Source organism: Trichosurus vulpecula, chromosome 4, assembly GCF_011100635.1.
Source record: "Trichosurus vulpecula isolate mTriVul1 chromosome 4, mTriVul1.pri, whole genome shotgun sequence".
NCBI lineage: Eukaryota > Metazoa > Chordata > Mammalia > Diprotodontia > Phalangeridae > Trichosurus > Trichosurus vulpecula.
Window position 1 is genome coordinate 156,388,905 of NC_050576.1, and position 54,034 is coordinate 156,442,938.

At 44.1% G+C, this 54,034-nt stretch overlaps 1 protein-coding gene across 1 annotated transcript; it reads right to left on the reverse strand.

Moving 5' to 3' along the window:
* Positions 1-2,010: 2,010 nt before the first annotated feature.
* LOC118848815 (sodium/potassium-transporting ATPase subunit alpha-2) lies at positions 2,011-44,818 on the reverse strand. The gene is made up of 23 exons (XM_036757839.1): positions 44,717-44,818; positions 40,086-40,190; positions 39,827-39,886; positions 38,589-38,792; positions 37,210-37,323; positions 36,834-36,968; positions 34,624-34,741; positions 30,001-30,269; positions 22,574-22,772; positions 22,046-22,155; positions 21,664-21,798; positions 20,072-20,261; positions 19,734-19,909; positions 11,772-11,908; positions 10,998-11,148; positions 10,210-10,378; positions 9,310-9,464; positions 8,789-8,912; positions 8,257-8,402; positions 7,672-7,802; positions 5,078-5,179; positions 4,800-4,891; positions 2,011-4,081 (listed from the first exon to the last, which is right to left on the reverse strand). Exons 1-23 carry the CDS (start codon positions 44,726-44,728, stop codon positions 4,053-4,055), a joined length of 3,063 nt encoding a protein of 1,020 aa, XP_036613734.1. The 5' UTR covers positions 44,729-44,818; the 3' UTR covers positions 2,011-4,052.
* Between the last annotated feature and the right edge of the window lie 9,216 nt (positions 44,819-54,034).

Here is a 54,034-nt window from a genome sequence, read left to right on the forward strand (position 1 = left end):
TCTGAATCTCTTCCGTCTCACATGAAGTCAAGGTAATAATACTGGCACCGTTTGCATCACAGGGTGATGGACAAAAACCATTTTACGAACCTTCGAGAGCTCCGTAAGTGGGAGCTATTGCCATAACAGAAACATCATCATTATTATCATTGCTTCTGTTATCTTCCCTCCAATATTTATAGCACAGTGGGAGCGACAGATCAATGTGGCTGATTGAACTGGTCCTTTGAAATCTTGCTGACCTTGAGATTGTTCACATCCTGTTATGGAACAATATAGAACAAGGCAGTCCTGTGGGATTCTGTTCCCAATCGAACCTCTAGGGCCAGCCCAGAGTGACTCGGAAAAGATGCACAATGAGCTCTGACTCTCGGTTCCCTTTGAGGTGGGGGTCTAGGGTGGGATGATCAGTCATGAGGAAGTTATTGCTGCTGTATGCTCCTGGGGGTAATTTTTAAACTGATCTTCCTAAGGCATTTTCTCTATAACAACTTATGTTTGTGGTGTAGTAGTAGTAGTAGTACTAGTAGTACTAGTAGTAGTAGTAGCAGTAGTAATAGTAGCAGTAGTAATAGTAGTAGTAGTAGCAGTAGTATAATAATAGTAGTAGTAATAGTAGTAGCAGTAGTAATAGTAGTAGTAGTAGTAGTATAGTAATAGTGGTAAAAGTAGCAGTAGTAGTAATAGAAGAGGAAAAAGAAGACATCTAAGTAGCATTTTGAGATTTACAAAGTGTTTGACATACATTATTTCATTTCTTCCTCGTAACACTTGTAAGATGTGTTATTATTATATCCATTTTATACTTGAAGAAACTGAGGCTGTTTTTGCTTATAGTCATACAGCCAGTAAGGGTCCAAGGTAGGATTTGAAGCTAGGTGTGTCTTGATTTCAGATGTAGAAGTAATGTTTTCACTTTCCTCACAATAGCCCTTCTGAGGTAGGTAACGTAAATCTCATTATATCCATTTTGCAGATAAGGAGACTGGCGTTCAGAGGACTCACTGTCAAATTGCTGGTCCACAGCAGGATCAAGGCCGAAACCCAAGTCTTCTGGGTCCATGACCGGTGCTCAGTCTTCTGTGACACAGCGCCTTCATATATCTGCCATGCCTTGCTTCTCTCCTTATCACCTACTCTTTCCCTCCCTCCATCATCCATCCCGCCCTTCCTACCTTATTTCACATTATTCCCCTCCACATACTTTGTGCTCCAGCCAAATCAGTCTATTCTCTGTATTGACCTCTGGCCCCAAAACATGTACATATACTCACACCTTCGTACCTTTCTCATATTTTTCCCTACGCCTCCAATATCCTCCCTCTTCTTCACCTGACAAAGACCTAACCAGCCTTTAGAACAGCTCAAATGTTACCTTCCCTTGACTGTTACAGTCCCAAGAATCTCACAGACAACTTTGTTTTATAATTCTCTAATGCATTACCCAGGGAGCAGCTGGGAGGTGCAGTGGATAGAGTGTTGGTCCTGGAATCAGGAAGATTCACCTTCCTGAGTTCTAATGTGCCCTCAGATGTTTCCTGGCTGTGTGACCCTGGGAAAGTCACTTAACCCTGTTTGCTTCAGTTTCCTCATCTGTAAGATGAGCTGGAGAAGGAAATGGCAAACCACAGCAGTATTTTTTGCCAAGAAAACTCCCAAAGGGGTCAGGAAGAGTTGGGCATGATTGAAACATGACTGTACAACAACAACGATGCACTATCATGTAATATTGTATATTCTAGTTCTTCATGTTTGTGTCTTATCCACCTCCTAGCTATAAGGTCTATGAGGGTAGGGATAGTATCTTATCTAGACTTTGTATCTCTCTAGCACTAGGCACAATGTCTTGCACAGAGAAGGAAATTTCTAAATGTTTGTTGAATGAAGGAATCTTTTCTTCAGTTCTATCCCTCCACAAGCCAAATACAGCTACAATAACAAATAGCCTCAAATGACTTCTTTTGGGGGAAAGATGAGTTTGAATTAGTGAGATATCTGAAGTAAAGAATATTTTTTTAAAAAGGAAATGCATTTATTACTTTTAAAGTACATACAGTGACTCAAACTAAAGGGTAACAAAATTTTGCCAAGTCTCCTGGTACTTTTTTAATGAATAGATAAAAATCATTTGTAATTAGCACATTCAGAGTAATTCGTTGTAAATAAATGATCCTAAGTGGCTATAATTTGCTTTGACTACTAAATATGCCCCCCAATAATCCTATTTAGACCATTATTTAATTTAACTTAGCAAATTCATTTTTATTTTTCCATAGGTAATGAAAAGGCTTTTGTCCAAATTTTCATGAATTCCAAACTAGTAGGACTCAAGTTAAGGTGGTTTTCCACAAACAAGATTTTCAAGCCTCAGCCAACTGCCATTTTTTTAAAAGTATTGTCTGGTGCAACTCAAGAATATGGACAATCAACTGGGATTTTGTTATGGGATTTGCTCTACATCTGTTTCTCTTCCTTACCTATTAGTTTTTGCCTCTTTATAGCCACTCTTTATCTCCCTTTTGCCTTTGGTCTCCCTTTCTCTCTCACTTGCACAATGCTTCTGAGTCTTTCTATAGGGCATAGCTTTTGCTCCTTGAGCTACAGCTGGAAAAAAAAGATGAAAATGCCCAAAGAGTGAAAGTACTAGGTTGGTAGTAGTAGGGGAAAGGAGTTCAATTACCGTAGGGACCAGAGGGTGACCCCTTTATTTCATGGAGATTGTGTAACGTTTGATGAGTGCTCAGACTAAGTGAAGGGCGTTTGGTCAGAAATTGCCTTGCATTCCTAGACACCAAAGGGCATTCTTAAAGCAGTGGTTTTACCCCTTTTTTGTATAGACTCTGAACCAAGGTGATGCACTAAAACTGCCTTGGATTGTCAGGTCTTTGGGACCACAATTCTATTCTGAAAACCTGGGCTCTTTCTTCTTGAGGGCTATGTTGACCTAGCACATTTACTATGACAGGGCATGAATGGTCTCAAAGGGGCTCAAGGAATAGTGACCTGGTAGGATTTTTCTTCCACATGATTAGGAGGATCTTGAAGACTCAGGATCCCCCCCAAAGAACAATATGGGGGAGAGGTTATATTCCCCTTGTATTCATTGGGAACACCTGGCTCGTAGTGTGGCTGCTTTTAGAGGTTTTTACCTTTGCCTGACACCACTCTTTTAAAAATTAGAATTTGTATGTCTGCCGATCAGGTTCCTGCCCTCTTCTACGATAGGGACACAGATCTGTGACAAGGCTTAGTGATAAAATTGTCAAAATGCTCCAAAAGCCACTGTCACCAACTCTCTTCAATCTGTCTCCTTGTCTGTTTCTTTCATCAACTGATGGCTAATCCTATCCCTGTACTGTCTCCTAGATTCCCCCTTTTTTGCTCCTCCCTCTCTTTTGTTCTCTATTTGGCTTTGTTTCTCTCTGAATTAGAGCATTTTTTACCTGTTTCGCACTGTTCCCTACTTGTGGAGTCCATACAGGGAAGGCTTATTCTTAGGTTCCTGTTTCACAGACTCCAGTTTCTCATTAGTAGAAGGAGATGGTGGTTTTGAGGTCTGGGACAGGGAAGTGGGGATCATCAGGGACAGAGTTGGATGGAGAGAAAAAGAACAGGTGGTAACAGAGAATGGAGTGTGTGGAGATAACACAGTGGTCCAAGTCCTTGAGGACCTAAACAGTCTTCTCTCCTCTCTAGCCTGAGCACCCTCAGACTCATACCTGCCATTACAACCTGATCTTTACTGGGAGTTATGGAGGGCTGGAATGATTCCAAGCCTCCATGAAGAGTAGAAGAGATGAACATAGTAGGGGTAGGATCTGGGGAGAGGATCCCAACATTTAGTGTCTAAACTGATTTTTCACAGTTAGGTCTACAGGGCAATCACCCTAAACCCCATTCCTACCCTACCCTGGCCCAAACTTAAGTTGACTGGGCTGACCCCCCACCTCCCCACTACCCTCCCTCAACTTTGTCTCAGATGTACCCACCCTGTCCCACCCCCCAACAGGGCACCCCTATCTGTTTGGTGCCTGGTTCGTCCTCTGCTCAGCTCAGTAGTATGTCTCCTTTTCCACCCAACCTGTTGGAGAGAGAAGTTCAGAGTGAGAGAGAGGATTGATGGATTTCTTAGGGACTCAGGACAGCAATGGCTATATAGAATGGACCTTGGAGGGTGGGGGCAACAAAGAACTGGAAATGACAAGGAAGGAACAGAATGAGGTAAGGGGGAAGAGAAGATAATAGACATTAAGGACTGGGCAGGAGAATAAGATGGGAGTTAGGTATAAATAGGATAGAGAAATGGGAAAACTTTGTATCTAGCACTGGGTAAGGAACATCTAAGGTATCCAGTAAACATTTGTTGGTTGATTGAAAATCAGGTGGAGATTGGAGGGGCTGAAAGGCTGTAATTACAGGTGAGAGAGATTAGAAGTCTAGGAGCAATAGGGATCATAGGATGATAGATTTGGAGCCCAAAGGAGTCCAAAGGGACCTTGGAAATTGTTGAGTCCAACTCCCTTGTTTTAAGCATGAGGAACCTGAGTCCATGAAACTTGACCAGGGTTAAACAGCTACGTGTCAGAGGTAAGAGCAGACTTCAAGTCTAGCCCTCCATCGACTACACCACTCAGGGGAAGAATGTTGACCGCTAGAGGCCAGGATTTCAGTCTCTAAGCCAAACCCCCTGGAAGTCTAGGGTGTGAGGGCACTGAAAGTCAGTGGCAGGTGACTGGATTTGGAGGTGTGGTTAAGGGATTGGGAGACCAGCTGGGGTGCTGAAGCTAGGGGAAACTCACCACCAGGATAGCGTCGCAGGATGAGTTTTCGGACCTCATCATAGATGAAGATAAGGAGACTATAGGGGACAGCACAGAACCACCATGTGACCCTGTAAAGAATGGGGGAGAAAGAGAGTGGGATCAGAATGTGGGGTGAAGACATTGAAAAGGACAAAGACAGACACCCAGAGCAATCCAGGCTATGATTACAGGAACAACTCCCCACACACCCCGCCCACATTCCCTCTGCTTCTGTGTAGAGGACTGCCTCATTCCGCCTCCTCCTGGGTACTCACTTGAGTGGGTACATTCGTAGGGCTAAGCCCATGCCTGGGCAGTAGGACAAAAAGGCGGCCAGAGCCGTCTCTTCTAGCAGCCCAAAGATCAAGATCTTGTTTCTAGCAAAGAAAGGGATAGTTAGAGGGGAACCTTCCGTTCTGGTCTTAGTGACTTCAAGTGCTTACTAACAGTCGTCCTCTTCAGTCTGATTTCACAGCAATCCTTTTAATTCATCTCTTACCGATTCCCTAGCACCCTCCCCACAGCAGCTGTTCAACACCTTCTCCTCTCCTCGAGATCATCACTCCACCCTCTCTCTCTCCCTCTCTTTCAGCAGATGACTTCACCTCTTGTTTTACCAAGAAGATTGAGGCCATTCCTTAAGAAGTCTCTCTTCTCCCTTCCTACATCTCTTGCTACAATCTTTACCCATCCTTATCTACTCTGCTCTAACCTCAGGGGTTGATGTGGCTGTTTTCTTTTTCAAAGGTGAACATCACCATTTGCACCCAGGATTCCATCCCTTACTGCCTGTATAACTTACCCAGCAATCATGCGCTCTCTCTCTCTGTCTCTCTCTCTCTGTCTCTCTCTCTCTCTCTCTCTCTCTCTCTCTCTCTCTGTCTCTCTTTGTCTCTCTGTCTCTCTCTCTCTCTCATCTTTAGGTTCTCCCTATCTACTGGCCCCTTCCTCATTGTTTACAAACAAGCGAACATGTCTCCTCTAATCTTTTCTTTTTTTTGGAGGCAATTAAGTAACTTGCTGGATTTGATCTTAAGTCCTCCTGACCCCAAGACTGGTGCTCTATGTCTCCTCTAACCTTTAAAATCCACTTAACCCTGCCATCTCCTCAAGACATCTTAGATTCCTCCTACCTTTCACTGCTAAATTAGTTTACTGAGAAAATGGAGATTTTTCACAGTGAGCTCCCTCTTCTGCCCTTCTCTGCATCCTACACCCTCTTGACACCATGACCCGCTCTCTTATCCTTTATTCCAATCTCTGTGGCCCTTCTCAACAAAACCAACTCTGCTACATGTACCCTTGATCCCATCCCATCCCATCTTCTCTGGCATATTGTCTACACAACTATTCTCTCTCTCTTTCTCTCTCTCTCTCCTTCTCTCTCTCCCTTTCCATTTCCCTCTCTCCTTTTCTCTCTCACTCCTTATATCTCTCTCCTTCCTTTCCTCCCTTTTTTTCTCTCTGTCTCTGTCTCTCTCCTCTCTGTCTCTCTCCTTTCTCTCTCTCCTTCTCTCTCCCCATGCCTTCTCTCTTTCTTTCTCTCTCCTTTCTTCTCTCTCCTCTTCCTTCTCATTTTCTTTCTCTCCATCCTTTCCTCTTTCTCCCTCCTTCTCTTTCTTTCTCTCCCTCCTTCTCTCTTTTTCTCTCCCTGTCTCTGTCTCTTTCTCTCTCCAGTCTCTTCCTATTTACTAGGTAATTCCCTTGATGAACTCTAAATTCCACTAGCTGTCAACCAAACTTGATGTCATCTCATCTCCCCATATATGCATACAGGCTACCCTCCATGCTGATTATGCACTTCCTTCCTCCTCTCCCACTTTCAGAATCTTTCTCTTCCTTCAAGGCTATGCTGAGGCACCACCTTCTCAGTGACATCTTTCCTGATCCCTCCAGCTGAAAATGAGCTCTTTCTCCTCACATTTTCCTTGAACATTTTGTCTGACTCTCACACTTCCATCACACCCGACCTTGTATTATACTTATTCCTGGATATGTTATATCCCTCCCCCTCTTCTCACCCCTCTACCCAACTTCTTAAGGTCAAGGACTGTATCTTTTTTAATCTTTGTATCTTTATGGCCTAGCACAATGCCTTGCTATAGCAGCCACTAAAACGTTTATTGAATTTGTCAGAGGAAGTGGAATGTTTCTAAGAGACATATTCTTTTCTCCTTTTCATCTGCCTCCTGCAACTGAAGAATATTTTAATTTTACCTTTTTTTAATCTTCCTGAATTTTACTAACAGCTTAGTACTTTTTTACACACTGTCTCATTTTATTCTCTAATCATTTCTTGTTCCATAGACAGGTCTGGAAGCTCTCTGAGGCCAGAGACCATGTTTCAGTTGCTGACCATAAGGGTTACATAAGTAACCTGAGTCATGTCTGCTATCTAGGGTCCACCTGGAAAAGGCTTTGACCTTTGACCTCAGGCAAGTAACTTTCTTTCTCTCTGAGACTTGATTTCCTTATCTGTAACCTGAAGGGGCAGTACTAAATGATCTCTGAGGTCCTTTCCAGAGCTAACATTCCATAAGTCTATGTGTTGTTGTGGTTGTTTTTAACTAGAGTAAGGGAAGAGGAATGAACATAAGGGGGTAGGGGGAAGGAAGGATAGGAGTGGCACTCTCCAGAGATTTGTACCCACCCAGTATCAAGAAAAAGAATTAAAGCTGCCAAATTTCTCCCCCTCCTCCTCCTCCTCCTCCCCACCTCCAAGCAATACCATGGCTAGAGCTGAGGGATTAAAATCTGATTCTGATCCCAACAGAGGAAGGTGGGGTAGCTCATGGTCAGGGTGAATCAGGGTCATAGGATCATGCCAGGACTGGGGCAGCTGAAATGGGCTTTGTGGTGGGGAGCTCACTTCATGCCCTGCTGGAAGACAGAGTTACGACGGGTCTTGCAGATGATGAGGTCAGCCCACTGTACAACTACGATGCTGGCAAAGAAAGCTGTGTGGCACGTGAACTCCACCACCTTCCGCTGCTCATAGGTCTGGAGAAAGGGCACAGAAGGGTCGTTAGAGTGAGAGGGGAAGGAGTGGTCAGAGAGGGTAGAGTAGAATGACAGAAGTCAAGGTCAGAAGAGGGAATGAGTCCAGGTATAGAGATGGATGGAGTCAGAGAGGAGGTCAGGGAGCAGAAAAAAGAATGGTATCAGGGATTGTATAGTCATAGGAGATAGTTCAGTCAGAAAAGAGGGTCAAATGGAAGAGGGAAGGGCTCTATCAGGATGGAAATCTTAGCCAAAAAGAGGGTTGGCATCAGAAGAGGGAGTAGAGTCAGGCAGGAGAATGGAGACAGAAAAGAGGATGGAGTCAAGAATTAGGATCAGAATGAGGAGACAGGAAGGAGCCAGGTCAAGGGGACACCTGTTCAAGCAACCAGTACCCACCCAGGGTCACTCAAATCTCTCACCTCCTGACAGTCATGGCTGCCTTGTCACTCACCCACTCCTGTCCATAGCTATCCTCCAGGTCATTCTTGGAGCGATCATCCCAATCGAGTCGGATGCCCAGGAGCCGTGAGGGCAGAAAACCATTCTCGGCCAGGATCACAAAGTAGGTAAAAAAGCCACCCAGTGCCTGGATCATCCCTGTGAATGGTGAGGGCCACAGGGGTAGGGGATGAATTAGAGAAGGAAACAAAACACAATGTGTCCTGGGAAGGTCAGGTTCAGTACTAAACTGGGTCCTGTCTTGAGTCAATTTTGAGAGCTTAACCTTCTCAAATATTGGGAAAAAAACAGTCAGAGCTGCATAATACAAAGGGCACCAGTACTGTAGTCAGAAGATCTGGGTTCAAATCCTGCATCTGACACTACCTGTATGACCATGGCCAAGACCCTTAACCTTCATGGTCTTAGTTTCCTCAATTGTAAATTGAGGTTGGACTGGATGGCCTCTGAGGTCCCTTCCAGAAATCTATGATCCTATGACATTCTAATCCCACTCTGAGGCAACAAGTCCCCTCGAGCCTCACCAATTTGACCATAGGCCATACTGATGAGCCTCTCATTCACCAGCTTGTCCGTCTGTGGATTCCGAGGCTGGCGTTTCATGATGTCACTTTCAGCTGCCTCATAGGCCAAGGAGATAGCTGGTACCTGGGGTATGAAATGGATGAAATTGAATGGAGAAGAAAGGGAGTGTAGGGGTGAAGAGGAGATGGGCAGTCAAGTCAACCAACTTTTATTAAGTGCCTACTGTATACAAAATGCTCTATGTTGCGCACTGGGGGAGATGTGAAGTTTAGATGAGCAGGGTCCTTGCCCTTGTTGACTTTATAGTCTGGTAGATTCAATAATATGAATAATTCCTGTGGAATTTTAAGACTGATGAAGAGATATGAAGTAACTTCTGGGTAAAAGTCTTAGACTAAGTGTTCTTTCTACCAGAAAGGAGTTACAGTTAGGCCAGATAGTTGCTGTAGGTTTTCCCCCACTCCCCAACTTGATAATTCCTTCACACTTTGTTTTCCCCCAGCCATGTCTCTGTACTTACCATATCAGTGCCCAGGTCAATGCAAAGGATTGTCACGGTGCCCAGAGGCAGGGGAATGTTGGCAATGATAAAGAGCAGGAAAGGAGTGATCTCTGGGATATTACTGGTCAGAGTGTAGGCAATGGATTTCTTCAGGTTGTCAAAGATCAGGCGGCCTGTGGGTAGGTCCTTGGAGCATCAGGGATATCAGAGAGACCACCCCTCCCCCTCGTACCACTCCCTGAAGTAGGCCAGAACCTTGCATTGTGGTCTAATAGTCTATGAGGGAACAGGAGGACACTGAGAAGAGGCCTGCATAAGACCAGGGCCAGCAGAGTGTGAATGAGAGAAAGAAGACTCTATCAATGACCATCTCTCTGGTTCTGTGTCTCTATTTTCCCTATATGCCTCATGTTTTCTATCACTCTCCTGAAAGAGAAAAACCTTGACATTGAGGAGAACTGAGGCAAGCTCTGGAATAATTGGCTACCTGAACTACTGGATATAAGTGACATAGTGAAAAGAACACTGGATTTGAAACCAGAAGTCCTACATTCCAATTCTAGCTCTGCTTTTTTACTGCTTGTGGTACTTCAGACATTTGACCTCTCCAGGCTTCTGTTTCCTCATCTGTAAAGTGAGGAGATTGGACAAAACTTCAAAGGTCCCTCTTAGGTCCAGATCTTATGTATACCATAATCCCACAATCCTGGCTGAAAGGGCAGAGGATTTAAACTGGAATTAAATGTCAGGAAGAAGACAGTAAAAGGAGAATAGGAATCTAGACTTCTACCCTTCATTCCAGCCTTTGGTATAAGATCTTAGTGAAGAATGTTTTCCTGATGGCTGTTTGGCATCTGACTCAACTGGAATAAATGTGCTAAGAATGAACTGGAGAGCAGCCATGGGCAGCCTACTCACCCTCCTCCACGCCAGTGACAATGGAAGCGAAGTTGTCATCCAGTAAGATCATATCAGCTGCCTGCTTGGAGACATCAGAGCCAGAGATCCCCATGGCAATGCCAATGTCAGCCTTCTTTAGTGCAGGAGAATCATTCACCCCGTCGCCGGTCACTGCCACGATGGCACCCTGATGAGAAAAGACCATCAGGGGCAGAAGCTCTGCCAAGCCTCAGGATCCCAGAGTCAGAAGGAACCTCAGACCTCATTTAATCTAACCTGTCTTGTAACAAGAGTCCTGGGATCAGATATTTAGAGCTGGACAGGATCTTGGATGCCAAGTCCAACCCCCATCCCACCAAGAGGAAAATGAGGCACACAGGTCTTTCTGACTTTAAATTCAATGCCTTCTCCACTACACACGGTGTTGCCTCTCTACAGTCACCCTATCACGTCCCAGCAAAAGGGTTTTTGAAGAACTCCAGTCATGAGGAATTCACTTCCTCTCAAGGTAGCCCATTCTATTTTTTAAAGTTCTAATTTGGACAATTTAGACTGATATGATGATTAAATGTACCTTGTGCCTATTACTACTAGTTTTCTCCTCCATGACCAAGCAGAACAAGTTTGATTTCCCTTTAAAATACTTGAAGAATGCTTCTGGAGGAGGTATCATGGTCCCTCATCCTAGTTACTCCCCATCTCCCGGACCCAGTTCCCCCATCCTATATACTCATGTCTGACAGGCCTTCTATTCATCCCTGATGGCCAAGAAGCCTTCCCTGCCTCATCCCATTCAACTTTCCCACCTGTCTTTGACATCCCTCCACAATGATGAGCTTCTGCTGTGGAGAAGTCCGAGCAAAGACAATCTCCGTGTGGTTCTTAAGGATCTCATCCAGCTGCTCTGATGTCATGTCCTTCAGGTCAGACCCATGGACCACACAGGCCTTGGCTTCCCTGGGTTGGTGGGGGAACAACATACAATTTGGCTGACCTTTCTCCCCATGTCCCAGACTTTAGCCCCCGTCATTCCTCAGTTCTCAGGTCCTGCTACTCTTTGGGATTCAGCTTTTTCATTTCCTTACAGGGACTGTCCTTTGGGGAAGGAGCAAGTGCCCACCAAGAAGACTCAAAACCTCAGCATGAAGGAACTAGGCAGTCAAAGCAAATTACTCATTAAGCCAGACATAGAGACTTTAGAAGTCTCAGGGATGTGTTCTATGAACCCACAGTGGGGCACTCAGTTCTGAGTGGTAGTATAGGGTGGGAGAGCTATCTGTCCAGTGCAGCAGATAAAGATGGTATTCAGTCAGGGACAATGGCACGCTGGCAGATGTTTAACAATGCGCTCTCCAGGAGAAAAAAAAATGTATCTAGGACACAGTTTTAAGTTTAATCTGCACATTTTCTCCAGCACTTTCTTATGTCTAGACAACCAACAAACACAAACAAAACAAAACAAAGTCCAGCCCTGATTTGTAATATTTGTCAGTTTCCAAGGTGTGAAAATTTAACACTTTGCCCTCAGTTCAGCCATTTCTAGCACATCCCCAGTCAGGGACATCCAAGAGGGGCCTCACCTGGGATTGACCTGGCTGACAGGGATGTTTAGCCGGGCAGCAATGTCCTCTACTGTCTCATTCCCCTCTGAGATGATGCCCACACCCTTGGCAATAGCTTTTGCTGTGATAGGATGGTCCCCAGTCACCATGATCACCTAGAGGGAGAAGAAAGAAGAGATAGGGAAGATGCTATCAAAGTTCACTTGAGTCCCAAAAAGGAGGCTCGAGAGAGGGAACAGAGGAGCAGTGTACTAAGGCAGAATCTAGTCTGGTTCCTAACACTTACTAGACACGCGACCACGGCAGCTCTGTATGATAGAAAAAATACCGAAATGGGAGTCTGGAGACCTGAGTCATAGTCCAGACTGAAGTTCACTCACTATATGACTAGCTGTATGTACTGGGCAAGGTAATACCCTTCAGAGGACTCAACTTCCTCATCCTTGAAATGAGGGAATTGGATGAGATCTTCTCCAATGACTTGCCTGGTTCTGAAAGTCAATGTGCTTTAAAGTTTAAGATTGAGGGTGGTATAAATGAGTATGGAGCCTGCTGGCTGCCTATAACCCACAACACTTCCGAGTGAGGCAGGAATCAGATTAAAATATAACTGGGAAAAATTTAACAAAAAATGAAAGCAAATGGAGCCTAGTAATATTACATTTTAAAACTGAGCAGGGGTCATGTAGGTGGCACAGTGAATAGAGCGCTGAGACTGGAGTCAGGAGGCCCTGAGTTCAAATTTGGCCTCAGACACGTACAAGCTGTGTGACCCCGGGCAAGTCATTTAACCCTGACCCCCTCTAAAAGAAAACCCAGCAACACCAAAAAAATATAAATCAGCCCATGGGACCTTTGTGTAAAGGTTAGTGGTCCTCACTTCTATTTGAGTTTGACATCACTGCTATAGTAGTTAGAGAGAATAGGCCTTGCAGCCATGAAGACCTGGGTTCAAGTTCTGCTTCTGACATCTACTAGCTGTGGGATCCTGGGCAAATCTCTTGACTTCTCAGTACCCTCAGGCAACCCTGTAAAACTATAAATTGTAGAATAGTTGCTGATCTGCCCCGGTAGAGGGAGTTTCCTGATTGGGCAGCTACGTAGAGTGCACAGAGCGCTGGGCCTGGAGTTAGGAACAGTCATCTTCCTGAGTTCAAATCTGGCCTCAGACACTTACTAACTGGATGACCCTGGGCGAGTCACTTAACTCTGGTTACCTCAGTTTCCTCATCTGTAAAATGAGCTGGAGAAGGAATTGGCAAACCACTTCAGTATCTCTGCCAAGAAAACTGCAAATGGGGTCATGAAGACACGACTGAAAACACCTCAGCAACCACCACCACCACCACCACCACCACAAAATACCAATGAAATACGGGGGCCAATCCTGTTCTGCTCTTCCTCCCCACCACAAAAACCTTAAAAGTTTATTTTCCTTTTTAAGCCTTAAAAGTTTACAAAGCCCTTTTCTCACAAGCCTGCAAGGTCAAGAGCATACATATTAACATCCTCATTGAACACATGACAAAGCCAAAGCTCAGAGGGATGGGGCAACCAGTTAGCATTAGCGCTGGAACTCAAACCTAGGTCTCTCCTGCCTCTCAATCCAGTGCTTTCCCCACAGAACACAAACACCCACCCACCCCCCCAACCCCACATATACTTAAACATACATACAGACCACATGCACACACACACACACCCCATACACATAAACACACATACACTACAAGTAAATACACACACACACATACAATTTCAGAGTTGGAGAGGATCTCCGTGGCAATCTAGTCCAACTCATCCCTGCAAAAGAATTCTCCCTCTAATGTTGCTGAGAAGTGGTCATCCAGTCTTTGCTCAATGACCTCCAAAGAGACACAGCCTACTCCCTTTCAGGGCAGTCTAGCTTGCTTTTTAAAAATCATTATTATTGTTTTCTTTTTAAAGTTTTATTAATGTGTTTCATTTTTACATTACATTTACAGATTAAGAAGAGATCCTACCAAATCCCTTCTACGACACAGATATGGTCTTATATGCACACCAGGGAGAATCAAAACAGAAAAAGAAAATTGTAGACCAATGCCCCTAATGAACATAGATGCAAAAATTTGAAATAAATTACTAGCAAAGAGGTTAAAACTACGTATCACAAAGATTATATGCTATGACCAGGTTGAATTTATATAAGAAACACAGTGTTCCCTTAATATAGGAAAAGTGTAAACTTAACAACATTCAAGGAGCAATTCCCATATTACATAAATTATTTGCAGAAACAGCCCATTCTACTTTAGCATCAAGATGTATTTCCTTGACTCATGATGGAGAATGTTATCCACATCCAGAAAAAGAACTGATAGAATCTGAATGTAGATCAAAGCATACTACTTTTGCTATTTTTGTTTTTTACTGGTTTTTTCCTTTTTTCCTGTTTCTTCTTTCACAACACAACCTGAAAATATATTTTACATTACTGCACATGTATAACCTATATCATATTGTTTGCTGTCCTAGGGAGGAAAGAGGGGAGAGAAGGAGGGAAGGAGAAAAATTTGGAACTCAGAATTTTTCAAAAAATGAATTTTGAAATTGTCTTTACATATAATTGGAAAAAATAAAATAAAAAATGCATTTCCTTATATCAAACTTATATTTGCCTTATTGCCGCTTCTACCAATTGCCTCCAGTTCTTCCCGTTGCGGCCAAACAAAAAAAAGTCTTATTTCTCTTCTATGTCAGCCCTTCAATTACTTGAAGATAATTATTATATTTCTTCCTTTAATCTTTTCTTCTCTAGACTAAACATCCCCTGTTCTTTTGACCTATATTCATATGGCATGAATTATATGGGCCTTCTCCTTCATGGTTGCTCTCTTCTGGACACCCTCCAATTTATCACATCATTCCAGATGAAGTCTGACCGGGGTGGACAACAGTGGGACCATTTCCTCTATTCCTGGAGATATGGCTCTCCTAATGCAGCCCAAGATCACAATGTTTTGGCTGCTATATTACACAGCTGACTCATAAGGAGATTGCAGTCCACTGAAATTCCTATTCTTTTTTAGATGAACTGTTATCTAATCATACCTCCCCTATCTTGTACTTGTGAAAATGGATTTTTTTGAACTCAATTTTAAGACTTTACTTTATCCCTATTATATTTCATTCTATTTGATTCAACTCAATGCTCTAGCCCAGGGGTCAGCAAACTACTGCTAGAGGGCCAAATCTGGCCTGCTAACTAAGAATGCTTTTTTTTTTTTGCATTTTTAAATACAATAAAACTTTATTTTGAAATGTAAAAACCATTCTTAGCTTGTGGGTCATATGAAAGTAGACTTCTGGCAGCAATTTGCTTCTGTTCTAGCCTGTCAAAATTTTTTGGCCACAATAGATATGCCATCTGTTGTGTTTTCCAAGTCTTCCAGTTTTGTGTTACCTGCATATTTGATAAGCATGCTATATACACCTTTAAATCATAAGTAAAAATGTTAATTAGCACAAGCTAAGCACGGATTATAAAGGCCTCCTTCCAACAAAAATGGTGTGATAGTCTATTAAATGCTTTGCTATAAAACCTTTTAGATATTTGTTGTTCAGTCTTGTCCAACTCTTTGTGACTCCATTTGGGATTTCCTTTGTGACTCCATTTGGAGTTTCTCATTTCCTTCTCCAGCTCATTTTACAGATGAGGAAACTGAGGCAAACAAGGTAAAGTGACTTTCCGAGGGACACAAAGCTATTAAATTTCTGAGGCTGGATTTGAATTGAGGGAGATTCGTCTTACTGCCTTCAGGCCCTGCACTCTAGCCACTATTCCATCTGGCTTTCATTTTTAGATATTCCCTACATCGATATGTATAGCATTCCCCTGATCAACCAGTTTAGTAATACTGTCCAAAAAAAAAAAGGAAATTACATTAGTCTGGCATGATTTGTTCCTAATGAGACCATATTGACTATGATCATTACTTCTTTTCCTAGTTATAGTTCACTAATCATCTCTTTAATAATACACCCTAAACTTATTTCAAGAATTAAATTCGAGTTCACTAGACTCTAGTTTGGAGATTCCACTCCTTTTTTTTATTGTGACATATGCCTTTCTCCAATCCTGGGATACCTTTCTTATTCTCCATGATTTTCAAAATATCACTGACAATATCTCAATAATTAAGGGTAGCTAGGTGGCACAGTGGATAGAGTGCCAGGACTGGAGTCAGGAATACTTGAGTTCAAGTCTGACCTCAGACACTTAGTAGCTTTGTGACCCTGGGCAAGTCACTTAACCTTGTTTGCCTCAGTTTCCTCATCTGTAAAATGAGCTGGAGAAGGAAATGGCAAACCACGCCAGTATCTCTGCCAAGAAAACCCCAAATGGGATCATGAAGAGTTGGATGTGACTGAAAAATGACTAACCAACAACAAAAGCTCAATAATCACACCAGCTAGATCTTTCCAAGAATGTCGCTCATCAGGGCCAAGTGACTTGAATTCATCAAGGAAGGAAGGAAACAAATATTTATTAAGCTCCTACTATGTGCCAGGCACTATACTGAGTTCTTTACAAATAGTATCTCATTTGATCAAGGGTATCTAGGTTCTCTCTTACTATCTCATTAAAATATATTGGCTATCAAGACACATTGCTCCTCCCAAACATACTCTTTGGGGTATTCCAGTCCCTGATTTTATCCCACCAAAAGCTCAGCAATACTTAAAATGTCCAATTTGACTCCTTGCATTGAGAACCCTGGTTAGTTCTGTTTCTTGCCTAGACTCTGTACACTTCTGTATATTTGCCATTTGAGGCCATGAGTTTTATGATGGGCTTCTACCTCTATTTCCCATGACACTATGTAATGCCTCACTTCACTTCTTCTGCTTTGGTTTCCTCTTTTATAAAATGAAGATATAATACTGACCTTGACTATCTCATAGGATTAATACAGGGATCAAATGAGATTATATACACACAAAAACATACATGCAGTACATATATATATATACATTATATACTACACACATGCATATATGTGTGTATATATACTATGTATATGTGTATGTACATACATGTACTATATATACACATAAGTATACAAATACACAAAAGTATACATGTGTGCATACATATACTATGAATACACACATATGTATACAAACACACACAAGTATATATACATGCATAATATACATACATAATATGTGTATGTGTATACATGAGTACTTTGTAATCATAAAGTGCCATATGTATGTGTAAGTGCTACATAAATATACATATATCATTCTCTAGGGCAGGCAATAATAACAGTTGACTTTCATAAAACATTTTGCAATTTGCAAAGCACTTTGCATACAATTATCTCATTTAAGCCTCATAACCACCCACCCCTACAACTCCATAGAACTACATCCTCAGGTGTTGAAAGAACTGATAAATGTGATGGTTGAGCTGCTTTTTGTGCTAACTGAAAGAGCATGGAGGGTAGGAAAGGTACCACAGGTATTATAATCCTCATTTTACAGACAGAGAAACTGAGACTCAGAGAGGTTAAGTGATTTACCTACATCCACATAACTGGTAAAATAAATGTCAGAGGTAGGATTTGAATCCAGGCCTTCCTGACTCTGGTTAATGCTATATTCACTATGTCATACTCCAGCTAGAAGAGATCCAGCCCACTCAATCAAGAGGATGGAATACCAAGGGGTACATATGGAGTTGGTGAACCCAAGGAGATGCTGTGGTTTCTACACATAGCAGTTCAGAGATGGCAGTGTGAGACACAGAGAGGAGACAAGTCGGAGGTTTGCCTTGATGGATGAATAAGGAATAAGGAAGCTGTAAGGGGAAGATACTGCAATCTATACACTAAGGGATTTGGATTTGATGCAAGTAGGAAATAGGTGATTTAATTGTCTTGTCGTGCCTTTCTCAAACTTTTCCATCTTAGCTCTAAAGAAGAACATCCCCAAGTTTGCTGTGAGTCTAGGAACCTTCATCTGTGCTCTGGACCTAGATGGAGAACTAGATTTGAAGCCAGAAGATCTGGGTTTGAGTCCATCTCATCACTTACTGACCATGTAACCAAGTGACTAAGCCTCTGGGAAGCTGGGTTTCTTTATCTGTAAAATAGGGATGACTGTATTACCCTTCTCACAGGGTTGTTGTGAGAACTAAATGAGATAGCATACGGAAGATGCTTGGCAAACCTCAAAGTGATATACGAACATAAGCGGTTATGATGAAGATAATGGTGATGATGGCAATGATGGTGATGGTGATGATGATGATGATGATGATGGGATTTTAGAGTACTTCTTACCATGTTCTGGTAAGTTTAGTTTCCCCATAAATGTTATTAAAGACCTTTTGTAAAACCCAACTGAAGTCTTCACTGACTAAGAGGAAAGTAGAGGATTTCATGGCTGGACTAGACAAAGGCCAGTGACTTTAGAAGAAAAATGTGGAAGGGGCCTCACCCCAATGGTTTTGGACTACTAAAAAGTAGAGGTCAAATATAAATTTGAAAAGGAAGAGATTCTAAGGTATATTGAATCTGACCGGTTAGTTCCTAACTCAGCCTCCTATTTCTTCATGCAATGTTTGTTCATAAGCAGAGAGAAAAGTACTGGAGATCCTTTCCTGCTCTAAACATTTGTAGTCTGCACAGTAAATTGTGGTAGAGATGGAGAAGGTTCAGGAAAAAAAATAATTCATTTAATAAAAGGGATTGGAGTGAGGATACAAAGGGAAGGATTAACTTTCTGCAGGAGGCTCAAGGGATGAGAGAGACTAAAATCACAGATTTAGAGCTGGAAAGGAATCATTGTGAAGTCATTATGTTCAACTCCTTCATTTTACAGATAAGGAAACTGAGCCATAGAGAGGTTAATTGCCTTGCCCACACAGATAGTAAGTGTCTGAGGCAGAATTAGAACCTAGATCTTTCTGACTCCAATCCTTCCATCTACCCGTTATACTATCCCACCTCTCTATTTAAAGCTGGAAGGGACCTCAGAGGCCATCTAGCCCAACCCTCTCACTTTACAGTTGAATTTGAAAGCCAAGAAACTTAAGTAACTTGCTTAAGCTTATAAAAGTAATAATTATCAGAGATAGGTTCTGGTTCTCTGACTTTGGAGCCAGTCAGAGCCTCCTCTCAGCTGCAGAAAGGAACAAGCAAAGGTCTCAACCGCACAGCAGAGTCGGGGTACGTGATGGGTGAAAAGCAGACATTGGTGCAGGGAAGGCAGCATGGGGCACATAGCTGCTTGCCATCGATAGTGATGCCTCCAAACTCCCTGGCTATTTAGGGAACTAAAATGTTTCTTTGGTTGTTGGTGATGATTTTTGGCATGAGAGTAAGAGATCTGGCTCCTGAATGATGGGATTGAATACATCAAGAATAGAATGCAAAGTGTGTGATGAATAAAATATGTACAGTTGGTGTAGTCCGAGTGACTTTAGGAAAAGTGTGTGACCTAGAGGGAAAGAGGAAATAGTAGTGGTCAGTGAGAATGAGTAGGAAGGGAATGTTCTGATGCCAACACTCCAGTCTATGGACTAGTCCAGATGTAGGCTCCCAAGGGGTTGGTTTATTCCTGGAGTGAAGCTTGATTTGGGGGGCATAGAGAGTCAACCCAGCTGTGGGTATCCCTAGCTTGTGGTGCTACAGCTTCCCAGATTATGTACAAGCTGTTTGTGAGAACCTCCTCTAGGGAGTGATTCCATCATCTAGGTGAGGAGAGTACAAGCACTCAAAGCTTGGAGAATAGCTAGGAGTAGTTGAGTATATCTCTAACACAATGATCTTGAATTTCTCAATGCAATAGTCTGAAGATCCTTGGTTCTAAGGGAAGGATGAAAGAAGAGAAAGAAAGAGAAGGGAAAGGATGGGGAAAGAGGAGGGAAGGGGAAGGAGGATGGGAAGGGAAAAGGGGATGGAGGAAGGAGGGGGAGGGGACTGGTACCTTGATCCCTGCACTTCGGCACTTGCCCACAGCATCAGGCACAGCAGCCCGGGGAGGGTCAATCATGGACATAAGTCCCACAAAGCAGAGCTTTTCTGTGGGGAAGTTCAGCTCATCTGTGTCGAACTTGAAACCCCGAGGGAATTTTGCAGAGGGTAAGTTGAGGTGGCAAAATCCTGGATAGAGGGGAAAAGGAGGTATGAAGGAGAAACTAGACTGACAACTGGGAATGTATACAGGCTACAAGGAGGTTCTACTCAATGATACCAAGAAAGAGGCTCCCTAATTCTTTTCTGAGCCCCATCTCCCTTGATCCCCAAGCCCTCTTGATCCCTCACCGAGCACACGCTCCCCCAGTCCTCCCAGCTCCATGTAGGCATTTTGGAAGGCATCCTGCATCTCCTTGTCCAGAGGAATCTCCTTGCCCTGGACAAGGATGGAGGAGCATCGGTCCAGGATCCTCTCTGGAGCCCCTTTCATCACTAGCACATGGCTCTGGGGACTGTCTTCCCGTTCATGGATGGATAGCTGGGGAAAGGACAGAGGGAATGTCAGGGAGGACAGAGGGGACAATGGCAGGCAATGTCAATGGGAAAATGGAAGACTCAGGGCAGGGGCAGCTTGGTAGAGTACACTTAAAATCAGAACACATAGCACTTCAGATCATGGGATCATGGGTCTCCAGCTAGAAGGGGCCTTGGAAGCCAATCCAGTGTATTCATTTTCTGGATGAAGAAATAGATCAAAGGAAGCTAACTGACTTGTCCAGGGGGCACACAGATAGCAAGCATCATAATAATCTGGATTTGAATCCAGGTCCCCCCTCCTCCCCGCTCTAGAACCAGTACACCATGACCTTGCTGTGTGAGCAGATGACCGTAAGATTTTAGAGCTGGCAGGGATCTTAGAGGGAATCTAGTTTCAATGCCTTCCTTTTGGTAAGTCTTTAATGGGAGAGCCAGGATTCAAATCCAAATCTTCTGACTCCAAAACCACTGTTCTTGCTTTTTTTTTTTAAAACTATTCCATGCCCTCCCCAGGGAGTCATGTGACCCATCCTCAGTTTCCTCACTTGTGAAATGGGAATAATAAAAGTTCTAAATCTTAAAAGTGCTATATAATTATGTTATTTTAAACTACTTCACAGAGTTGTTGTGAGAAAAGCATTTTGTAAGCTGTAAGGTGTTAGAGAAATGTCAGCTATTATTATAAGAAGAAATGAGGACGATGTCCTGGATAGAGATAACAATTCATGTTTTTATGATACTTTAAAGTCTACAAAGCAATTTTCCCACAATGCATAAACCTCATGATTTAGAGAGTACAGATAGTATTATTTCTGTTTTTACAAATGAGGAAACCGAGAACCAGAAAGGACAAATGATTTGTCCAGGGTCCCATAGCAAGTAAATATTAGAGTTGAGGTCTAAAGTCACTTCCTTTCTGATCAGAAGTCTAGTGCTCCTTTTGGTCCATTCCTCTAGAGGGATGTTGTAGGATGGGGGGTGGTGGTGGTGGTGGATGAGGCTTGTGGTCACCAAGATACAAGGCAGAAGAGGGTGAATATTTGCTTCTGTCCCTAACAAATATTTTACCCTTCCTACCACACAATGAGCTTTAATTTTTGTATCTTTCTTACACATTTACCATCTAATATTACATATTAGCATTATCCGTGTTTCCTATTAAAAATTTCATTATCTGTGTCTTAACTCTGTCCTAAACTGTAAGGTCCTTAAGGGTAGGGACTCTGTCTTCCTCTAAAAGCGTTCTTTTCCCTAGAGCCTGATGCACAGCTCAGCCCACAGATCCTTATAAATTATTGACGGTGCTTATTTCCTGATGGAGATAAATGCTCCTTCTCCCCTGCTGTCCTCCCTGCATTATTCCCATCCCTCTCTCCTATGTCATTTTGGGATCATCTCTGTACCTGGTACTTGTTGGTGGAGTTGAAGGGGATTTCAGCCACTTTGGGGTTCCTGTCCCTCATCTTTCTGACAGAGCCACATGATAGCTCAATACACTTGAGCAGAGCAGACTCAGAGGCGTCACCAGCCGTGTCCCTCTGCCAAAATAGGAGTTGTTGTCACAGGTGGTTTGTTAGGGGTTGGTGTGGGGGAGAGAGGCATGGAGTCGCTGTGGTCACAGAATAATCACAGAGACCTCACTGAGAGGGGGGACAGATTATAAAAGTAGGGGGCTGGGAGAAGCCACGCTGGGGTTTCAAGGATAAGGGAAGCCTTTTGAAAGTAACAGTTGTCACCGAAATCCTGGCATCCTCTTTTCCTCCCTTCAATCCTGGCTCCCTTTACCTTAGAAACAGAGATGTTCTCCTGCCCAGCCTTGAAGACTGCACGGTTGCAGAGGCCAGCGATTCGAGACAACGCAGTCCAGGTCGGGGAGCGTTTGTCAAATGTGGCGCCTGCATGATGATGATGATGATGATGATAATAATGGCTTATGTTTATATAGAATTGTGTATGATCTTTATAAAGTGTTCTATTTTCATTTGAGTCTCACACAGGCCTGGTGAACATGGGACTTCAAGTATTATTATCACCGTTTTACAGATTGGGAAACAGGTTCAAAGCAGGTTAAGTTACCTGTCCAGGCCTTCATGGATCATACATTTAATTGAGGAGATGCTATTTTACACCCTTCCCTGGTGTCCTGACTCTTAAGTCCAGAGATCTTTCCACTTCACCCCATGGAGATAAACATGTGAGAGAGCCATGAACTAGGCTCCCCTTTTCCATGCCCCTACCCATTTCCTCCTAGCCTTTAACTCCCTCCCAGTTCCCAACACTCCCAGCCAGAGAATTTCCCAGCAATTTTGTCACCAGACTGATCTTCGGTGGTATCGGCCTCATGGATCTGGTTGTCAAACCACATGTGGGCTACAGTCATCCGGTTCTGAGTGAGGGTGCCTGTCTTGTCTGAGCAGATGGTGGACGTTGATCCTAAGGTCTCCACGGCCTCAAGGTTCTTCACTAGACAGTTCTTCCGGGCCATTCGCTTGGCTGTCAGGGTGAGACACACCTGAAGGGATGGGGGTGAGGATGAGAGAAGAGAGAAGCAAAAAAGCAACTAAGTCTGGTGCTAGAGAAAAGACTGAACTAACTAAGACTGAACTGACTAAGAATGAAGTAATGGCCTTTCTCTTATCATGGCATGGCCCCTAATTCCTAACCATGCTTCCATTTCTAACCCTACTACTGACTTTAATTCATTCATCAACAAATCTCTGTAATAAATATTCACTGAGCACTTACCATGAGATACAAAGATATATAAGACACATACCTCTATAAGCCAACAATCTAAATGGGGAGATAAAACACAAACACCCCTCAGAACTGTATGTACTTTGATTAGCTGTCATGTGGGCACATAGATCTGTGATCTTCAGTGGTGAGGACTGCAATTTGTCTACAATCTATTCTCCTACTGTGTGACTCTTGACCATGTTTTTCCATAAATCCTCCACCAGACACACAGCAATTAATTGTCATTAATATGTTGTAACTTATTCAGGTCCAGCATGAATCTCTTCATTGTCCTTTGGGTGTTCCACAATTTTCTGTCCTTGAAGTCTGTGGTATTCCATGATTTATAGGCATGTAACTTCATTGGAAGAATATTGGTATTTTTAAATGGAATTTTGTTTCAAGAGCTTGGGATCATTGAAAGCCTTACACAATTTCCCAAGTACAAGTCTTTCCTTTTCCTGTTCAATTCTAGGCCCAGTTCACTGACCATTTACCATTTCTATTCAAGAATATATGCGTGTGTACGTGTATGTGTATACACATCTATCCATCCATCTATCTATCTATCTATATACATGCACACACATATATGTATACACTGACGAGCCAGTTTTATGGGCTGTCCATCCAACTGCATGTTGGATGTCAGGCAGTCTTGTTTTACTTAGTGTGAATGGTTACACTGAGTTCTTTTTAATGATTATGGGTATCATTTAGGAAGCTCTGTGGTTTGACAGAGTCTGATATAGTCAGCACAATGTGATCTTAAAACAGGATCAGCTGTAACACCTTACCATGACAGCTCTGTGGCACAGTTTGTAGAGGGTTGGGCCTAGGAGTTAGGGAGTCGTGAGTTTGAGTCATGCCTAAGACACTTATTAGTGGTAACGTTCTGGGCAAGCTACATAATCACTTTCTGACTCAGTTTCATCTATAAAATGGGGATAATAATAGCATATACTTCACAGGGTTATTGTGAGGATCAAATGAGAGAACCTGCAAAGTGCTTTGCAAACCTTAAAGTACTATACATATGCTAGCTATTATCTACAAGGAGTCTTTCCTCACCTTGGACTTTGCACTGAACCATGACTGTGGCAAATGCCTTTAGCAAGCATATCATGTTTTATGCCTTGCTTGATATTAATAATCAGAACCCAATGGACTCACTTTCAGTAAAGGAAAAAATGATTTATTTTGACAGATGTTTCCTCTCCTCTTCTCTCCTTTCCTCCCTTCCCCTCCCCTCCCTTCCCCTCTGCTCCCCTCCCATCTCCTCTCCTCTCCTCTCCTCTCCTTTTTTTTGTTTCTGGTTATCCCTCTAGTTTCATTCTTAAATGATCTCAGAATGATTTGGCCTAATTGGGTCTTAACTCAAGTTTTCTGTAAGCTTATTTTTCCTTCTACTTCATGGGAGGTATCACCTGTCATAACCTCCTGCCACTCTTCCCTGCACAATTTTGCAGATGAGTTTATATTCTGAACTGGTGTTGCTCTTGGCTGCTACAACTCTTCTCTTGGCAAGAAGACTAAGTGTTTACTGGATAAGGGGGTTTCTTCATGCTTTTGACCTCATGGTAGTATCAACTAAAAAATAACAAAAAAAAATTGGACTTTTGATTTTATCATTGTAGGGAGTACTCAGAGAGGAAATTCTTCCACTAATACAGAATTGGCACCCTCTCTGCAACTTATGGTTGCAGAGGCAATTGCAAGAGGAACTGAGGAGTTAAATGATTTGGCCAGGATCATACAGATGCTTTGTGTTAGCCATGAGATTTGAACCCATGACTTCCTGATTCTGAGGGCAGCTCTCTCTCCCCTTTGCCACACTGCCTCATGCTACCTTGCTTTAGACTGGCTAAATTATTGTAGGAAATGGTGATAGTTCATGTCAGTATCTGTGTCTTTATCTCTGTCCCATCTAAGTAGGTCAGATAAATCAGGTTGGAACTGTTTTGATTGCTGGTTAGAATTTCTTTCCCCTTTTTATTCTTTCTTTTATTTAGGCATAGATTAAAAAAAAACTTTGCTCTAACCATCAATGGTCTGATTGTATATAAATAGCTGACTTGGAAATGACTTCCATATCAGTAGGCAGAAGTTTTCTGTCTGTTAGGATACAGTCAATTTCATTTTAAAAATGATTCCGTTAAGTTTGTCTCCAGATTGACATATTGACTAAAGTAGCCTTGTTATTTAGACATGAGGCTTCTGTGTTGTCTATAATTCTTTGGTTTCTTTCATTTCTTGATCCATTGCTTATGTTTTCCAACACATTTTTGCCATCTTCCCCATACTCACTTTTGCTTTGAAGTCATTAAGAATTAAAGTATATTGATTTAATTTGGATAATTTTGTCAAATCCTTCATAGAATTTCTCTACTTTCATCCTAAGCTAGAACATTCTCCCTTACACACACACACACACACATACACACACACACACAAATACACACACACATTCAATACACGTTTAAAGATAGAGATAGATAGACAGATATTAAGTTATGGATGGGTTATAATCTGCATTGATGGAAGGAATTTCTAACTGGGAGACCCCCACATTGACAAAAATCACACATTTTCCACATTTGCATGCATTATATGTGTGTTTTGGTATGTATTAAGTGTCAGATGGATGGAACAGGCAATAAATGTTACAAGAGTTCAGTGGAGGATAGAAGTGATTGGGAGAGAAGTTATAAAGGAAGATCCAAGCTGGGCTTTGAAGGATGGGTAGAATGTGAATAGGTGAAGGGCAGGGCATTCCATACGGAGGGAAATGGCCTAAGCAAAGATGTGAAGGTAGGGATAGACACAGCTTGCTTGGAAATAGCAACCAAACCAGTTTGACTCAAGTAGGAGCATAAAACCTTAGAGATGGAAGGGATGTAGAGTTCTCATTCAATCTTCCACCCATTGCAAACATCTGTAACATACATGAGAGATAACTATCTGGCTTAGATTTTAAATCATTCCCATGGTTCAATCATCATTTCTGTGTGACTGACTTCCACATCTATAGCTCCAGTCACAAACTTTATCCTGAGCTCCAGGATAGTCTGGAGCATCATATTTTCAACTCCCTCATTGACATTTCCACCTAGATGTCCTGCAAGAACCTCAAATTCAACATATCTAAAACCAAACCTATCACCTCCAAGGCAAGTTCCATCCCCATTTCTGTGAATGGTACCACCATGCTCTAAGTTATTTATCTAGGTTTGGAACTTATGAGTCACCGTTGAATTATTTCTATTCTTTGCCCTCATAACGAATCAGAAGCAATGCCCTTTTGCTTCTACATCTCACATGTCTTTCATGTTTCTTCCTTTCTATTCCCACTGCTATCATCCTAGTTGTGACCCTTATTGCCTCTCTCCTAGACTATTAAATTAGACTCTTAATTAGTCAAGAGGCAGTGTTGTATAGTACAAAGCATGCTGGTTTTGAAATTAGAGGACCTGGATTAAAATCCTCACCCTACCACTTAGTACCTAAGTGTAAACCTCTTTCCTTCTCCAGTAAAATGAAGAATTTTCAGCAAAATGAAGAGGCCATAATAGCTTCTAAGATCTCTTTCAGTCCTAAATCTGTGATCTGTTCCTCTGAAATTCGTCTCACACAACACTGTCCAAGTATCACATCACTGCACTGCTCTAAAAATCTCCAATGTCTCTCCCTTGCCAAAGGAAGAATGAAGTCTAAACTCTTTATGAAATATAGCCCCATCCTGTCATTCCAACATTTTTTCCCCATTACTCCAAGAAGGTACCTCTTCTAGGAAAGACTCAATCTTTTTTTGCCTCCGTACCCCTCATAGCATTTTATGTTTTATATCCTATAGCTTGAAAATTCTACTCCCAGATCTTAACATGATGTGCAGGTGACTTTGGATTCTCAAAGGCTAAACCAGCAGAAGAGCTCTTGTGTAACTGGAAAGGCCTCAGGTATGAATACATCCATAGACTATGGATGGTTAGACTACTGTCTAAGAACCAACCTAGCTAAATCTGGAGGAACTCATCCCCAGCTTGATCCTATGCAACCTCGATATCTTAGCCATTTTTGTCAGTCATTTTTCAGTCACATCTGACTCTATGACCCCATTTGGGGTTTTCTTGGCAAAGATATTGGAGTGGTTTTCCATTTACTTCTTCAGTTCATTTTCAGATGAGGAAACTGAGGCAAACAGGGTTAAGTGACTTGCCCAGGGTCACATAGCTAGTGAGTGTCTGAAGCCAGATTTGAACTCAGGAAGATGAGTCTTCCTGACTCTAGGTACAGCTAGTCATATAGTTTCATAGATCTATAGCCGGAAGGAACCTCAGAGACCATCTAGTCTAGCCCCTTCACTTTACAGATGGAGAAACTGAGGCCTAGGTAAGTTAATTGACTTGCCCAAGATCACAGAAGAAGTACTCAGAGGTAAGAGTTAAACTCAGGTATCCTAGAGTCAGTATTCTTTCCACTGTACATTGTTATTCTCTGTATCAGTAGTGGGAACACAGATGAAATCAGGGTTCCTTGAAGTATCAAGGATATCATTAGCCTTGTATTGTAGTTACTTGTATGCTTTGTCTACTAGATCATAAGCTCCTCAAGGTCTTGGCCTGTATTTTGTCTTATTAATACTTAATTCCTCTGCATCACCTGATACAGTAGATGCATTTAGAATGAGCTCTAGATTTGGAGTCAGGTTCTTAGGATAGGAGAAGTAGGAATAGAAAGTAGAGATGAGATGCATAAGACATTTCAGAGCTAGAATCTACAGGATTTGGGGACTGGTTAGATGTGGAGATAAAGGAAAGATAAGAATCAAAAATGAGTCTGAGGGTACTTCTGTGGGGAAAATATTACTATTGAAAAAACAAGGAAATCTGGAAATAGGCAGTGGTTTTGATGAGAAAATAATTCAGTTTTGTATGTTTTAAGGTGAGGTGATTATGGGGACATAAAAGTGGAAGTATCTGGTAGATAGGTGGATATTAGCTCCTGTAATTCTGGAGAAGGGTCTGGTATAGATAAAAGATTTGGAAGTTGGTAAAACTTTAAAAAAAACTGGATTAAAAAAGAGCAGTGAATGGAAAAGATTTTAAAGAGAAAACCTCAGGGAACACCCACAGGGTTCCTAGGTAGTCCTAGGTGGTTGGAGGAGAAGGAAGAGCCATGAAGGAGGTAGAGAAAAAAAAAGGAGAAACAGGACAGTGTAGTGTCCTAGAGGCCAAGGGAGAGAAGGAATGGAAAGGTCAGTTGCAAATGCCACAGACAGGTCAAGGGGGGTGAGAAAAGGCTGATGGATTGGGTGCTTAGGTCATTGGTGACCTTTGAGAGAACAGTTTCAGCAGAAGCTGGGAGTTCCGGAGTGAATGCGTAATGAGAAAATGGAGGCTATATGTATAGCTCGTGGATTCCAAAAGGGTAGTGGGAAGGCTAAATACATAAGTACACAAGGTGCATTAACAGGTCCCCTCTCCCCTAAGTTCAAGAGACCTCAAAACTCCATTTGGAGGGAGGGAATATTGGGGTGGGTAAGGACCATTCACTTCAAGCTCCACCCTCTCACCCCCAACTCACTTTATTTAAATTGTTGTAGGGGAGACCCTTGTGGCTGTTGTTCAGTGCCTATCTGTTTAATACCCTGTCCCTGATGGTAGAGGTCCCTGACCTGAAGGTTTTGGAACACCTGCATTTGGGCTCTTACTAATTATGTGGCTATGAATTAACCACTTAACCTTTGAGCCTTAGTATGCTCATAAAAACAATAATCCACTGAACAGTTATTAAGTGGCTATTATGTGCCAGGCACTGTGGGTTACAGGCTTGAGAGAGACAAATACAAAATGAGATAATAATATTAATGGTGAGGATAAATTAAAATAGCAATGAGGTGTAATAGCTCCCATTTCTATAGAGATGCATGCTTTAAATGCATTTTACCTGTGTGATCTTTACGAACAATCATCTGAGGGAATGAGTGCAAGTTTGGTTTTCTCATCCCTGTTTTAAGGATAAAGACATAGGACTTAGGAACATGAAGTAACTTTGCCCAGGCCCATGCAGCTGGGAGGTTTCAGAGTAAGACTCTAATTCAGATCTTTTGCCTTGGGGGGCAAAGCAGCCTTCACATTGTCTCTCTATATTTTTAGCTCACCTTTATATAGAACTTTTAGGTTTGCAACATGCTTTCTTCATAGTGACCATGTGAAGTTGTTAATATGAATATTCTTTTCTTCTTTTTACGGGTCAAGCTCAGAGACACAAAATAATCTGCCCATGTTCACACAGCTAGTCATTATTAGAGGCTGGAGCTGACCACAGGTCTGCCTGACTCTGAATCCAAGGTACTTTCCACTATACAAACTAAATACAATGTGGTACGGTGGATAGAGTGCTGGGCCTGGAGTCCCAAAGTCCTGAATTCAAATGTGACCTCACAAACTAGCTGTGTGATTCTGGGCAAGTCACTTACTCTCTGCTAGCTTCAGTTTCCTTAGCTATAAAATGGGCATCACTATAGCCTCCACCTCCCAGGATTGTTGTGAGATCAGACGGGACAATAAAAGCAAAGTGCCTAGCTTAAGTATACAGTAGGTGGTTAATAAATGCTTATTTCCTTCCTCTGGGAACAGGTGTTGGGGAGGGAGGTATTAGGCATTTTATAAATAAGGAAAAAGTCTCAGTTGAAATCAGAACCCAGGTCTTCTAACTGAAAATCCAACATGCTTTTCGCAATGCTGCACTGTCTCTGTCCTTTGTAACCATAATTTGCTAGGTAAATGCAAACTCCTGCTGTGCTTCCAAAGGCTTGTGGAGTACAACCCTGTCCCCGGTGCCAGAGGCTCTCCTATACCAGGTGCCTGAAAGAGTTCCTGTTGAAGTCAAATCAGCAAAGACTCCAACGCACTATGAGCATGAGCACCCATACTTGTTAGTAAAATGGCGATCCCCATCTCTGTTCACACTCCTGTCCCTTCCCAGCCCTACCCACTCACAGTGACAGTAGCCAGGAGCCCCTCGGGCACATTGGCCACGATGATGCCAATGAGGAAGATGACGGCCTCCAGCCAGCTGTAGCCCAGGATGAGGGAGAGCACAAAGAAGGAGACCCCAAGGAAGACGGCCACTCCGGTGATCAGCTGGATGAAGTGCTCGATCTCCATGGCAATGGGTGTGCGACCAACCTCCAGGCCCGAGGCGAGTGTGGCGATGCGGCCCATCACAGTCCGGTCACCCGTAGCGATCACAATGCCCCGGGCTGTGCCTGCATACAAGGAGGGGACACCTGGATCAGGCCATCAGGGCACACTACAGGGGTTGGAGGTGACTTACTAGGGGCATTACTCAGATACAGAAAACCAGTCCAAATGGACATTAGGGCTAGAAGGGGACTTAGAAATCAATTGCTCCAACCATTTAATAGTTGAAGAAGCTTAGTGGAAATGGCTTGCCTTGGATCAGACAGTGAGTCAGTGACAGGACTGAGATGAGAAGCCAGGCCTCCTGCCTTCCATTACAGGGATCTTTCCATTATACCTTCCTTTTCGTTTTGTTTTGGAGGCAATTGTGGTTAAGTGATTTGCTCAGGGTAACATAGCTAGTAAGTGTCTGAGGTCACAGTCGAACTCAGGTCCTCCTGACTCCAGTCCCGGTGCTCCTAACTGCCCTCCAATTATACTTCCCTAAGGGGATTGTAGGCACCTTGCTTCCTTATAGTACAACTGGTTAGTAAGGTCAGGTAGATGGGAGGTGTACCCCAGTCCTGCCCCTACTAATCAGTCACTCTGCAGAAAGGTACTGATTGAACTGGGTTGCCTCTGGAGCCCCTTCCAATGCTGAGATTCTGTGATGCTGATACTGCCTACCTCCTCTTAGCTAAATTCAACATAGCCCCCTGTCACATTTTTCTGGCACTTAGGAAGGAATGTTGCAAATAATGGAAAAGTTGTGAATTGCAGGAGATTTAAAAAAATTAAGCTTGGATATTGCTTGTCAGCAATAACACACCAATGCAGGCAGCAGTGATTATCACGGCCTTTCCTCATCCCTCAGACAAAAAAGGGAATCTTCCTCAGGGACCTTGCTTTTAGAAGTCAGACGCTGTATAGGAGGTACTAAGAACTCATTAGATGGATATCTAAGAACTTTTGCCTGTTCTTCCAAGCCAGAGTTTGAAAAGGGGGTGGGGGAGGAATATTTTGCCAAGCTTTTCTGAAAACAAAACAAAACAAAAAATAATTAAGTACAAACTATGGGAGACTCCATGCAAATGGCAAAAACTCAGCATTTAACATAGGGTATTAATAGGGGATGGCAGAAAGGTGTAGATTGAGAAAAAATACAAATTGTGTTAATAAGGGTCATCATTATAATTCCGGCTTTTTCAAGATAGAAGCATACAAAGACTCTGAATCTAGGCACATTCTGCATAATGTTTCCTCAACGAACATTGCCTCGTGATAAATTTTTTCAGACACTGTGGTCCAAAAGTCCTGGGCCCGGCTGTAATGGTGCTCCACTATTATAACCCATTTCCTTTGGAACTCACTGCCCTCTGTAGGAGTGTTTTGCCTAATACTGTGTTTTGCAAAATCAATCAATGATGTTTAATGTAAAGAGAGCTTGTGTTACAGTGGAAATAGAATATAAAGTCAAAATAACTGTTTCGTGTCCTACTTGCCCAAGTGACTTTGTGCCTTGGGAGTCACTTAGTTTCCTCATCTGTAAGATGAGGGGGAAGGGAAGACTCGGTAACTTCTAAGGTCCCTTCCTGCTTTATAGTAATGATGGCTAGCATTTATATAGTGCTTTAAGGTTTGCAAAGTACTCAACAATATTATCTCATTTGATAACAACAATACTGGAAAGCAGGTGCTGTTTCTGTACCCGTTTTACAGATGAGGAAATCGAGGTTAAGTACCTTTGCCCAGTGTCAAACAGCTAGCAAGTGTCTGAGACTGAATTTGAATTAATGTACAATTACATACACTGTATATACTAATAGTATATGCACACTATATTTACTAATATTACACAAGTAAGAACTAATATACAATAACAATACAGTTCTCTAATCACTATACTACCTGCCAATATTATACAGCTAATATTACACAACTAAGAACTAATATACGATAATATAGTTCTCTAACCACTATACTGCCTAACTACCAGTAAGCCTATGAGCTCCAGGTATCTCTATGAAATATATGGATCAGGAAAGAATTATATGCCACAGAATTTTACTTTAAGAGGCCCTTCCTTCTCTAGTCTCTTCCTTCTATACCTTCAATCCCTTCCCAGAGTGGCCTTTCCTTCTGCCCTCTTGTCACACTGGAACAGACAGAACTAGATGGCCAGTGAGGTCACAAAATTCCCAAACCACTGAGTCTGGGCTGGGCCTGATGTCCCCTGGGGCTTTCAGGGAGCAGCTGATCTAGGCTGGGAGCACAGAAGTTATCAGGATCAATTTCATATCTGATATCTCTGGAGAAGCTCTGGATTTTAGCATCAGGAGAGCCCTTTTTAAAGCTTGGCTCAGCTACTTCTTACCACCTGTATGATCTTGAGTAGGCTTTCCCCCTTTGGCCTTCAGTTTCTTCAGGTGTGAAATGAGGGCATTGGATTCAGGGATGGGGAACCTGCAGCCTCGAGGCCATATGTGGCCCTTAAGGTCTTCAAGTGTGACCCTTTGACTCAATCTCTGTGAAGTTTGGATTCAGTCAAAGGGCTGCACTTGAGGACCCAGAGGGCCACATGTGGCCTTGAGGCTGCAGGTTCTCCACCCCTGGATTAGATGATCCCTTGAGTTCTTCTAAATCTCATGATCTTTGGTCCGCAGGATAGAAGGAACACAACCTCTATATCTACACCAGATGGTGATTTCTTTGAGCAGGGAAGAGCTGGTAGAGTTTGGCACCTAACTTTGATACAGCCTAGGAGTGATGCAGAACTCTTCCCCTGGTATGTGAAGGGTTCCCTAATCCAATAGCTGCCCCTTGCCCTCCTCAACTACAGCTCCCTTCTGGTGTGGGGCTCTGATTAAGTTGGAACCACTCTGCTACTTTCTCTAGGACAGGGGTGAAGATTCAAGTTGAGGAAAGAGAATACCCCAGACAAACTCAAGATCAGAAACCCTGGGAGGTAAGTTTGGTTCTGGGTCCCTGATGCTCATGACCTCGCTCCTAGAGGCTCTCAAAAGTCACTAAAGGTTCAGGGTGAAAAGGAGGAGAGTAAGAGTCAGCCCTGCTCCCCTGCCTCCCGGGTGGGTCTTTTCTGCCCCCTGCTGGGTTCAATCATTGAAAGCATTCTGGGTCTTTTCCTGCTTCAACCATTCCCTCCACAGGGTTAGCTGTCTGCGCCCAGGCAACGTCAGCCTCACTATATTTACCTCTGTCCCTTAGCCTAGAGAAACCAGATTATACCCCCGGTCCTGTTTCTGGCAAAGATAAGAGGGCCACAGGTGAGAAGAAATGGGACTGCAGACTGCAAAAGAGACCGAGCCAATTCAGATGTGATTTAGCAGATTCAGAGTCAGAGACGCTGGGCTCGAATCCCTAGTTTGTTCATTACTGGTCATTTTACCTTTCTAGGCCTCAGTTTCCTCATGTGTTAAATGAGGGGGGTTGAACTAGATCAGAGATGTCAAACACATGGTTCACTAACTTCCCAAATGCACAAAGTCAAATTTAAATATAATTAATTAAATATGATTATTATAATTAAATATAATTAACAAAATAAATAAAAATGAAACAAAACAGAAAATATTACATTTTAAAACAAAGTCAGTATGCCTTCTGCAGAGATCCTTACGTATGAATTAGTGGCCCCCATTTCTATTTGAGTTTGACACCACAGGACTAAATGATTCCAAGATCTCTCCCAGTTCTATTTCCTGTGAGCTGGGGATGTCCCCTTCTCTACATTCAACCTCTAGCTCCTTTTCATATTGTACTTTATAGTTTACAAAGCACTTCCCCATTAAGGAGGTAGTAAAGGTGTTATCACTCCCATTTTAGAGATGGCAAAGCTAAGGATGCAATGTGGTTCCATGGAAAGAGCACCAGAGTTCTGAGTACCTGGGTTAGAATTCTTCCTCTGTTGCTCTCTACCTGAATGACTTAGACAAATCATCTCACTTCCCTGGGCCTCGGTTACCCGGGGTAGGACCAGAAGAACTCGGATCCTCTCTAGCTCTAAACCTTTGATCCCATGATGCTCAGAGAATCCAAGTGACTTGTTCACAATCACATATTTGTTAAGTACTAAAGCCAGGGTCCATAGTCAGATTTCCTGACTCAAAGACCAGCAATCATCCCACTACACCATGCTCCTGTTCCTGCTGCCAGCACCCCAAAGCTATCGAGGCACATTGTTCTCTGTTTCTCACCTCCCAGTTCTACCCCTTGTAAAGAACTATCCCAGATGAGAAGGGGGGATATATCAGAGCTGAGTTCAGATCACTCTCTGTGAGTCTTTCCTTACTCACTTATTAGGGGGTAGGGACAACCTCACTGATACTGGGATGGGGCTTCTCTGGAAATACTATTCACTCTCCCCTGTCAGACATTTCTTTGTGGAGTGTCTAGGCCACCCATTCTGGCTCTGCTCCTCACCTTCCACACAGTTGGTAGAGAAGAAGCAGATATTTCGGGTCTCCAAGGGATTCTCATGAGTAAACTCAGGAGAACGGGTCTGTGGTTCTGACTCTCCTGTCAGAGATGAATTATCCACCTGAAGATAAAGAGACAGTGTGAAGACTCATCAGATAGACATGCATTTACACAGACATTGCTGTCATTCACTTGTTTCAGTAGTGTCTGACTCTTTGTGAACCCCATTTTCTTAGCAAAGATACTGCAGTGATTTGCTGTTTCCTTCTCAAGCTCATTTTATTGATAAGGAAACTGAGGCAAACAGGGTTAAATGACTTGCCCAAGGTCATGCAATTGTAAGTGTCTGAGGCCACATTTGAACTCAGGAAGATGAGTCTTTCTGACTTTAGGTCCAGCACTCTATCTACTACGCCACCTAGCTGCCCTTATTTACACAGATTAAAGCCCACATCTCCTAAGTCACAGATACACATAGCCAAAGACGTGTCAACTGCCACTCATGTCATCATTTCCCTCATGTCATGGTCCTCTTCAAAAATGAAGGACAAACACAACATCTTAGAAACAGTCTTATTCAGTAGAAAAAACACTAGGTCTGTAATCAGACCCATGAGCTGGAGTTGTCCCCTTCTCTGCATTCAACCTTGAGTGAGAAATTGCATTCCATTTTTCCACACTGTCTCCCTGAGAGTAGTCATGGAGAAGTCAACGTCATCTTGGAAGGAAGTTGCTAGTGGAGTTCTCCAGGGAACTGTGCTTGTTCCCCTGTGTTTGGTTTGCACAGCTTTGTCAGCATCTTGAATAAAGGCATAAATGCATGCTTATAAAATGTACAGATGAAACAAAGCTAGGAAGGATAAGCTAATACAAAAGCTGCAGAGTCAGGATCCCAAAAAGGTCCAGATGAGATAGAATGTTGTGCCAAATCTAAGAAGAGGAAATTCCATCAGATGAAATGCAAAATCTTAACATTTGGGTTAAAAAAATCAATTTTATAAGTATAAGATGGGGTAAAAAAACATTCTGAAAATGATCAGGGTGCTTAATGCAATGCAAGCTTCATATGAGTCAGCACTGTGATATAAAAATCAAGGAATTGAATGAGATCATTGGCTGAATTAAGAGGTGTAGTGTCAAAGCCTGATGAGAGATGGCAGTGCCCCCATCTGATCTTGGTCGGACTACACCTAGAGGACCGTGTTCAGTTCTCATACTATGATTCAGGACATTGATAAACTAGAGAACATCCAATGAAGGGTAATAAGGTTGTAAAGGGATCTTGTGATAATTGCATAGAAAGATTATCTTGAGAATCTTTTAGAAGAGAAGACTTAGGAGGCATATGATAGTTGTCTTCAAGAATTTTAAGGACAGTCATATAGAAGAGGGATCAGACTTATTCTGCTTGGTTCCCAAGGGCAAGAGTAGGTGGTAGGGATGAAATTGAAGGGAAAAATTTCAACTTGGTGTAAGGAATATTTCCTAACAATTCAAGCTATCTCAAAGTAGAATGGGCTAGCCCATCCCCAGCTAGCCTAAGGTGGAATGGGATAACCCAGCAGGCAGTATTTTCCTCTTCTTTAAGAAGTCTTCAAGCAGAGGTCGGATTACTCTTTGTGAGGTATATTTTAGAGGGCATTATTTTTCAGGCACAGGTGGGACTAGATTGTCTCTGAGGTCTTTTCCAATTCTAGGATTTTGTTGTTAGATTCTGGTACTTGGGATTGAGAGACCTGGGTTAGAATCTTAGATTAAATGGTCTCCAAGGTCTCTTTCAGCTCCAAATCTACGATATGATCTTTGGGTCTGACTATTCATATCCACCAATGTTATTATTGTCTAGCCCATATCTCTCTATAGCCATCAGGTCATGTTTACTTAACTAGTGTAATTTAAAATGTACTAACAGCTCACTTTGATAGTGTATTTTAAAGCTTACAGAGCACTTTTTCAAGATCTCAATGGAGCAGGTAGTAAACCCTAAACAGGATTTGAACCTATGAGATGATATCCAATTGGATTTCAAGTTCAAGACATTAACATTTAGTCATCACAGCTGTACAGATAGAATAAAAAACAGAAGGATAAGATGATCCATAGACACTCTACTGATAGGATGGGATGGGATGACAGTTGGTTAACTCTGATTTGTCCCCATCTCCTATAATCCACTCAACTCTACCTCCATATGGCCATTCCCACCTACTTACCTTGCAACCATGAGAAGAGATGATCCGGAGGTCAGCAGGGACACGATCTCCACCCTTTACCTCCACCAGGTCTCCTACCACCACCTCCTCTGCATTGATTTGTATTTTCTCACCCTCTCGGACCACCAGAGCTTGCTATGGGAAGACAGCAGGGGCATCTGTGCCATCCAGACCTTCATTATGTTCCTTTATTCCCCTCCTCTTTATTCCTGCCTTCCCACACCCTTACCCACCTACTCCCCATCTATCTTCAGAACTTTATCATGACTTGGAAAGATAATGGGGCTTCTCTTTACTAAGAGCAGGGGAAACAGGGAAGGGATCCTATCCCTCAGAAACTCATATCTTTAATCCTAAATCCAACTCTGTCATCTACCTGTGGCACCATGTTCTTGAAGGAATCCATGATCTTGGAGCTCTTGGCCTCCTGGTAGTAGGAGAAACAGCCAGTGACAATGACCACGGCCGCCAGGACCACTCCCAGGTATAACTAGAGTAGGAAAAAAGTGTTAACTCCTACCTGATCCCAGGAAAAGTGGATTCTCCAGCGTAGGAGCAGATAGCCTTGCAGAATATAATTATCTTATGCAAAGCATAAGATTTCGGGTTCTGGGGGTATGTTGGAGACAGTTTCAACTTGTGAGAGACTGTTAAATTTTCAGTACGAATATTTACATCTTGGAAATCAGAAAATGGCTGCAAATCAGATAGATTTATTATTTTGTGGATTGTCTAGACTTAAAGTGATTGAGAAAATGTTCATGCAAATTCAACTTAAAAGCGTGCCATGAGTACAATTTTTCCCTGCTGGAGAGCCTGTTGTTAAATATTTACCAGCATACCCTTGCTTGGTTCCCACTGAGTGGGTTGCCGCAGAAGGTGGGAGTGTGGATAGAAGGAATCCCCCTTCCTGACCCTAAGCCTGTAGAGTTGATGGGGGTGGGGAGACATAAAGGGAACGAGAGCAAAGCCATAGCTAAGCAGTGAATCAGCAACAAATGATTCTGTAGGGAAGTCCTATAGGACTTTCTTGGAAATAGGTAATCCTTGAAGCAACAGGGCATAATGGATGGTCAGACCCCCTACGTTTGGAACCCCCACCCCTTCTACTGCGCAGCTGTGTGATCCTGAGCAAATGACTTAACCTCTCAGTGCCTCAGTTTCCATGGAAATGATATTTCCTCCACCTACTGAACAGGGCTGTTGCAAGAAAGGTGCTGGGCAAACTTTCAAATGCTATAGAAATGTGAAGTGTTTTTACTAAAAGCTTTTATACAATTTGCCCTATGCCTTCACATATATCATTTAATCTTCACAATAACCTATTATTATATTCATTTTACAGATAAAACTGAGGCTGAAAGGTTAAGTGACACCTAAGGTCACACAGATGTGTAAACGTCTGCGGTAGCATTTGAACCCAGGTCTCTTCCTGATTCCAAGGCCTATGCTTTACCCACTAAGCTACAATATCTTATTTATTATTATTATTATTTATATCATTCTTATTATTCCTATCCCATTGCCTTGGCAGTGGTGGTAGGATTTATAAGCTGCTGACTACAAGTATAGGAGACTTGTTTGGGTTGGTTTTTTTTTAGCATCAGCTTAGGAGCCAGCCTTATTTCTGAGTCACTGCCCAGCTAGGACCCAGGTTCTGTAAATGAAAGACTTTGCTCAGGGGACTAGTGACAGAGTTTGGGGATTTAGGGGTTCCAGGATAAGAAGGGCTAGAAAACATGACAGCAGGCTCACGTTGTCATTGGAGGGCTCGTCTTCCATGGCTGCCTGGATGCCATAGGCCAGGAAGCAGAGCAGGGCTCCAATCCAGAGAAGGATGGAGAAGCCCCCAAAGAGCTGCCGACAGAATTTGACCCATTCGGGGGTGGTGGGTGGCGGAGTCAGAGCATTAGGCCCATCCCGGGCCAAGATATCCTGTGCCCGCTGGTTGGTGAGGCCCTGTGGAAAAGTGATAAAAGGAGTGGACTCAATGATCTCTAAGGTCCTTTCCTGTTTAATCATTCTATATGACTCTATATTAAAGAGTAGTGTAGGCTGTCTTGGTATTGAACCAGTCACTAGGGATACCAGGAGAGATACTTTACCACTTCCTATCGCTTTTCCTCTTGATTCTTACCCTTTCTCTTTTCTTCATCCTTCCTTCTCCCTTTCCTCTCTGCCCCTCCATCTCTGGCTTTCCCTGCTAGGCCCAATATCTTCTTTTCTTCCCACCTCTATTCTCTAGCTTAATGCCCTCAGAAGTGAAGGTGTCCAGGCCTACTGCGGAGGCAGGACCAGACTTGGGACAGCCAGAGACGGGACCAAAGACCTTCAGGATAGGGCTCCCAGGGAAGGCAGTTCAAGAGGCCTCTCCTCTCAGTCCTTCTTTTCCACTCACATGAGGAGAAATCCGTTGTACACAGAGTCAGGACTACACAGTTTATCATTTGACAGAACTACAGAATCTGGGTGCTAGAGGAGAGTCCAAGAATTACATAGGCCAATCTGGACTTAAAAACGAATCTCTCTCATAGCATGACCAATGAAGCATCGTTGAGCCTATACCAGCAGACCTCCTATAAGGGGGAACCCGTTATTCCCTAGGAAAGCCAAATCTACTTTTGAATAGCTTTAATCATTAAGGCATTTCCCTCCCTTACTTCAAGACTAAATTTGCCTCTGATGCTTCTCCCCATGTTTTGCTATCACCTCATGTAGGTTAGTCTTGTGATGAATGCACAGCAAGGTAGGAAGGGCACTGAATCAAGAGACCAGAGACAATGGTTCTGGCTGACTGCCTTTGGGCAAGTCGATCACTCTCTTTGGGCTTTTCCATTTCTAGTTCTAACGTTCTGTGTACCCTTCATAGACTGTAACACCGAGAGGATAGAGACCATCTTATGCATGGGGACATTCCCCTCAGTGAGTGAGGGAGACCAGGAGCAAAGGGGAGGGGGTCCTCTTCCTACCCCCAAGGGAATCCCCCAACTCACCTTGGACAGATCTACCTGATACTTTCTGCCCAACTCATCCAAGGACAGCTTATGATCATCCTGAGGGGGAAAGCAGGCAGTTATTAGGAGGGAAGAAAGGAATCCAGGGAAGCAGTTTTATGGACCTGTGGGAATGAAAGGGACCCAGGACTTTTCTAGTAGCCATCCCTGGGAATGACCCAGCTCTCCCCCCTTCAGGAAAGAACCATCTCAAAGGATGGACAAGATAGAAGATCCTGGGGCAGGCGGCTGTCCTCACCATGGCTACTTCCTTCTTCAATTCATCCAGTTCCTTTTCCTTCTGCTTCTTCTTGCCGCCCCCATTTTCTGTGGTGGTGGCGGCAGGCGAGTACTCTCGGCCAGCCTAGGATTGGAATTAATGATTCCAGGGAATTAGGAAGAAAGAAAGGAAGGATTGCTTCTCTTAAAGATAAGGATGCTGATCCCAAAACAGGATGCTCTATGAAGGTTTCCTTTTTTGGAGGCAATCGGGGTTAATTGACTTACCCTTTACATAGCTTGTAAAGAGTCTGAGGTCACATTTGAACTCAGGTCTCCTGACTCCAAGGCCAGTGCTCTATCTGCTGTGCCACCTAACTGCCTCTCTATGAGGTTTTGAAGGAGGCAGAGTACAGTAAAAAGAGTACAAGATTTGGAGTCAGGAGCACCTAGGCTTGATCCCAGCTTTGCTATTTATTACATATGTGACCTTGGGAAAGTAATTTTACCCCTGTGGGTTTTCCTCACCTGTGAAAATAAAGGGGTCATTTGTACTAGGTGATATCTAAGGTTCATTCCAGCTCTATGATCCTATGAATTCAACCCAATTCAATAAAGGTTTATTAAATATTTACTATGAACAATTAACAGGGGATAACTACAAGCACAAAGATGGCCAAGTCCCTGTCCTCAAAGAGCCTGTAATCTTTTAGTCTTGAAATCAAGCCTGGAGGAAATGCTAGGCTGTTTAGGAGAAAAGCAGAAGGTGGCAAGCTAGGAGGACTGTATTTGGCCCTGGACCATCTCGGGGCACCTGAGAGATAATCAAGGGAACTGAGAGTGCTGGAGAAAAGACAGGCTTTGGGGGAAGCAAGGGTGAGTGGAGTGGGAAGTTCTGTCTATGGGGCTACGGGAACAAGAAGATCAGAGTTTATGACTGACAAGTCTGAGAGACCAGGTCAGTGATATGAGAGGGGTGAGAGGTCTGAGGAATGGAGGAGCAGAATCAGGGGAATAGGAATTGTGGATGGCATTTTTTTTTCTGGGAGCCCTGTTTCCCCTGAAAGCCTACCCTTGGCTGCCATTTTCACCTCCTGTTCCTGGCGTAGGGTGACACCCTGAGGTCTCTTAGGCACCATGTGCTCATTTTGGTTCAGTCACATTTCTACTCATAAACATGAGCGGGGTGAGAAATGAGGCCTGATATTCCCCAAATATAAGAATTTCCAGGTTCTGGTCCAGCCTCTGGGAACCCTTTAGTCAAACAACAGTCAAACCAACAAGTGTTTATTGAGCAGTAACTATGTGCCAGGAACTGGGCTAAGATCAGAGCAGCGCTGAGGTACCATTAAGTAGACTGGTCTTTGGAATAACAGGCTTGGGTCACAGGGAGGATCCATAGGGCTCTTGGGGTCCAAGTTGAAAAGATTGTGTCCCAAGGTCAGTAACATTTCCCTCCAAGGTGGCCTCAGCCCAAAGGTCCACTTTGGCATACTGTGGGGATAGTGAGAGCATATGGAGTGACTCAGCTCCGGCGTGGGCACAAGAACTCACCGGAAAGGGATCTTTTTCACTTGGACTTCCCCCATTCTGTTCTCCCCACCCCCACTCACGGACACAGTGACCTTGTGGTGAGAAAGCTGGACTGAGGAGGCTTGGTTGGAAGTCAGGACTTCTTGGCTCCATTCTAGCAGCCTGATCCAACCTCACTAAGAGGCCACCCAGATTCTTTTCACCTCCATGCCTCAGTTTCTTCCTCAGCACTATGTGGAAGGGTTTGTGACTGGTTCCTCCTTAATCCTACCTCTCCCTTCCCCATATTTCCTAGGAGGACCTGTGAACAATTTATCAGATTGGATGGATTTTATAAATGAGAACCTTAGTTCTTTGAACTCTCTGACCTTATACTTTGTGGGAGGCAGGTGGCTGACTGGGGAGGCAAGGGGACATTGGTCAAGGATTGATTAAGGTAGCAGACTAAACAGTAGTTTCTCTAGGCTGGACAAACTCTTTAGGGAAAGGTGATAGTACTTGGGATGGAGGGACAAGGACCAAGGTTAGGGACATTTAGTATGTATTTTGATACAAAAGAAATTCTTAGATTCAAGTGTATATTTTTTTTAAAAATCACTAGCCTAGGAACTTTTGGCCATAGGATGCAGTCTGCTCTTAGCAGCTCCTCCTCTCTCCCCCACCATCCCACTCCATTCCCCAGCAGGCCTTGAGTTTGGGACAGACTGCCCCCTCGCCCCCCTCCTCCTGTCCTGGCAGGCATCTCAAGCTTTGGAGCCAGGAGCCCGCAGAGAGCCAGGGCCAGCGGCAGCCTAGGGAAGAAAGGGAGAGAGGAAGGAAGGACCCCTTTGCCTCTTAACCACCCCCCTCCCCTCCCCTTTACCCACTCTCCCCTTCTCAGGGTCCTGAATGCGGAAGGAGAACAGAGAGTTCTTTCTGAGAAAGCCAGAGGCTGGGACAGAGCGGGGGCGGCTGGAAATCAGCCCAATCTGCTCCCCCATCCTACCTCCCCACTGCAGCTGGAGAAGGCCGGCATCCCCCTCCTAACACTGCTATCCCTCCCCCACCTCCTAGGCCATCCCTCATGGCTATGGGGTGATGAGATGAGACCAGCTCTGGGCTGGGGACCAGCAGGACTCTCCCCTTATAGAACTGATGGGAAGTTGACAATTCTGGGCTGAGGAGCAGCACCCTAGAAACCAGAATCTGGGGAGTCCGTCCTATCGTAGAGAACAGGGTGGTCCTTCCAGATGGGCTAGAATCCAGCCTGCAGCCACCCCCATCTCACCCTGCCTCTTTCAACTGAAACAGCCTGTTTTCCTTCTCTACCTGGTTATTATTTCAACTTAAACCACCACCACGGTCATCCAGAGACACTTGAGAGTTGGGGGAATAAAGCTGGGGCTAGCCGGGGAGCTGTAGAATTCTGCAGCTTTCATAAAACCAATTTTCCTGTAAATTGACATTCCCCAGCCTTCTTAGCGGTACCTCTTGGACTAGAAGGAAACTTGGGTGTCCTAACATGAAAATTATTTGGAGAGCTTGTCTCCCCAGCCTGTGAGTCTTACTACCTACCTACTCCCCATCCTCAAACTATCTCCCATCTACTCTTTATACCAAATATTCCTGGCAGGCTCACTGGAACTCACTCCTCCAGGAGATTTAGTCCTCCTCTTATTAGAGAATCCAAAACTCAGCTGAAAGACTCAGGACCGTATATACTCCCAAAGACATCTAATGTTCCAAAGACATTTCTCTGTCTGAGACACTAATGTGTGTGTAAGCTTACACACACACACACACACACACACACACACACACACACACACACATTTTCACACTGATGCAGGACAGCAGCTACATTTGGGCCTTGTCACAAGTGGAGTTCCATTGATATACTTTCACAAAGACTCAGATACAAATGTGCATCCTCCCATATATACACACACATATACATATACACACACAGATGGATTCGTGGACATAGAAACACAGGGCCATGCACACACATTGTGATTTCTTTACTCTCTATTTATAGCTCTCATCCAAGCCCAGGAACCCTGGTGTCCCCACCCCACAGCTTTCTCAGCTGTTGAACTCAGATGTGTCCTGACATGACCCTTCATGGTCCCTTGTCCCCTGGGAAGTCTCTCAGCAGGGAGAGACCCTTTCCACTTCTCATCACTGGCTCCAGTTTTTCCCTAGAAGCCTCTCATCCTTTACCATGCCCTTTCCCAGAGGAAAGGGGTTGGCAATGCTGTGATGTATAAGGGGATAGAGTCAGTCCTCCACAGATGTAAATTATGCTTCCAACTATCCCAAACTCAAGCCATGCCTCCCATGGGGGTCCAAAATATAGTGCCCAGAGGAGGTCTTTAATTTGCTCAACAGGCATTCTTTTTGCCTGAGAATGCCATGGGCACGGGCAAGGGGGCAGATTCCTCTCACTAACCACTGGGAAAATCCTTGCTGATCATAGCCCTAAGCCCAAGGACAATGCTACCCAGGACATGGCAGGGGACCTTCACTCCTCCCCCTCACCTCTCCCAGCTGTCCCTGGCACTCAGTGCCCAGGGAACGGGGTGTCCAGAGCTGCTTGGCTACCCAGGGAATGAGATGCTGAATCCCTATAGATTCCGCCCCTTCCAGCCCTCAAGAAGCCAAAGTGTTCTCTACCCTCTCTGACTGGCAGTCCCAAGGGGCTGTCTTTTGGGTCCTGGGAACGAACAGGACCAGATGACCTTTCAGTTGGCTACTTAGGGTTGGAGAAAGAAAAACAGCAAGTGAATGGGACTACAGGAGTATTAGGAAGAGGATTGGTTCAGGACTGGGCCATGGGAGATGGGGTCTATGACTAATGTGAATGGATTTGTATGAAGGTGAGAATTCGTGTGTGTGTGTGTGTGTGTGTGTGTGTGTGTGTGTGTGTGTGTGTGAGAGAGAGAGAGAGAGAGAGAGAGAGAGAGAGAGAGAGAGAATTGAGAGAGAGAGAGCCCACCTCTGAACTGCCTCCCTGGGTCTTCCTTACCACAGCCCATTCTCTCTTCTCCACCCCCCCATTCTTGGTCCCTTTTTTGCCAACCTTCCCTCCTCGCAGCTCCATGCTTGGTAAGAGACATGGTAGCAGAGGGGGTGGGCTCAGCTTTCAGGGGTACTCACCCCGCGGCCCATCTTGGGGCAAAGGAGCTGCAGGGACTGAGAACGGAGAGGCCAATGGGAAGGATCGTCAACTCGGACAGGCGGAGATCGAGTCAGAAGGACAGAGACAGCCGAAGTAACAGGGTAGCTTTAAATAGGTCTCTCTCCCCCTCTCGCCCCCCTCCTGCTCGGGAAAGAGCCGCTTGTTGAAATAGGATCCCTGAGGGCTCCTCCCCCAGCCCCTTAGTGCCTCTTGTCCTGATGGTTGCCCTCCCTCCCCAATTTCTCTCTGTCTCCCCGACCTGCTTTTGGCAGCCACCAACAGAGAGAAGCAAGGGAGTGGGGGGATCTTGGGGGGGTGGGAGATGAGGAGAGGGTGGAACTTCTTCAAAATAGTTCTCATAGAACAGAAAGGAGTGGAGGAGGAGGTCTGTTCATTTAGATCCTCAACCCTCAATCCCCATGAAGATGGAAGAGAAAAGTGGAGGGGTGGGTGCAGTGGGAGAGACGAATGGGGGACCCAGAGCCCTCATCTATATAGGAGTCTATAGAACTATATAATTTTAGAGCTGGAAGAAACTGTCTAGCCCAAAGCTGTCATTTTACAAATAAAAACTGGTTAAGTGACTCGCCCAAGTTCATGCTTGGTACGCTTAGTGGTACGGTCAGGACCAGAATTCAGATCCACCGCTCTGTTAGATCATGAAGCCTTTGCACGTTGAAGACCAAATATGGAAACCAGAGCAGCTTCTCGAGAAGGTGCCCCAGGCCTGGAGATGGGGGAGCAAGGGCTTCCCCAGCCCTCTAACAGAAGCTAAAAAGTGAACACATCTGCTTTCCTCATCAGGCTACAGAAACACTGACAAGGACCTCCAAATCCTGCATATAATCTTTCTAGGAGAGCAGGCAGGACTCAGGATGGAGGGATGATGTGGGAAAGGCAGACCAAGGCCACCAAATATCCCTGGATGCCCCTGGATTCATTTCAATTGGGTGGCATATGAGGTGACCTCTTTTCTTGTTCCTTTCCCTTAGAACCCGAGTTTTAAGGCTCAGTCCTTGTTCTGGCATTTGGGACAGAATCAAGAGGAGAGAAGATACTTGGAGAGGGGAGTTAGGAACGAGGATGGGAAGGGGGCACTAAAGAGTAAGGTGAAATGGACAATAGGAAGAGAGGTCAGAAAGTCAACTTGATAACAGTTTTTGAGTCCCTGGAGGAAGTGAGGCAGCCCCGTGGCACAACAGAGCACTGGACCTATAGTCAGGAAGTCCTGAATTCAAATATGGCCTCAAATGCTTCCTAGTTGTGTGACCCTGGGCAAGTCATTTTAACACTGCCTCCATTTCTTCATCTGTAATATGGGGATAATAATGGTACCTACTTCCTATGGTTTTTATAAGGATAAAAGGAGATATTTGTAAGGTGCTTTGCAGACCTTAATGTGTCATAACACTGTTAACTATCACCACTGTGAGTTATTTCCAGTGAGGACCCAGTCAGAGAAAGAGCTAAAATGCCACAACTCGAATGACATTAGACAGTGAGACTTTCCTGCTAGGGAGGAACATAAGATTCTGCAACAGGCCAGAGGATTTACAACAGGAAGGGTCCTTAGAGGTCTTTTTGTCCAATGCTCTGGTTTTACAGATGAGGAAACGAATGCTGAAAGTAAGATGACTTGCTTAATGTCCCTTAAAGCCAGGTGTCTTTACTGATGGAGAATGAATAATCTCTGCTAGGGATGCTTTAACTCGATCAAGGCTGATGGTGTACATTCTAGAGTCAGCATAGATTAAAGAACCCTTGAGTGGGGTCCAGTCGGCCTCTAGAGTCTGGGAACATCATTGTTGCTATAAAGGGGAGAGAGAGCAGAGAGAGGGATGAAGAAGAGATCTGAGAGGGGCAGAGAAAGAAGGAAAAAGAATACCCACCCTGACGGACTTATCCTTCTTCTGGGATGGGAGTTGGGTGAAAGTAGAGAGGGGAACAGGGGCTGTGCTAGGGCAAGATTTTCTAGTAGTATATCCCTGTTTTTCCGGATAGAATGAGGGACTGAGGTGCCAACAAAAGAGAATGATCAAATTCTGGGCAGAGGGAGAGGGAAGAGAGAGAAAGAAAGCAAGGAGGAGTATGTCATAAGGGCTGAGGTCCTAGGTAGCATGGGCCCCTCCGAGGCTGAGTCAGGTCTGTCTCTGACTCCAGAGGGGAGCTCCCCACAGAGGGATTATCGCCTGTTCTCTCTGGCAAATCCGATCTCTGTGTTCAAGGCCCCTGACCGAATTCCCCAAATAACTGCCCCCCTCTTCCTGCTATGCCGCTGGGATTTTCCATTACAGGGATCCGGTAGGGGCACAGCCCACTTCCGAACAGACATGCCTGTTGGAGGTAGTGCAGAACCCATCAGGGCCCTGTGCCACCCCCACTCCGTGCCCTCCCTTCCCCCTGCAAATGATTCCCCCGTGATACATCCTGGAGAAGAGAAAAGGAAAGCAGGTTGGAGGCGCAGAGGGATGATGAAATCGTAGTTTTAGCTATGGGTGCATGAGAAAAGAGTGAAAAGAACTGATATTGTACACCAGGAAGGACATCTTATTAGAGGAAACCTTGGCACAAGGAAGCAAGAAAAACTAGAAGCAGCTGGCGGCACAGCTGACTGCGTACTGGGCCTGCAGACGCTTACTAGCTGTGTGACCCTGGGAGAGTCACTTAAGTGCTGTCTGCCTCAGTTTCCCCAACTGTAGGATGGGAATAATGATAACACCAACCTCACAGGGTTGTTAAGAGAGTCAAATGAGATAATATTTGGGAAACAGAAAAATGCTTAGCACATTGTAGGTGCTATCTCTTTTGTGCTCCAGTCACTGCGGTGACCAAAGAGATCGCCTTGTCTAGAGGAAGAGGCTAGATGGAGAATGTAGGTTAATCTGTCTTCTGCATCTGGGCCTTTTATTGGGAACAGCTGGGCATTAGGATTCTCTTCTGTCCTTGATCTGCCCTAGACCTCAGTTTCTCTACTCGGTGGGGATGGTGAAGAATAAAGATAGGGGAGATCTCCAGCCTCAGAATCTCTCCCACAGTTAAAATTAACCCCGCGAGAACCCTAAGAGCTGGAAAAGAAGTTCATTTAGTTCATACTCCTAATTTTACAGATGAGCAAACTGAGGCCCAAATTGGGAAAGTGACTTGCCCAAGGTCACACGGCTAGCACGAGGAAGAAGTAGGCCATAGATCCATATTGTCGGTCTCTGAATACCAGTGTTCTTTCCATGCTTCTTCTCAAAGAACATTAGGCCTGGGTGTTGAGACCAGAACCAGGGTCACTCCACTTGTAACCCTGCAATGCCTGCATCCTTTAGAGACAGCATGGAGTGGTAAAAAGAGAGCTGGTCTTGGAATCAGGTGGCCTAGGTTTAAATCCTCATTTTATTAGCTAACTAACCATGGGTAAGACTTAAACTTCCATGAGCCTCAATTTCCCTATCTATAAAATGGAAATAATACTGTTCATATTACTTATCTCTCAGGGTTGTTGTAGTAATAATGACCCCAGGAAAACTGACTTTTCTTAGCTGTTGCCTTAAAGGCTAGGGCTCCATTCTCTCCTGTTTGCTCAATGAACATAGTTAGGGGTCACTGCCATCATCCCATACACTTGCCAGCCAAAACCGAAAGCAGATCCAATGGATTTTGGGTTGCTGCTCACATGGACTTCTATGGCACTAGATGAGGAGGGCCATAGTAAGCACGGAGCCCTGCAGTCTAAGGATGGGATTCCTGGCTCCCATACTCCACTGTTTCTACTCTCCCTTGGAGGATATATTATTCTCTGCTCTGGCATTCAGTATCTTTCTTTCCCCTACTCAGAGAGATCCCTTCTCCCGCACCACCGAGACAGGAGGCAGCTCTGAATTGGGAGGAATAGAAAAGGGAGGAATGGCATTTGGCTTGATAGAGGGATGAAGGATAGGATGAGGGACAGCTTTGTTAGGTTTGTTATAGAAAGAGCTAAGGAGGAGGGGAGCTGACTGGGAGTGTGAATGAGAATATCCGTGAGAATGACATAGACATGTGTTGGCTTATTAATGTATGAATGTGGGAATGTGGAAGAAAATTTTAAAATATAGGTGAGTGGAAGGGAAGGGGGGCATCAAGGGAGGCATTCACATAGGAGATAGCAACTTCAGAAGAGTTCAAAGGGATTATGAGCAATGATTCTAAACCTGAATGAAGTAAGTCCGTGGTCCCCCAAGGGAGACTACTTCTGAAGGAGAAAAACTCATTTGCTAACAATAACTAAGTCAAAATACCATTAATGATAAATTCCCCTTTCTATGGCACTTCAGGCATTACAAAATGCTTTCCTCCTGCCAACTTTTTTAGGTAGGCAGAAATATCTTCACCTCCTTTTTACATGGGAGGAAACTGAGGCTGTCACAAAGGTAGTAAGTGGCAGAGCTGAGGTTAGAAGCCCAATCTCTTGACTGCACATCGAGGTCAGTGCTTGTTCTATGCCCCACTGCCTTGACTTTGTAGCCAGACCTCGTTACGTATAGAGTGTGTGAGTGTTAGTGTATCGTGTTAGTACATAGAAACTTGGGTCTAAATGTACAGGAATATGAGAGAATTTGTGCTATGCTGTACGTGAGTGTGTGCAGTAGAGTGGAAGCATGGGCGTGTGTGTGTGTGCGCGCGCGCGCGTGTGTATGTGTTAGTATGTAGAAACTTGGGTCTAAATGTACAGGAATATGAGAGAATTTGTGCTATGCTGTACGTGAGTGTGTGCAGTAGAGTGGAAGCATGGGCATGTGTGTGTGTGTGTGTATGTGTTAGTATGTAGAAACTTGGGTCTAAATGTACAGGAGTATGAGAGAATCTGTGCTATGCTGTATGTGAGTGTGTGCAGTAGAGTGGAAGCATGGGCATGTGTGTGTGTGTGTGTGTATGTTATCATGTGGGAGTGTGAATCTAACTGTGTTGGAGTATGTGAGAATCTGTGATGCTGTGTGAGCGTGTGCAGTAGAGTAGAAGCATGGGCAAATGTGTGTGTGTGTGTGTGTGTGTGTGTGTGTGTGTGGCTGAGTGGTTGTGAGAGAGTCTGGGTGTCTACGTGAGATTCTATGAGAGAATGTGTGTGTGTGTGTGTGTGCGCCGGCACACACCGGGGAAGCGGGGGTTGGGGACGTGCATCGGCTGCAGATGGGCTTTCAAGGTCTCCAAGAAACAGTTTTGTTTCCTAAGTGACTGACCTCCTGGGGCCTCCAGCCCAGACTTGAAGGTTGTTTCAAGATCATGAAGGAGAGAGGGAGGGAAAGAGGTGGGGCTGAGGAAGGACAGAGTGCAGGGAGTCTTTTAGCCTCCTTTAACCCACTCTCCTCCAGTCTCACCCATCTCTGGTCTTACCATCATCCCCACCCCCACCTCCTGAGCCTGTACCAAACTTCTCTCTTCTCTCCCCCTTCTTTTGCTGCTTGCATCTGTCTTTCTTTCTCTCTCCGCTCCCTCTCTGTCATCTCTTCTCTCTCTCTTTTTCCTCTATCACTGCCTTTTCCTGTTCTCCTGTTCTCTTCTTTGTCTCTATAATTCATTCTCTCCCCAGTCTCACCCAGTATCTCTGCTTCTCCAAATATCTTTCTCTATTTTTCTCTGACTCTCACTTTTTCTCTGTGTTTACATCCTTGGCTTTTCTCTCCATGTCTGAGTCTCCTCATGTTGTTTATCCCCTGTTAGGCACACGGGAGAGAGAGACAGAGATAGACAGAGAGAGACAGAGAGACAGAGACAGAGAAAGCCAGAAACAGAGACACAGAGACACACAGAGAGAATGACAGATAGAAAGAAAGAGAAACAGAGACAGACAGAGACACACACACACAGAAGGACAGAGAGACAGAGACAGAGACCCAGTGACAGAGAGAGACAGAAACAGAGACACAGAGACAGAGAGACAGAGATGGAGGGAAAGTTGAGCTTCAATGTCTCAGGAGCCATGCTGGGCACAGGCAAACTTGCTCCCCTGGGTGTGATGTGCACAATGCCTCCATTTCCCCACCTGCCCACTACCCAGTGATACTCATGATAATTCTCAGCTCTGCTACTAAGGTAGAGGGCCTATCCTGTAGGACCATTTCCTGGCCTTCCCGAATCAATCAATCAACAAGCATTTATTAGGCACCTACTATATACTAGACATAGCACTAATGTGAAATATTTGCTGGTTGGAGTATTGTCATTGAAAGGGAAAATCTTTGGAAGTGGGTGCAGCGCCCTTGGGATAGGAGCAGGAAGCCAACTGTGCTCCCTGAGAAGGAGGCACTGTGGAAACCAGATCATGGCAGGCAACTCTATAAGACTATAAGTTCCCCAAGACCTTACAGAGTGCTTGGCGCATAGCACGGGCAGGCACCTAATATATGTCTGTTAATTGATATGACTTGTAGACGGATATAAGTTTTGGTCTATTACTGGAAGGAGTTTCCACACCAGAAGTTCCTCAGGCTGATAAAATCATAAGCCTGGACAAAAACCCACAGGTAAGCCGGAAAGCAGTCAGAGGAGGGTAACAGGATGGTGGAAGGCCTTGACTGAGATCATTTAATATAAAAGAGAAGACTTGGGGAACCATGATCTGTGTCTTCAAGTATTCAAAAAGATGTCACATGGAAGCAAGATTCTATTTATTTTCCTTGGCCCAAGAGAAGAGAACGGCGAGTCGCCAGTAGGAGGAAATTGTAAAGATGAAGATTTTTGCTTAACAGAAAAGGAAACTTTCTGATATTTTGCATTGTCCCACAGTAAAAGGCTGCCTCTAAAGGTGGTAGCTTTTACTGGAGGTCTTTGGGATGCTGCTCTTGCCAGGAATGTTGTAGAGATTCTGGGTCAGGTACGAGCCGGACTAGATGGACTCTGAGAAAGCTTTTATTCTTAGTTTTAGACATCGGCAGTGGAAGGGAGCTCGAGCAGAGGCAGACCTGGAACAATATTGAGAGGAGAGGAATAAAGGTTATGGGGAGAAGGTCAGAGGCTTAGTGGGATTGTGGCTGGGGAGGGAAACCAGGAAAATATGGGGCAAGATGAGAATGGTTTGGAGGAAGACATTGGGGGAGAGGGGATAAACTTCAGGAGGACATTAAGGGGTAAAAGGCAGGGGCTAGAGAAGCTGAGGTAGGGGTCAAAGGTTGGTGAGGCATTGAAGGGAAAGAGGTAGAGACTGGCAGACACTTGGAGGAGGGGACAGGGGATGCTGGGGGAGAGGGAGATCGTCTGGGGGCATAATGAAGGGAAAGGACAGGGGTCGGGACAAAAAGGGTTAGAAGGACACTGAGAGGGAAGAGGGACACTATGAGAGGGGGTGGAACTGGAGGCCTTTTGTGCATTTTGACATTGAGTGATTCCTATCACAATGAACACTGGTTGGGTTTGATTCCAAAGTTCCTGTAAGCGAGGAGAGACATGGTATCAGCTGCAGGGAAGATGGGGTTAATGGTCCATGCTGGGCATGGGGATCAAGGGACACAGCTGGGCCCTCCAGGGTTCCTGTTTGCCTTTGATTCTATCTGAGGGGAGGCGGAGGGAGCAGCACCCCTACCCCTGAGGAGGGTTTGCTTTGGCCAGAGATCTGACCCAACTGCTGGCCCCAAGTACCACGCCTCCCCTGCTCCTCCTATCAGGACACTCTGTTGTCTCCCTCCGGCTTCTTCCACTCCTCCACCTCCTCACACAAGCTCAAGCCCTGGACACAGCTTCATTTGTCTTTCTTGACTGGGATCTTGGACTTCGAGCTCAAAGAACAGGACGCTTCTCAACGGTGCTGAGAGCTGGGAAGATGGCCCCTTTATCCCAGGGCTACGTTCTAGACTGTTTCCTAGCCAGTGCTTCATTTTCTCTTCAGAGAAAGGCCAATACCTCTCACCTCTGAGTCTCTCCTCTACACATCTAACACTATCCAAAAGAACCCAGTTAATTTTAAAATTTATTGACTTAAGTGATACCATGAATAGAATGTTGGGCCTGGAATCAGGAAGACTTGAGTTCAAAATCAACCTCAGATACTTACTAGCTCTGTGACCTTGGGCAAGTCACTTACCCTCTGCTAGCCTTGGTTTCCTAATCTTTAAAATGGACCTAATAATAGCACCCACCTTCCAGGGTTGTTGTGAGGATCAAATGAGGTAATATTTGTAAAATACCTGGCATATAGTAGACGAGGAATCCCTCCCTCCCTCCCTCCCTCCCTTCCTCCTTCCTTCTTCCCTTCCTTCTTCCCTTCCTTCCTTCTTTCCCTCCTTCTTCCCTTCCTTCCTTCCTTCCTTCCTTCCTTCCTTCCTTCCTTCCTTCTTTCTTTTCTTCCTTCTTTCCCTCCTTCTTCCCTTCCTTCCTTTCTTCTTTCCTTCTTCCCTTCCTTCCTTCTTTCCTTCCTTCCTTCCATCCTTCCTTCCTTCCTTCCTTCCTTCTGTGATTTCATCACTGTACATTCTCTCTCCATAGACAAACACTTCACCATCCTCTGATATCTGAGTAGATACTTTAAAACAGGGATTCTTAAACCATTTGTGTGTCATGAACCCTTTGGGTGGTCTGGTACAACCTATGGACTCTTCAGAATGTTTTAAAAGGCAAAAAAATGAAATGCATAAGATTAAAATAAAACCTAATTTATTGAAGTGAAGTCATTAATTTTTTTAAAAGAGAAAGTTCATGAATCCCAGGTTAAGAACCTCTACTTTAATAAGTAGCTATGACCAGGAAAACTCATCATCTGGGAGCCTCTCCAGGATGTAGCCAGGCTGAATCTCATAGAGCAGACACACAGCCCAACCCATGAAATTTCAGTAGCACAGATGGAGGTGGGGGTGGGATGGGGAATAAGCATTTATATAGCACCTATTACGTATCAGGCACTGTGCTAAGTACATTGCAGATAATATCGCATTTGATCCTGAGATCATACAACCCTGGGTTTATTATTATGCACATTTATTTATTCCCATTTTACAGACAAGGAAACTGAGGCAAACAGAGGTTAAGTGACTTGCTTAGGGTCATACATTTAGTGTCTAAGGCTGGATTTGATCTTCCTGACTCCAGGTCTAGCATTCTATCTACTCTGCCTCCAACAATCTCAGGATAATGTTTTGAAGCTGGAATCAGGTTCAAATCTCTTCTCTGATGCTTTGTGAACTTTAGTTTGCTCGTCTGTAAAATGAGGAGGCTGAACTTGCTGGCCTCTGAGAGGTCCCTTCCAGTACTAGTCCTGTGACCCTTCCCAAGTTGTTAAGATCTGCCAGCCCTTGAGCTTCTCTGGTACAACCTTTGAAAACTCACGGTCACTCTCTCCTCAG

Bases quoted from the DNA above. Each gene is read 5' to 3' on its own strand.
- LOC118848815 (XM_036757839.1), bottom strand. The intron at 8,403-8,788 runs GTGAGGCTCGAG...CACCATTCACAG, and splicing joins TATGGCCTATGGTCAAATTG to GGATGATCCAGGCACTGGGT. The intron at 5,180-7,671 runs GTGAGCTCCCCA...TTTCTTTGCTAG, and splicing joins GTCTTCCAGCAGGGCATGAA to AAACAAGATCTTGATCTTTG.